This window comes from Helianthus annuus, chromosome 6, assembly GCF_002127325.2.
Source record: "Helianthus annuus cultivar XRQ/B chromosome 6, HanXRQr2.0-SUNRISE, whole genome shotgun sequence".
Classification (NCBI taxonomy): domain Eukaryota; kingdom Viridiplantae; phylum Streptophyta; class Magnoliopsida; order Asterales; family Asteraceae; genus Helianthus; species Helianthus annuus.
In genome coordinates this window covers 134,240,880-134,312,968 of record NC_035438.2, presented here as the reverse complement: position 1 = coordinate 134,312,968, position 72,089 = coordinate 134,240,880, and the positions used below count along the sequence as shown (strand labels likewise).

General features: G+C 38.7%; 3 protein-coding genes and 2 long non-coding RNA genes across 5 annotated transcripts; all 5 read left to right on the top strand.

The window, feature by feature from the left end:
- The first annotated feature begins 24,035 nt into the window (after positions 1-24,035).
- Positions 24,036-28,174, top strand: LOC110936032. The gene is made up of 2 exons (XR_002589657.2): positions 24,036-24,286; positions 27,955-28,174. It is a non-coding gene; the product is annotated as an uncharacterized LOC110936032 (long non-coding RNA).
- A 7,436-nt stretch (positions 28,175-35,610) lies between these two features.
- LOC110936034 lies at positions 35,611-38,517 on the top strand. Its single transcript, XR_002589658.2, has 3 exons — positions 35,611-35,899; positions 37,762-37,819; positions 38,298-38,517. It is a non-coding gene; the product is annotated as an uncharacterized LOC110936034 (long non-coding RNA).
- Positions 38,518-40,626: 2,109 nt separating this feature from the next.
- Positions 40,627-56,354, top strand: LOC110936035 (auxin-responsive protein SAUR21). The gene is made up of 2 exons (XM_022178384.2): positions 40,627-40,755; positions 55,932-56,354. The coding sequence occupies exon 2, from the start codon at positions 55,932-55,934 to the stop codon at positions 56,229-56,231; it is 300 nt and encodes a 99-aa protein (XP_022034076.1). The 5' UTR covers positions 40,627-40,755; the 3' UTR covers positions 56,232-56,354.
- A 1,089-nt stretch (positions 56,355-57,443) lies between these two features.
- LOC110934506 (auxin-responsive protein SAUR21) lies at positions 57,444-57,936 on the top strand. The gene has a single exon (XM_022177503.2). The coding sequence runs from the start codon at positions 57,530-57,532 to the stop codon at positions 57,827-57,829; it is 300 nt and encodes a 99-aa protein (XP_022033195.1). The 5' UTR covers positions 57,444-57,529; the 3' UTR covers positions 57,830-57,936.
- Positions 57,937-71,145: 13,209 nt separating this feature from the next.
- On the top strand, positions 71,146-71,639 carry LOC110934507 (auxin-responsive protein SAUR21). The gene has a single exon (XM_022177504.2). The coding sequence runs from the start codon at positions 71,262-71,264 to the stop codon at positions 71,559-71,561; it is 300 nt and encodes a 99-aa protein (XP_022033196.1). The 5' UTR covers positions 71,146-71,261; the 3' UTR covers positions 71,562-71,639.
- Positions 71,640-72,089: the final 450 nt, after the last annotated feature.

Below are 72,089 nucleotides of genomic sequence, written 5' to 3'. Positions count from 1 at the left end.
GGTGATGTCGTTTGATAACACTCAAAGGATATTAAAATTGTTGTCTTTTAATTTATTCAAAAATACCAAAAAGATTTTAGGTGAGTTTTAATATAAACTTTATAAAAGCCAAAAAGATTTTATTTCTACTAGCAAGCTTTGAAAGTTAAATCTAAAATTGAGAAATTTATTAAACTTTCAAACTGTCGGACGGTGTTTGATTGTGACATGGTCATTCGTGTGTCATTTGTTTATACTAACTATTCCAAGCAGTTGTTCTCATTACGCGTTCAGATTTCTTGCATGTGCAGATTCTAAAGGCTAGGAGAACATGGTCGATGACAAGCTTTGGAATGGAGACATTACATGAAGGCACTCAAAAGATGAAGATGATCGAGTTGCCGCGGACCATCATCAACACCACAGGATCTTAAGCTTTGAAGATCAAGTCATTCACGAGCATAACTCAAGGGGGAGCTTATGTTAAGGGGGAGTTTGTCAACACACTTCCTACATGATACGGGTAGTTTGTTGATACACTTTCTGCTTTCAAGACGTGAAGACTTTGAAGATCCTCCGACATTGAAGACTTGAAAGGACATCAGAGTCTTGAAGACACGAAGGTCAAAGATGATCAAGATCGAGACAAAGTTACAGCTAAGGGGGAGTTTGTTGGTGCACTTGTGTCTGTACTTTGTCTGTATTCGGTCACGATGTAAACGATGTCCTTGTTAGTCATGTAAGTTTGACCAAGTCATCCATCCTCCGGTTTGACTTGGACAAACAGTTTGTATATGGTTGTATAATGTTTGATGTCGAAGGATAAGTCATCGAAGGATTGTGAATATCCTTCGATGAGCTCGAAAGATATCATTCGATGGATGGACTTCGAAGGATATGCCATCCTTCGAAGTATATGGATCCTTCGATGGCTTTGTGATCGACAGATGATCTATCGATCAGTCATCTTGATCCTTCGACCATGCAACCTGTGCTGGGTATATATATATACCCATGCAGTGTGTTCAAGACAGAAGATAGAGAGACACAGACAGAAAGATAGACTCGAGAGATAGAGAGAGTATTCTGTCAAGAACACACACACACTTAGAGAGAGTTTACAAAACTGATTTGTAAACATTGTGCTTGTAACCGAAACCTTCATTCGCATTAATACAAGTGGTGTTAATCGGTGAATCTTGTGTGTTTTGTGTTTATGCTTGTCTCAACTCGGTTTGCATACTAGCTTGGATTCCGCACTCGCTAGTGTGTTACTATAACAAGGTTAAGGTTTAACCTCATCCTCCACGAGGGACCTACAAGATGTAATGGTGGCAGTCCAGAATTTGAGGTCAGCATAAACACTGAGCTTCAGAGATATTGAAGATAATAATCGGTAGCGCTCAACAACTTTATGAAACTTCTTAAACCTCCACATTACGATGTAACGAAGGCATTCTAGAGTTTTTACTCATCTTATGTGTTGATCAGTGTGTCTGAGGCAGTCAATAAACAATTTTCAGGAGGCTCAGGTTCCTTGGAAACATAACTCCCTAAGAAATTAAGACTGTATATTTTCTACTTTCAATCAGCAATCTTGAATTAGATAGTAATTTCCCTTTTGTTTTATATTTAAACATCGATGTTAGTGGTCAAAGCTGTAGTTTAAACACTAGTTTGGATAACCAAGTCTAATGCAGATCACTAGGTGGGAGGACACAGTGTCCTACAAGTGATAATTGTTGACTCAATCATCAAGACAAAACCATGTGACATTGGCCTTCTTCACTACTTATTGTACTCAAGGCCATATAATTATTCATGTTGATCTCCTGTTTGGATTGTGATTGAATATCGATGTCCACAAATTCTTTATAATTTTATTTTCATGATACAAGTCCATGTGGGTTTGTTTTCTCGTCCATGTGCCCCTGTCTATTATGTACCTCATTATATCTTCTTGCTATATGTATATATGCTAATACACTTTGTGTGGACGCGACTCGGCTCGGTTCGACTCGGCTCGGCTCGACTTGGTTTCGACACGGTTAGGTCGGGCTCAAGCCCGATGTCACGACATTCCTCCGTTGTGCGCCCCAGAGAGTTCGACACGCGAGGCACGGAGCGCCGCAAGCCATTCCCGCAAACACATCACCATGACATCACCTTAGTGATGTCATGATGACGTCAAGCTTTGTCCTATGTTGAACCTAAATGGAAATTGTCAACAGAAACATCTTTGGGCTGGTTCCTGTGCACATCTGGGCCCAAGACTAGCATTGGCCTTTGTCTAATATTTGGGCTTCAGCATGTCGACGAAACAGAATGATATTAACATGTATATCGATGAAACAGAATGTGTTTCGTCGACTTTGTGTGTTTCGCCGAGGGTTATTTGTGTTTCGTCAAGTGGGTGTCTGTGTCTAGTATATATAGGCCTCATTTGTTTCTGTGTGAAACTGATGAGCTGTGAGACTTTGAGAGAGAGTCTTTAAACATTGTTTGTATATGTTTGTTCTCGGTTTTCATCCCGTTTAATCAAAAGAGTGTGTATCATTGATTATTCGCGTGCGTTTTATACACTTTGTTTGGTTTGCACCGTCACGGGGATTCCGCACCCGTTACCGTGTTCGTGATAAACAAGGATATGTTTTCGTTATCGATCCATCGGAAAAACGGGACCTACAAGTGGTATCAGAGCATAGGCTCTTATCCTTGTTTAAAATCAAACATAGTTCGGTTTGGTTGTCTTGTGTTTGTGTTATTTTGCTCAAAAGGTGTTTTTGAAAACTTCATATTTTCTGGAAAAAGGAAACATAAAATTTGTAGTTGTTGTGTGTTTTTGTTAAGAGTTTTAACAAAAACCATACTAGTTTGAGTATTCACATACTCACGGTTGGTTTTAGTTAAAAGTTTTAGTCAAAATTCCTTTTTTCAGAAAGTTTAAAACTCACATTTTCATGTGTTCTTCATATATTCATAAAAGGTTCATGTTGTTCTTGAAAAAGATTGGTTTTTGATCTAAAAGATAAGGTTACTCTTATTTGAAAAGTGTTTGACCCATCCCCTTATCCACCATACTTCTAAGTTGGTGAATAGCAGGTGTGGGAAGTCGTGTGAGGTTGACAGGCTGAGTATAAACTTTTACCAACTTTTACCAACCACTGACAACTTTTTTGGCGAATCAGAATCTAAACGAATCAGGATTTCAACGAAACAGAACTCTATTTCGCCAAAGGCTATTTCAACGAATTAGAAAGTAATTCGTCAACATCTGTTTGACGAATCACAGTCTGTTTCGCCAAAAGTACCTTTGACGAATCACATTTCTGTTTCTTCAAACTTATTTGACGAAACAAAGTCTATTTCGTCAATATTTATTTCGTCAAGACCTATTTCGTCAAAATCTATTTCATCAAGGAAGTTGTAATTCTTAAACAGAAGGTTTGCAAACTAATCTTAACAGTCCCCTTTCAAGTGATTGTTCAGGTTTTCAGGTTGTAGTCATTGAAAATGAGTTGTACAAGTCCTTGGGACTGGAGTACTGACCCACGACCTGGTCAAAGTTCAAATCAGACATCTATGGCGTCTTACTTAGCAAATTCCATACCCCAACAACAACCGTCCATAAGTGCGAGTCAATGGGCTTTGGTTTCAAATCAAAACCAAAGTATTCAAAATCAACTGTTGAGTGAGAGTGAGACGGGTAGCAACAATCGCCCGCCAAAGCTAAATCACATGAATGATTATCCATCATGGAAGGGACGTTTCCATACCTATGTTCAAGGACAAAGCACAGAACTTTGGACGTGTTTCATCAATGCATTCAACTCTAATCTTGAAGTTGCAGCATCCACTTCAGCGGGTTATGCTAACATGCTTGAGGATGATAAGAAAGCTTATGACTTGGAGAAAAAGGCGTTTGCCATACTTACGCAAGCACTTCACAAAGAAATCTACCATCAGTTTGGGTATTGTAAGACCACAAAAAGTCTATGGGACGCGTTGGTGGCGAGAGGAGAAGGGAATGCAGCGTCTAGGAAGACTCGCCATGATTTGTTAAAGAAAGAATTTGAATCATTTCAGTTCTTGGAAAATGAAACCTTAAATGATATGACTTCACGTTTCTATCATTTGATTAGTGAAATGAGTTCTTACAATGTTAATGCTACCCATCAAGAAATGATTGCACGGTTTGCTGATGCTCTACCTCCTAAGTGGAGTCCATTCATTGAGCTTCTGAAACATACGGGTGCACTGGATGCAGCCAATGCTAGTCTCTATGAATTCATTCAGAAGTTAGAGCACAAGAATGAAGAAGAAATTAGGAAGGCTAAAAGAATTGCAGCTGCACCTCCTCAAAATACAGAAATGTATTTGCCTGGTTTTGGTCCTTCAGCTAGTTCTAGTTCCTTTCAACAACCGAAGCTTCAAACGGCGTTTGTATCCAATACAAACTCTTCTCCGTTTCAACAGTTTAATCAAGCACAACCACAATGGGATCAAAGTGCCTATCTCTCACAAACCATTCCTACACCTCAAGTTACAACGACTCAACCACATTTTGATCAAAGCACCTATCTGTCACAGTCAATACCCACACCTCAGTAACCACAACAACAAGCTCATTATGCCAACAATCCTCCACCACACAACCCGAACACGATCAGAATCGATGCTTCAAACCTCTCACAATTTAGCATTGAAGTAGCAAAGGAACATATGGAAATCATTAATACAATGGTCAGTGCTTATTGTGGATTGGTGGCAGGTCAAATTGGAAACATCAATATGACCAATGAAGATTATCAACAAATCGACAAGGATGAAATGGAGTTGATGGATATCAAGTGGGCTTTTGCTAGTGCGGTTAGAAGAGCAAAAGATTTCATGGAACGAACTGGTAGAACTTCGTTGGAAGGAAAGAAAGACACGAAGTACGGGTTTGATATAAATGCTGTCACATGTTTCAATTGTGGCGAGAAGGGACACTTCAAACCTAAGTGCACTCGACCGACAAAACAAGGCAATCACAACCCCTTCAGAAACCAGACGAGTACTTCAAATTCGAATGTTCAACCAGAAAATCGTGACAGGAGGATTGTGGCAGTCAATAATAATCAGAGCCAGTCTGGACCATCAAATCCCAATCGGGCTTTGACTGTTCAAGCTGATGAAGGATGTGACTGGTCTGTGCAATTTGGAGAAGGTGATCAAGGAGGTGGAACAGCTTGCTATGCAAAGATCATCAATCACATCAAGCATGTTCATAAAGAAGAGTTTTCTGAGAGTGATGACAGTTCTGGTTATTCTGGAAGTTCTGATGAAGAAGGCTCTATTTCTGGGGATAATCAATCTGAGCCTGATATGAAAGAAGAAGGAGGTGCTGATGTTGAAGATCTGTTGAATGAAGCTGATGAGCTCATATGCCAGAAATCAATTCTGATTAAGAAGGCTGCTACTGCATCTAAGGAAATGGAGAAGTTCTTTTCTGAAGATGGAGCTTTTTTTTTTCAAACTGCCTTTATGGCAAATGTCTCAGCCTCTTCAAGTCAGGTTAATTCTGAACCTCCAGCTCCTAGTGTTTGCAAATCATGTGCATATATGAAGCTTGAATTAGAAAAGCTTCATAGTCATAATCAAAATTTGGTTGTTGAACTTTCAAAATGCAAAGAGGCAAATATGGCTTTAACTCGGAACGAAAAAGAATTTAAATCTGTAATCGAAACATTAAAGAAAAGTGTCTCCGAAGTGAACAAAGTGGTTTAGCATAAACAAGTAAGTATAAAAGAGTACATTAACCTTGTGGAGGAAACCAAGAAGCAACTAGCCATTGCCCAATGCGAGCATGATGCGATCAAACAAAAATTGGAAAGTTATTCTAACTCCTGATTTGTGCTTGATCACATCATCCACCCCCTTTGAGGCATAACTATACCAAGATGCCTGATGAGGAAGATATGCCACGGTATGAACCCAGTGTGCCTCTGAATTTTGAGGAATTTTCTACTGGCCTAGGGTTCAAACCGGACAATTCTTCAAACACATCCTCTAAGCAACAAGAAACTTCAGCATCCATGAAGCAAAGTCCTCCAATTATCGAGGACTATGAGACATCGGATGATGAATCAGAATTGGATGTAAGTGATCAGGATAAATCACTTAACAAGATGAAAGGAGTAGTAATTCCACGAGAGAATCACATTCTTTGTGATCCTGATACTCCTGATGTCCCATCTGTTAAGAAACAAGTGATTGATTCTGTCAAAGTTGATAAGACATGCGTGTCTACTGTTAAAAGCAGTAATGTGTTGTATACATTGGTTGGAGGTGATAAAATCTACTCAGATCACGATTTCCCAATTAAAAATGTAAATCAATCTTTGATTGATAAAGTCTTTGAAGACAACACAAACAAATTTTTGGGAAAAACACTTCCGGGAATTGTTGTAACACAATGTGCTCCAATTCCTAAGGCTGAGATTAGAAAACAGTTTGGTATTCAAAAATCTCCAACCACTCAACAACCTAGTGCTTCAAATGGTAAACAACCAGTCAAGAGAGCTCAAAAGCCTAATGTCTCTAAAATGAAATCTGAAACAAGAGGAGCTCTGTTCCAAAAGAAAGCAAAAGATGTCAAATTCGTGTCATCTAAAGGTACTGATAAGATTGAGACTTTTGAGAACAAATCAAACACCGATTTTGTGCAACAAGTCACGAGCTTGAAACGTAACAATGATAACAATTACACTCAACATACAAATGGGTGTGATGAAAAGGCAAGTACCTCAGGTTCCACGAGTTCGACATCTCATTGTCAATCAAATTCTCCTAAATTCGTTGAAAGGAGAACATGCTTTAAATGTTATCTCATTGTCAATCAAATTCTCCTAAATTCGTTGAAAGGAGAACATGCTTTAAATGTGGAGAATTTGGGCATATCATCAAAAATTGTCCAAACGCTCCAAAAGAAAAGTTTGTTGAGAAGTCACCACCTGAAAAGGTTCACCCTCAACGTCAGTCAGTTTCACCAAAACATGATACACGAACAATTAAAGAACAAGAAAAGAAACTGCGACGTAAGAATATAAAAACTGTTGAGAAAGCTTTAAAATCGGAAGTTAATACAGTTAAAAAGGAACCAAGTATGTCACAACCTTTACAACCAGAAGCTTCAAAAACCGTATACAACACTCAATCTGGTAGGCAAAAACAAACTTGGAAACCTAAAGCGGGTGATAATTCAGGGGGAGCAGTTGTACTTGAGAATCATCAAGAAATTGAGCTCACGTTTCGTGATGCTCAGGGACGACCCAAGACCACTAAGGCTTGGGTCCCCATCCTCAATTGATTTTTAAATGATATGTGCAGGGTGTTCCAGGAGGAACTATTAATAGTCATTGGATTGTTGATAGTGGAGCATCCAGGCACATGACTGGCGACTTACGGCTTCTATACGACGTGAGAAATATCAGAGGAGGCTATGTCGCATTTGCGGGAGACAAAGGCGGATACATCACTGGAGAGGGAAGTATCTCCAATGGTATTGTGTGCTTCGATAAGATCAATTATGTTCGTCAAATTGATCATAATCTTCTCAGTGTGTCGCAAATCTGCAATAAAAAGTTCACTGTGCATTTTGATGATGCCGGTTGTTATGTGCTTAAACCTGGGTTCAAAATTTCACAAGAATGGATTCTCTTATCGGCTCCGAGAGTTAATGATCTTTATATTCTCGACATGAGCCAAGCGATTACAACATCTGCACAAGTCACTTGCTTTGTCTCAAAAGCCACTGAAAAGGAGTCTATATCTTGGCACAGAAGAATGGGGCACATTCACTTGAGGAAAATGAACCAATTGGTGAAAAACAATCTTGTGAATGGTGTGCCTGTGAGAAGTTTTCATTTACAAGATATCTGTGTCTCGTGCCAAAAGGGGAAGCAAACGAAGAAGTCTCACCCTTTAAAGAAAATCAACACTGTCAGCATTCCTCTCGAACGTCTTCATATGGACCTTTTTGGACCTATGAAGCACAAGACAACATTCGGAGATGCTTATTGTCTAGTTGTTACCGATGACTACTCTAGATTTTCTTGGGTATCCTTCATGGCACACAAAAGTGAAACTCCTGGCGTCCTCAAGGATCTTCTTACGGTGTTGGAGAATCTCTATACGTTGAAAGTGATGAGGATCCGAAGCGACAATGGAACCGAATTCAAAAATCAAGTTATGGATGAGTTCTGTACTTCTAAAGGTATTCTTCATGAATACAGTTCTCGTTATACTCCACAACAAAATGGTGTCGCAGAGAGGAAGAATCGGACGATCATCGAAACTGCAAGAACAATGTTAGTAGAGTCGGAACTCCCTGTTCAATTATGGGGGGAGGCTGTATCGACTGCGTGCTATACATTAAACCGAGTTCTTACAGTAAAGAGACATGGCAAAACTTGCTTCGAACTCCTTTAGAAAAGGAAACCGGATCTTTCTTACCTAGAACCGTTTGGTGCTCCATGTACTATGATTGAGTCGGATGGAAAGTTTGGAGCGAAAGCTATCGAGGGTTTCTTCCTTGGATATGCTACTCCGAATTTTCGTGTTTGGAATCTGGCTACCAAAAAGATTGAGCTATAGAGTGAAGTGAGGGTTCAAAGGTACACGAGTCCTGTTAGGGCTCCGGGTGATCCGTGGATGTTCGATTATGATGGACTATTTGACTCCTTCAATCTGCCAACCTTTGACGAAGAGTCAGCAGCGGCTAGAATGTTGTTTGAAAGTGACAACGCTACTGTCTCGCCATTGGTTAGACCTGTTCTTGTTAACCCACAAGGTTCTTCATCGGTTAACAATACAGTTCAAAATGAGGTATTTGAAGATGCTGCTGATTACAATGAGTCTTCGGAAGATGATTAATATCATGATGCAGCAGAAGGATCTTCAGCTCCAGTTGCTCCTGTTCAAGGTGCCTCTGCTGTTACACCTCATGTGCAGAATGTAGACACTGCTGAAGGGAATGCATCCACCTCTACACACATTCCTGGTGTGCAGTTGGTTGTTGATCTTAATCTTAACAATTTGGGTATCAATGCACGTGTGTCAGAAAATCCTGAAATGAGGATTCATGATACCCACCCCCAGCAGAATATTATAGGAGATGTCCGTCGCGGTGTGCAGACACGTAATCAGCTGAGAAACAACCAGAATGCTGGTTTGTATTCAGCTATAAGAGAATCTGGTCTTCAGAATGACTGGTCCTCCGCGTGTTATGTGTCACAAGAAGAACCAAAATCATGGAAAGAAGCTTTAAAAGATAATGCTTGGGTTGAAGCCATGCAGGAGGAACTGTAGCAATTTCAAAAGCTTGGTGTTTGGAAGCTTGTTGAAAGACCAGAGAACTACAAGAAAATTGGCACTCGATGGGTTTTCAAATGCAAGAAGGACGACCGTGGAGTGGTTGTTCGTAACAAGGCAAGATTGGTCGTTCAGGGATTTCGTCAAATCGAGGGGATTGACTACAATGATGTCTATGCACCAGTTGCTCGTCTGGAAGCTATTCGGATCTTTCTTGCTTATGCATCATTCAAAGGATTCAAAGTCTACCAGATGGATGTGAAAAGTGCTTTTCTTCATGGGATAGTTCAAGAAGAGGTGTATGTCGAATAGCCTCCAGGTTTCGAAGATCCTATCCATCCCGATCGGGTGTGGTTGCTCAACAAAGCTCTTTATGGTTTACATCAAGCACCTAGAGCTTGGTACGCAACCCTATCCAACTATCTTCTGGAGAATGGATTTAGACGAGGCCTTATTGACTGCACCCTCTTCATCAAGGAACAAAATGGAGATCTTCTGCTGGTGCGGGTATATGTTGATGATATCATTTTTGGTTCTACTAATGAATATTTGTGTAGGGAATTCGAGCATATTATGCAGGAAAAGTTCGAGATGAGCGCTATGGGGGAGATGAATTTCTTTTTGGGCCTACAAGTTCAGCAATCCGAGTCTGGGATATTCATCCATCAGACAAAATATGTTGGTGACATCTTGAGCCGGTTCCAGATGTCAGATGCATCGCCCATTAGTACCCCACTTCCGCAGAATCACGGGATTGCTCCGGATTTGAAGGGTGAAAGCGTTAACTCCTCCTATTATCATGCTATGATCGGATCTCTCATGTATCTTACTGCTTCGAGGCCTGACATAATGTATCCAACGTGCCTGCTCGCAAGATATCAAGCTAATCCGAAGGCCTCCCATTTGTCAGCTGCAAAAAGGATTTTTCGCTATTTGAAGGGATGTCCAGACACTGGTCTTTGGTACCCTAGGGATGATAGCCTTGATTTGACAGCATACAGTGACTCTGATTTCGGCGGTTGCAAAATTGACGGCAAATCAACAACAGCAGGATGTCAGTTCTTAGGAAGTCGCCTGGTGACGTGGCAGTGCAAAAAGCAGACATGTGTTGCTACATCAACCTGTGAAGCAGAATACATTGCTGCCTCCAGTTGTTGCTCCCAAGTCTTGTGGATACAACAACAAATGCGCGACTACGGTTTTGAATTCCTAACTACTCCTATTTTTGTTGATAACAATGCTGCCTTACAGATCACTAGAAATCCTGTGCAGCATTCCAAGACCAAACACATCGAAATCAAATATCACTTCATACGTGATTGTTTTGATAAAAGATTAATCGATGTTATTCATATCCCCACCGAACACCAACGTGCCGACCTGTTTACAAAAGCTTTTGATAAATCACGGTTCGATTATCTACTTTTGGTCAACGGCATTAAGGTGATACCTGAGTAAACCGCTTTGGCTAATCTTTATTTTTGTAAATATTTTCTTTAAAAACTCGAAAAATACAAAAAGATTTTCCTTTCGTAATCTTTTAGCATTTTAGGGGGAGAAAATTTCAAGAAAATACAAAAACATTAGAAAATCTCAAAAATCCAAAAAGATGTTTTTATGTTTCTGTCTTCCAATTTACAAAAAAAAATAAAAAATAAAATAAAATAAAATAGAAAACCCAAAAATGAGTTTCTTGGAAAAAGGAAGGTGATGATATTCACTGGTGTGGTCGGTCAACATGGTTAAAATCGTTAAACAAGTGATAAGTATCTCTTCTAACGATGTATCGGTAGGCTCACAATCAAACTAAAATGTGCAGGATGATACAAACCTAACAGACTTCAAGCCAGGTGGGAACCGTTCATTGGCATATGGTCTTAGTACCGAAATTTCGTTTGAGAGATTGCCGAGGTTCTGAGATATTCGGTCTTTATGCTGCTTATCATCTGGGTATCATGGTTATATCTTTTACCGAAAAATAACGGGGACGCAAGTCTAGATCTTCCATGATACCATACATACGTGTACATATTGCATTCGACCTCAATAAGTGATCAACAATCACATGTCCAAACAAATAAGTGATAAAATATCACATTTATCCGGGAGTCAAGTTCGTCTCTCTACTGTACGGAAGTACTGACCTGTTCACGGACTTGCTCCTGTGCCCTCATGCATATGAAAATCAAGTTCCTCATCAATAAGTGATTCTATCACATAGGGCTTGTTTTCAAATCAAAATAAGTGAGAATCTCACATCATATACGGTCAAACAGATGATAATCGGTATACTCACCGGTAAGATGAACCCTCGTGCATACCTTGATACGGGAATGTGTCGTGTGTGGATGAACACCGGTCGGTAAGTATAAATCATACCTTAACGTATCCCCTCGCCATGATTACATCTGATAAGTTGAGCTTAAGTGGACAACAATACCGATAATCGTTATAGGATGCTTATCTTAATGTTAACTAATTGAACAAGAAGAGCGTTTTGGCATGACCGTACACTGATATGTTTCTCTTACCCTCAAAACTCGCAAAAAGAATGTCTGTAAATATTTATTTACTGCTTTCGTTTCTGCATCTTCGTATATATTTATTTATTGTTTTCCGTCTTTACATTTGAAAAATGAAAAATACCAAAAAGATTTTAGGTGTGTTTTAATATAAACTTAATAAAATCCAAAAAGATTTTGCTTCTAGTTTATTTTTGATTGACCGATGTTGGAACTCGAGTCTATCCTACCCAAAATCCTGATTTTAAGCCGGAAAACAATTGCACCTTCATAAACAGTCGAAGTTAACAAGTTTTGAAAGTTAAAGGATTAAAATTGACCATTTTTAAACTTTCAAACTGTTGTCGGTCGGTGTTTGATTGAGATTTGATCTCACATATGTCGTTTGTTTATGGAAACTATATTCCAAGCGGTTGTTCTCATTATGCGTTTAGATTTCTTGCATGTGCAGATGCTAAAGGCGAGGAGTACATGTTCGATGACAAGCTTCGGAATGAAGACACGATGTGAAGACACTCAAAAGATAAACATGATCGAGTTGCCGCTGACCTCTCATCAACACCATAAGGATCTAAAGAATTGAGTTCATTCTAAGGGGGAGTTTGTTAACACATTTCCTAAATAAAATGAGGAGTTTGTTGATACACTTTCTTCTTACGACGCGTGAAGACTTTGAAGATCCTCCGACATGAAAGATACAGAAGACGAACAATCACAGAAGACGAACCATCACGAGTAGCGTCCAAGGGGGAGTTTGTTGATACACTTTGTGTGGACGCGACTCGGCTCGGTTCAACTCGGCTCGGCTCGACTTGGTTTCGACACGGTTAGGTTCGGCTCAAGCCCGATGTCACGACATTCCTCCGTCGTGCGCCCCAGAGTTCGACACGCGAGGCACGGAGCGCCGCAAGCCATTCCCGCAAACACATCACCATGACATCACCTTAGTGATGTTGATGTTATGATGATGTCAAGCTTTGTCCTATGTTGAACCTAAATGGAAATTGTCAACAGAAACATCTTTGGGCTGGTTCCTGTGCACATCTGGGCCGAAGACTAGCATTGGCCTTTGTCTAATATTTGGCCTTTGTCGACGAAACAGAATGATATTAACATGTATATCGACGAAACAGAATGTGTTTCGTCGACTTTGTGTGTTTCGCCGAGGGTTATTTGTGTTTCGTCAAGTGGGTGTCTGTGTCTAGTATATATAGGCCTCATTTGTTTCTGTGTGAAACTGATGAGCTGTGAGACTTTGAGAGAGAGTCTTTAATCATTGTTTGTATATGTTTGTTCTCGGTTTTCATCCTGTTTAATCAATAGAGTGTGTATCATTGATTATTCGCGTGTGTTTTATACACTTTGTTTGGTTTGCACCGTCACGGGGATTCCGCACCCGTTACCGTGTTCGTGATAAACAAGGATAGGTTTTCGTTATCGATCCACCGGAAAAACGGGACCTACAATATATATATATATATATATATATATATATATATATATATATATATATATATATATATATATATATATATATATATATATATATCATTCAACATGCACAGTACACCCACATCTTCCTAGAAAATTATCTACAATATCACCCAACCAGAAGCAATACTTTGATTTGATTTCCATAACAAACATTTCCAAGTGAAACAGACTCACACTATCTTGAAAATATGGCCATCCGTATGCCTCGTATCATTCAAGCAAAAAAAAATTCTGAGGCGGTCACTATCTAATGGAAGCAGAACTCCAACATATACGGACATCCCAAAAGGCTATTTTGCAATTTATGTTGGGGAACAAGAGAAGAAGCGGCACGTGGTCCCGGTATCACTATTAAGCGAACCTTTGTTTCAGGACTTACTGCATCAGGCGGAGGAAGAGTTTGGGTACAACCACCCAATGGGCGCGCTCACAATTCCATGTAGTGAAGACGTATTCACGGATCTTGCTTCTCGTTTGAGAGCGTTCTGACATGTATATGTTTGTCTTTATAACCGCAGTTTTGTAAACAGCTAACAATTAGGAACACTTTATAGATATGTGTAAATAGAGAATTGTTCCAGTTGAATGAAATTTAACTTGGATGTATTTTTGAGTTGAAGGAATCTTAACCTTTTTTAATTGCTGGTTTTCTTAAAAATACAAAGCTTGTGATCAGCTAGAGATAAAGGAAAACAAGTGGATACTTACAAAGTGAGTTACGTTTCTTATTTTGTCACTCAAACTGACACTACACTCAATCAACTAAATTTTACACCAGGAAGAGACATCCATTATACATAAGTCACTCATTGAACTAAAACAAAAGAAACACATGTCCTCGCATCATTTGTTAACAATATGGTCTCAGATTACAGCAGAGTGAAATTCAAATTATGATAATTACCTTGCACATGAACCAATCTCACCTGTTAGTGTTATACCTAATCCAGATCCTGCCTTGTAAAAAGCATTGAAATAAAGCCAAGGTTACACGTGTACGAGTCCCGAACTTGTTAACAATACAGACTCAGTTTAAATGGTTCTCCTGTTTGGATTTTCTATTAACATAATTACCATGGTCAAGGAAAGAGTTCCCACTATAGAGTCTTAAGTGTTCTTAAATGACCTAGCTAGTGTTTGAGGTTCACATAAACACTTGACTGGAACAAAATGGCAAGATAGATGTAATGGTGGCAGTCCAGAATTTGAGGTCAGCATAAACACTGAGCTTCAGAGATATTGAAGATAATAATCGCTAGCGCTCAACAACTTTATGGAACTTCTTAAACCTCCACGTTACATGTAACGAAGGCATTCTAGAGTTTTTACTCATCTTATGTGTTGATCAGCGTGTGTGAGGCAGTCAACAAACAATTTTCAGGAGGCTTAGGTTTGTAGATACATATTATGTGGTCGCGACTCGACTCGGTTCGACTTGGCTCGGTTCGACTCGGTTAGGTTCGGCTCAAGCCCGACGTCACGACATTCCTCCGTCGTGCGCCCCAGAGTTCGACCCGCGAAGCACGGAGAGCCGAGAACGCTTCCCGCTTGACACATCATCATGACATCATCATGATGATGTCATGATGATGTCACCAAGTTTGACTAATCATTTTAATTTGATTTTGAGAATTCTACGTGCATGAGTATGTTCAACATGGGCCAATCAGGATGCACATGAACTTCAACAATTTGGGCCCAAGCCCATGATTGACGTAACAAGAATTATGTCGACGAAACACTTCAGTTTCGTCGACCAAGGCTAGTTTCGTCGCTGTTTCGTCAAGCAATGATGTGATTCGTCAAATGTCATTGTGATTCGCCAAGTTCAGTCTGTTTCGTTGTGTCTGTGACTATAAAAGTCTGTCTGTGGATAAGAAATGGAAGAGAACACATTGTAGAGAGCACACACACACGAGAGTTAGAGAGAGTTTGCAAAATACATTTGTAAACATTGAGCTTGTAACCGAACCTTTGATACGTATTAATACAGAGGTGTTAATCGGTGAATATCGCGTGTCGTGTATTTAAGTGTTCTATCTCGGTTTGCCTTTCTGATTGGATTCCGCACAACCGGGTTGGTTAGTATACAAGGATTAGGTGACTAGATCCTCCTAGCCGGACCTACAAGTGGTATCAGAGCCTTGGCTCTTCTCCTTGTTAAAACCGAGTGTGTTCTTGGTTTGTTTTTTGGGTGTTACACTTCATATTTTTCTGGAAAAACATCTTAAAATCTGGTTAAATCTTGTTGATTTTGCTTTGTGCTTGGTTAAAAACCTTGTTAAACTCATGTCCATATGCTAAATATTGGTTTTTATTTAACATTGCAAGCAAAATCACGCTTTCGGATACTTTCGGGTTACCGGAAAACTCATAGTTTACCTGAAAGTTCATGGTGTTCTTCATCATATTCAAGTGTTCTTCATAAAATATCTACCTTTTGATCTTTGAAAATTATATGTGAAAGTGTTTGTGTATGGGAAACTGTTATTGATTAAAATAATACAATCCATATCTTGTTTGGTGAAACTGACATGCTTTAGCCGAAAGCAGCATGTCCGTTGTGTCAGGATAAGATAAAGTCAACAGTTTACCAACCCCTCTGTAACCTTTTTGGCGAAACAGACCTTCAACGAAATAAAAAAATTGAGGAAACAAAAATTTGGAAATTTGTAACACAGGTCAACGAAACACAAGTTTTTGTTTCGTCAATACTTTGGGCATTTAACTTTGGGCCATTTAGTCAATGTGTAAGCCCAAGATTGTAAGTCAAAAGCCCAAATCAATTTAATTGAGCCCAAGTCAACTGTCATAAAATAAACTTCATTTTGACGAGACAGTATACTCTTCGACGAAACACTTTGTTTCGTCAACCTTTTGGGCCGAAAGTGTATTGGGCTGTTTCGTCAAGTTGAAAGCCCAAAGGACATTTAATTCGTCAACCTTATCATACATCTTGTTTCGTCAAATTCATAAGTCTGTTTAGTCATACAACAAAATTTCGGTATCGTTAACATTCTATTTCGTCGAAACACTTTTATTTTAAACAGAAGGCTTTCAATTTGGATTTAACTGTTCGTTTGAGTTGTGATTTTCAGTAATTTATTTTATCACATCAAAGATGAACCCAAGTTGGTGGGGAACTCCGGCTCCAGATAGTGGAAAGTACACGAATACAAGTTTATCTCCCTCATGGGCCGAATCTCCGGTATCGACATCTTCACAAGCTAATGCAATATCAACCGGTCAATGGGCATTCGTATCGAATCAAACTCCGAGCATTCAAAGTATTCTCTTAAGCGAAAGCGAAACCAGAAGTTTGAATCGACCTCCAAAGTTGATGCACTTAAACGAATATCCGGGTTGGGTTGATAGATTTCGTACATACGTTCTTGGTCAAAATACCGAACTGTGGATACGTTTCACCACAGATTTCAATCAAGCTATAGAGGTTGCTGCTTCATCTACTGCTACGTTTGCTGATCTTCCTGAAGATCAAAAGAAAACATATGATCTGGAAAAGAAAGCCTACGCCATTCTCACTCAGGCCTTAAGCAAGGATATCTACCACCAGTTTGTCAGCTTCAAGACAACGAAGAAGCTGTGGGACGCGTTGAAGACCAGAGGGGTAGGGAATGAAGCAACACGTCAACTGCGACACGATCTCCTCAAGAAAGAATTTGATGGCTTCACATGTATGGATAAGGAATTGTTGGGAGACATGACAAGTCGGTTTAATCATTTGCTTACTGAGTTGGGTAATTTTGGGGTAGTAACAACTTCAACAGAGGTGGTGAAGAAGTTTGCTGATGCGTTGTCTCCCCAATGGAATAGTTTCTTGGAGATTTTGAAGTATAACCGGGTTTTGGCTACTACAAACATCAACGACTTCGTGCAGCTTTTAGAGAACAAGGATCAGGAGGAAACCTTGAAAGCAAAAAGAGTTCCAGTGCCACAAAATCCTGAAATGTATTGTGGAACTCCAAGTACTTCTTCTGCAAAATCCATAGTGCCATGCAATCCTGAGATGTATTATGGAACTCCAAGTACGTCTTCTGCAAAATCCATTGTGCCATGCAATACTAAGATGTATTATGGAACTTCCAGTTCTTCGTCTGCAAGACCTGGTTCAAATGATCCACTTCAAACGGCGTTTGTCACAAGCACGGATATGTATGGCAATCCAATACAAGTTCATGTTAAGCCGGCTCCCACCACAGACTTGTATGGAAATCCACTACAACCACCTCCTCCTGCTCAACAACAAGCGTGTTATGGAAATACATCATCTGCTGGTCAGCAATCAAAGCCAAATACAGTACGGCTCGACACTTCAAGCTTTTCAAAGGTTAGTGTGGAAGTAGCAAGGGAACACATGGAGCTGCTTAACACTTTAGTGAGCGCGTACTGTGGGTTAGTGGAAGGTCAGATTGGCAACATTAATCTGACACAAGAAGACTATCAGCAGATTGATAAGGAAGAGATGGACTTGATGGACATCAAGTGGGCCTTTGCTAGTGCTGTAAGAAGGGCAAAGGATTTCATGGAAAGAACTGGCAGAACCAGCTTGGAGAGCAAGAAAGACACCAACTATGGGTTCGATAAACAGGCAGTAAAATGCTTCAATTGTGGTGAACGGGGTCACTTTAAAAGGGAATGTACAAGGCCAGCACAGCATGGGAACCAGAATCCCTTCAGAAACCAAGGCAACCAGCAGAACCAGAACAGGAACAATGAGCGTACATTGATGCCTGTCAACAACCAGAGTCAAGCAGGACCACCAAATGCCAACCAGGCACTTGTGGTTCAAGTAGATGAAGGTTGTGACTGGTCCATTCAGTTAAGTGGTGATGCTCCGGATGGAACAGCGTGTTTTGCTGAGGTTGTTAAGGATTTAGTTCACACCAGTGGTGGAGAATCTTCCGCCAATGGTGGTGAATTCTAAGGATGAAGACTCTTCGGGTTATAGCAGGAGTTCAGATGAAGAATCCTCAAGTTCAGGCGATGATCATGTGGGTGAGACATCAAGTGCGTCAGTTGATGCAGATATTGATGAACCTTTGGAGGAAGCTGCAGCAGGAACTGATAGAAGATCTATTTTAGTAGATCAAGCTGCTTATTCTTCGTCTTCTCTCCATTCAGCCTTTATTGCTAATGTCGACAGTTCATCAAGTCAGGTATGTGTCGATGAACCCACTGCTCTTAATTGTGATAATTGTGATAGTCTGGCTGTTAAGTGTGCTGAGTTAGAAGCAAACATGTCTGAGTTGCAAGGCAAACATTACGCTTTACAAGATAGTTTGTTTGACTTGCAAGACAGACATGCTTCTTTGAATGCCAAGTGGTGTGACTTGCAAAGCAAACACGAGGCTTTGCAAGAGAAGTATGATGTGACATTCATCCACAACCAGAAGTTAACTGTGGATCTTTCTAAGTGCACTGAAGCCAACATGTTTTATGAAAACCATGAAAAGGATTTTAAGTCGGTAATTGAGAAATTAAAGAAAGATAAAACCGAGTTAACAAAAATGGTTTCCAGAAAACAAACTGATATTAATTTATATATATCTCGCCTTGAGATAATGCAAAAGGAGATGGCTTGTGTGAAAACCGAAAGTGAGGCGATCCAACTTAAGCTAGACAGTTATTTGAGCCCTAGCTATGTGTTGGATCACATCATTGACGTTCAGAAAGAAAAACGGGATGTTACATGCATAGGCTACAAGAAATGTCCACCACCTGTGAGACACAATTATGATACAATGCCTGACGAGGAAGACAGAACTTTCTTTGAACCATCTGTTCCTCTAGACATTAAGGAGTTTGCAACTGGACTCGGATACAAGAAAGAAGTATCATCCGATTCAGATGTATCAGCAGATACATGTGTGTCTTCTGCTGAACTGAATCAGGATCCTCCAGTCATTATTGAGGATGCTGATTCTTCTGATGATGAATCTGATGATACTAACCCAGCAAAGTCTGATGCGGAAATCAAAGAAGAGGACATACCTCTTGAAAATCATATTTTATGTCATCCTCCTGCACAACCCGCTAAGACTGTTGCAATCAAGTCCTCGTCTGCAAAAGAGTCGGAGAGTGTGAATTTACTGTACACTTTGGTTGGTGATGATAAGATTTATTCAGACAAAGATTTTCCCATTAAAAATGTTAATCAATCTTTAATAAGTAAAGTCTTTGAAAATTCGACAAGTTTTTGGGAAAGACAGGATCACGTGTTACAGTAACACAATGTCCTCCTATTCCAAAGGCCGAAGTTCGAAAACAGTTTGGCAATAAGAAATCACCAACAGTGCAAAAACAGCAAAATCACACCAAGCAAAAAGGAAAATTACCGGCTCAAGAACAAAAGAAGCCGAATCAAAAGAAGAACAAAAATGTAAACTTTGTGAAATCGACGGGAACGGACAAAATCGAAACGTTTGAAAACAAATCTAACTTAGATTTTGTTAAGAAAGCAATTATTCAGAAAAGAAATGAATCAAACAGTTCGAAACCTAGTACCACAGGATCACAAAGTTCATCATCATCGGCAAGACGATCACATGATACTTCGGGGTTTGTTGAACGAAGATCATGTTTTGAATGTGGTACAATTGGACATGTCATTCGGAATTATCCATACCTTCATAAACAAAAAGGCAAAGTTGATGTTCCCCGTGACCAAACTGACCGTAAGCGATCTGTTTCTGTAAAACAAGATCCCCGTCTTGTAAAAGAAAGGGAGAAGAAACAGAAACGCCAACAGGTCAAGGAAGTTGAAAAGGCGTTAAAACCAGAGGTTGTCCAAACAAAATCTGTTAAATCGGATGTTAAACATGAAAAACAAAAATAGATTTGGAAACCAAAATCGGTAACTGTTTCAGGGGGAGCTACATCAATTCCGAATCATCAGGAAATGGATGTTACAATTCTCGATGATGACGGACGACCCAAGTCTGTGAAGGCTTGGGTCCCCCTCTCCAACTAATCTCTGAATGTGTGTGCAGGATGTTCCAGTAGGAACTATTGATAGTCTTAGGATTGTTGATAGTGGAGCGTCCATGCACAAGATTGGCGACATAAGGCTCCGAAATATTGTTATATCTAGGAAAATGTTGTTGCCATTGATGGAGAGAGAGGAAAGAAAAAGAAAACAAGAAGAATATGTTGGTGAAAGAATGTGGTTGAATGAAGTTGCAAAATTCGACCAGATAAAAAAAATGTGCCAAAATTTGGTTGTTATGGTTTTTGATCGGGTCCTCAGGAAAGATTTCAATGAGATGTGTGCGGATGCCTTGGCATGGATTGAACAACCGCACACTACTTCTCAAGAGGAAGACAAAGACCTTCACTGATGCAATGTAGAAGACCAGCCGGAACCAAAGGTTTTTGATTGTGTTGTTGTGAAGAGATTTTTCAGTAGCTACAAAATCGACTTTGAAGTCCACACCAGGTGGATATCCAGTTTGGGAGAGTGCTCAGATTCCTTGCAATGCATGAAACAGTTGCAGGATACGGTTTTGAATTTCTAATCTCTCCTATACTTGTTGATTTTTAAGCTGCTTTATGAATTATTATCATCTCGTACAACACTCTTTGGCCTGACACGTTGATCTCGAATATCACCTCACACGTGATTGTTTCTCTATGAAACTCATCAATGTTGTCATGGTCCGCACCGCTTACCGACATGCCAACTGATTTTTCCAAAATTCAATAGAATCATTTCTGATTAAAATTAATTTTGGTAAACGGCATTGAGGTAAAACACGAGTTAACCAACATCGGAAAATCATTTTTGTAAATATCTTTGTGTCTTTTAGATTTATCTTAGTTTATTGATTTTAGGGGGAGTAAATCCAAAATTTGAAAAATCCAAAAACATCGAAAAATTTCAAAAACACAAACACAATAGAAAATCAAAAATGAGTTTCCTGGCGAGCAAAAAAGAAAATGATAGTACATCAGTGGTCTATCCAAACCTCTTTAAACCTTAAATGAAAAACGATAAGCAGCTCTATATAAGATGTATCGGTAGGCTCACAATCATTTTAAAGTGTGCAGGGTGATATAAATCTTAATCGACTGAAGACCAGGTGGGAACCATTCATTGGCATATGGTCTTAGTACCGAAATTTCGTTTGATAGATTGCCGAGGTTCTGAGATATTCGGTCTTTATGCTGCTTATCATCTGGGTATCATGGTTGTATCTTTTACCGAAAAATAACGGGGACGCAAGTCTAGATCTTCTATGATACTATACATACGTGTACATATTGCATACGACCTCAATAAGTGATAAACAATCACATGTCCATACAAATAAGTGATAATATATCACATTTATCCGGGAGTCAAGTTCGTCTCTCTGCTGTACGAAAGTACTGACCTGTTCACGGACTTGCTCCTGTGCCCTCATGCATCGAAAATCAAGTTCCTCATCAATAAGTGATTTTATCACATAGGGCTTGTTTTTCAAATCAAAATAAGTGAGAATCTCACATCATATACCGTCAAACAGATGATAATCGGTATATTCACCAGTAAGATGAACCCTGGTGCATACCTTGATACGGGAATGTGTCGTGATGTGGATGAACACCAGTCGGTAAGTATAAATCATACCTTAACGTATCCCCTCGCCATGATTACATCTGATAAGTTGAGCTTAAGTGGACAACAATACCGATAATCGTTATAGGATGCTTATCTAAATGTTAACTAACTGAACAACAAGAGCGTTTTGGCATGACCGTACACTGATATGATTCTCTTACCCTCGAAACTAGCAAAAAGAATGTCTGTAAATATTTATTTACTGCTTTCAGTCTATACATTTCAAATATTCAAAAATACCAAAAAGATTTTAGGTGTGTTTTAATATAAACTTTATAAAATACAAAAAGATTTTATTTCTATTTTATTTTCGATCGTACGATGTTGGATCTCGAGTCTTCGTTGCCTTAAACCTGAACCAAAACCAAATTGACTAAATCTTCATAAACGGTCGAAATTTGCAAGTTTTGAAAGTTAAAATCTAAAATTGATAAATTTATTAAACTTTGAAGCTGTCGGACGGTGTTTGATTGAAACATGGTCATACGTGTGTTATTTGTTTATACTAACTATATTCCAAGCAGTTGTTCTCATTACGCGTTTAGATTTCTTGCATGTGTAGATTCTAAAGGCAAGGAGAACATGGTCGATGACAAGCTTCGGAATGAAGACACGACGTAAAGGCACTCAAGTGATGAAGATGATCGAGTTGCCGCTGACCATCATCAACACCACAAGGATCTCAAGCTATAAAGATCAAGTCATTCACTAGCATAACTCAAGGGGGAGCTTATGTTAAGGGGGAGTTTGTCAACACACTTCCTACATGATACGGGAGTTTGTTGATACACTTTCTACTTTCAAGACGTGAAGACATTGAAGATCCTTCGAATTGGAAGACATGGAAGATGAACCTCACGAGTAGCGTCCAAGGGGGAGTTTGTTGATACATATTATGTGGTCGCGACTCGACTCGGTTCGACTTGGCTCGGTTCGACTCGGTTAGGTTCGGCTCAAGCCCGACGTCATGACATTCCTTCGTCGTGCGCCCCAGAGTTCGACACGCGAAGCACGGAGAGCCGAGAACGCTTCCCGCTTGACACATCATCATGATGATGTCATGATGATGTCACCAAGTTTGACTAATCATTTTAATTTGATTTTGAGAATTCTACGTGCATGAGTATGTTCAACATGGGCCAATCAGGATGCACATGAACTTCAACAATTTGGGCCCAAGCCCATGATTGACGTAACAAGAATTATGTCGACGAAACACTTCAGTTTCGTCGACCAAGGCTAGTTTCGTCGCTGTTTCGTCAAGCAATGATGTGATTCGTCAAATGTCATTGTGATTCGCCAAGTTCAGTCTGTTTCGTTGTGTCTGTGACTATAAATAGTCTGTCTGTGGATAAGAAATGGAAGAGAACACATTGTAGAGAGCGCACACACACGAGAGTTAGAGAGAGTTTGCAAAATACATTTGTAAACATTGAGCTTGTAACCGAACCTTTCATACGTATTAATACAGAGGTGTTAATAGGTGAATATCGTGTGTAGTGTATTTAAGTGTTCTATCTCGGTTTGCCTTTCCGGTTGGATTCCGCACAACCGGGTTGGTTAGTATACAAGGATTAGGCGACTAGATCCTCCTAGCCGGACCTACAAGGTTCCTTGGAAACATAACTCCCTTAGAAATTAAGACTGTATATTTGCTACTTTCAATCAGCAATCTTGAATTAGAGGGTAATTTCCGTTTTGTTTTATATTTAAGCATCGGATGTTAGTGGTTAAAGCTTTAGTTTAAACACTAGTTTGGATAACCAAGTCTAATGCAGATCACTAGGTTGGAGGACCCAATGTCCTACAAGTGATAATTGTTGACACAATCATCAAGACAAAGCCATGTGACATTGGCCTTCTTCACTACTTATTGTCCTCAAGGCCATATAATTATTCATGTTGATCTCCTGTTTGGATTGTGATTGAATATCGATCTCCACAAATTCTTTATAATTTTATTTTCAAGATATAAGACCATGTGTGTTTGTTTTCTCGTCCATGTGCCCCTGTCTATTATGTGCCTCATTATATCTTCTTGGTATATATATATCATTCAACATGCACAATACACCCACATCTTCCTAGGAAATCATCTACAATATCAGCCAACCAGAAGCAATACTTTCATTTTTTTTTCCATAACAAACATTTCCAAGTGAAACAAACTCACACTATCTTGAAAATATGGCCATCAGTATGCCTCGTATCATTCAAGCAAAAAAAATTCTGAGGCGGTCATTATCTAATGGAAGCAGAACCCCAACATATACGGACATCCCAAAAGGCTATTTTTGTGACAAACGGCAAAATTCCGGTAATTCCGTACAACCTGAACAACTATTTCAACTATTATTTTCGCGTGTTTGACTTGATTTTAATTAATTAAGTCTTAAAAGTCTAGGAAATATAAAAATCATAGTGAATTATGATAGCAAATCCGTTGCGATCGGAAACAATATCCTAGACTAACAATAAGAACGTGAATAAACGATACTTGTTAGTACTAGTCGCGGTACAGTCGGACAAGATAAAAATAAGACATACAGATATGTCTACACAAATATTCTATAAAAGCTTTGTTTAAAATAATAGGTGCCTTATTATTTAGAAAATTCCAAATAAAAAAAAAAACCAAATTGTCCAAGTCCGCAGAAAAATACAGCAATCATGCGGAAGTGTACAGCATTCCGCAGAACAAAACAGTAACTGTCCGAAAACCCAAAAATAAATATTATTTGACATAAATAATATAATGGGTATTAAAAACGACACAAAATCCGCAATCGAATCTTATTGCGTTAAGTTGGATTAATTAGTTGGACCAGTAAATATTCAGTCAGTAAAGCCGGCACCGGAACCGTGTCAAAAACAATAAAATTTTTAGTCTAAAAAGTTGGATTAATTAGTTGGATAATAAATCAAGTGCAAAAATAATTTTTGTTATGTATTTATCTAAACGAGACACAGTGTCAGTATTTAACCCGGTACAGGACCCGAACCCACTTTTTCACCTGAATTACAAACTAAAAATTTTGGTGAACTAGTTTTACCTAGTGTCACACTACTTTAAAATATGAAGACTTAAAACCTTGTAGATATTTTTATATAAAATATCAAAGTTATGAAAGTTTATATATTTAATCAAGATTTTATAAAAAAAATGCAAACTTCTTTCCCCCCTTTCCTTGTGCACGTTAGATGTGGGACCCCCACATGCCTACTCACTTTTAAGTGGTGTGTTGGAAGCATAAGATGATGATTAGTGTATTTGTGTAAGACCCTAGAGTAAACAAACATTCTCAAACACTCCATCATTCCATAATCCCAACAAAACCATCAAAATTTACCACCTCCTACTTTCTCTCTCTAATTTTCGGTTAGAGCAAACCCACCACCATCTTCACATTTTCAAAATTTAAACACTAGAGATTCTTGCAAATATGGAGGTTCATGGATATATCAAAAACACTTGTGAGACTAGAAAAGCTATTTGGAGCATTTTTGGTGGAACTAGAAGCCTTAGATCATCAAGATTTTCCTTATCTTCATCCTTAATTCCTAGCAAAAATTGTAAGAACATCACACTAGTCTTACTTTTGTTCTTGATTTCTTTTACAAGTTCATCATAAACCCACTAAAAAAAATAACAAGAAACAACTAAAAATCATTATTTTTAAACATGATTTTTCTATGATTATGAGATGAACTTGGAGAAATCTAGGCTAATAAACTTGAATCTTGGTTATTCTTACTCAAAAATATGATCTACATACATGCATGTAGGATCAACCAAGATTCATCAACAAAGTGATGAACATGAGTTTTTGATGAACATGCATGCTAGTAAAATGTGAAAAACCATTTAAAAACAAGAAAATAAATTTTTGAAAAATTTATTGAATAAAGTTTCCATTTCTGGAAAGAATCAAAAGCAAGAAATATGTTAGTAGTAAACATTTTGAATACGTGTTTATGCTTCGAATGACTTTGTAAGACATCTAAAACAAGAGTTTTTCATAAAATCTCTTTCTACAATTTTTTGGCAAAAATAAGGAATAAAGTTTCCCTTTTGGGAAAGATAAGAACAATATCATGTTCATGCTACTTTTGTTTGACAAATTTTGATAGATATTGATACTTGATGATGTTTTGTATTGAAATAATTTGAAAACAAGTTTTGTATAAACTTGGGGAAAATTCATATTTCAAACAAAACTATGGCAAAATTTTTATAAATTTTGTGATGTGTTCAAAGTTGTTAAACAAAAAAGTTTGTTACTAAAACAATTATTTGGAGTCTTTAAACATGGTTAAACAAATTTTGGACAAAGTCATAAATCCATGTTTTATAAAAAGATTTCTAAATAAAAATGACAAGTATATATTTTTGGATAAAATGTGTACTTACAAAAGTATTCATCAAGTATCATAAGTTTATACATTTTGATGTGTACATCATATGTTAGTTCTAGTAGGAACAAATGCAAAATTGTTACACATCCATAAAAATTACAAAATATATATATAAACTTGAAAACGAAATAAAATGTCCATCCTTGGACACGAAAACACAAATGGACAAATTCGGACACTATTGGACTATATGGACTTTTGGACAAACAAAAATGGCACAAACAAAGCAAATGGTAAAACGTGACGGACAACACAAACGGGATAAATGATACGAATAAATAAAACCGACAAGTAGTAAATGACTAGAATAAAATACGAACCGTCACACAAGTTTATGCACTAAAATGTTCAACTATGGCATAAGTAACAATTTTTATAAAAAACAGATTTTTATAAAAATACAAGTATTACTATTATTATTATTTTATTTTATTTTATTTACTAGCCCAAAAATTATGTAGTTTAAAAAGTGGTCCATAAATTAAAATTGGGCTAATGCCCATTTCTCATAAACAAAATTTGGGCTAGGCCCACTTTTACAAAACAATGGACTAAAATGTATTTTTAGTCAAAATTGGGCTAAAGCCCACTTTACAAAATACTTGAGCTAAAAACCCAATATTTACAAATTATTATGGACTAGATATATTTTAGAAAACAATTTGGGCTAGGCCCATTCTTACACAAGTTATTTGGGCTAAGTCCACAACTATAAACTAAATTGGGCTAGGCCTACCTTTATAAAATGTTTTGGGCTAAGGCCCACTCCTATAAATTAATTTGGGTTTGACCCATATTTTTAAACAAAGTTATTTAGGCTAGGCCCATAAGCACCAAATACCCAAAATGGACTTAAATTCTAAAACATAAATTAAGCCCATTCAAACACAAATAAAATAAAATAAATGTGTATATACAAGGAAGTTATATATATATATATATCAAAACACAAAAACAAAATACAAGATAGAATATTTGTACCATACACAAAAACAAACCTAAGTGTCTAACTAAATTAGAACACTTGTAGGTCGAGAAACGAACCGCGAACAAGGAATCGAATAGAGATTTGCACGGAACGCAAATCTGTGAGTTCATGTGTTCCCCTTTTACTTTGAATGTTTATAGTTTTAAACTTCGGGGATGTATACATGTTACAAACAGTATGATAATACAATGAAACTATTTTGAACACATGCGGATAGGTGTTTAAAATAAAGGGGCCATTAATGAATAAACAAGTACCGAGGAACAAACGGATAGATCTATTTGGGTTTTGGCAAGCCCCACTCTTAACGACAACGATAACCACGATCGTCAAGAGTGCCTTTGTGTCCAAACTAGTGTCGTTGACACACACGATAAATTGTCAAGGTTTGGTTGCCTCCTATTCGGCATACTTATTAGTGTCCTTGCAACACACTAATGATCATACAATTTTTTTTATCATACTATACAAAAACGAATTTTATTACTTCAAATGTTTTGGAGACTCATTTGATGCGAAAACAAAATAACATGAATTCACTCAACTTTTGTTGACGTTTTCAGAATTAACATGTATTACAGGAGATTAGTCGACGGCTTTGGAAAAATATGTTCAAGTGGTTATCAAGAACGCAAGCTTTTGTGATGTCATCCGTTTTCGATTGTTATGTTTTGAACTTTGAATAATGTAGTTAAAGTTTGTGTTGTTTCAAGTTTCAAACAAGACATATGTAATGTAAACTATGGTTTCGAATCAAATGTATGGATGAACATCTTTTATGTTTCAAATATGTTGTTTACTCGATTGATTGTAACGATTGCCGCTCTCGTCACACCTCGCCATACGCTTCCGCATAAACCGAAAATCGGGGTGTGACAGACCTGGTATCAGAGCATCAATTGTAGTGAACTAAGATTCTTTTGAGTCTAGTCTACAATTTCAAAACGATGTTGTTTGCAACAAGCGTTCTACATTATATTTTTACAAAGCGTCCACTAATACAAAACAAAAATGCAAGGATACTATGTAGTAGTATTGAACGATAGTTCGAAACCATAATACCAAAGACTAGTTTATTTGGTACAAGTCTATGGGGTTTAGACACGATAACAATAAGTCGAACTGGAAACGATATACGATATAAACAACAATGAAAACAAAAGTACAGTTGCCCAAAAATCGATTATTTATAAGTTGTTCATAGGTATACGTTGTACGGATTATTTTGCCATGACCATGATATCTTAGTATTCAAATTCTATTATTATTCTGGACTCTCATAACAAGCGTATTGATCTCGCATCTGTTGATGAGCTCATGGTACGGCGTAGTCCCTAAGTGAAACCCTAAGCTCGACATTCCATAAAAGATGGTTGTTTTCCCTCAGATACGGAAAATGCCTGACCTCGATGATGACAAATAGGTGGTGGTGGTAGCCTTGGATGAATACTCTATTAGTAGGAATGAGGTCCCTATGGTTCATATTTATCATGATTGGTGACATTCTTGTCAAGACAAGGAAGATGAAACACTCATCTTGAAGGTACCCATTCAGCCATTATTGTTATGAATCCTCTTACTTCTATTTCTTAACTTCGTGCCATTCCGCGAACGATGGCTACAAGTATTAACGCGTGGACCATCACGCAGGTCCATTCTATGTTAAAGGTAAATAGACAGTCATGTTCCCCTCTCCAACTGATCGTCTGTTTTGAACGAGGGAACGCTAGGGTGACTATACAAGGCAATTTATTATTACGGGGGCCCACGTAATAATAACTTACAGTGGATGGAAATCCTGGTGGGCCCTGCGGGTCAGACTAATGATCACTACCTGTTCAAAATTCTTGAGTTGTTACTTGAGAATTCAATTTTTCCATTTCTTAGAATGCTAACTAAGGTGACTACTATGACTCCCCACAATGCATTAAAAACTCAACGTATTCATTTCGTGCCTAACATTCGATCTATATCACAAGTTAGTTGAGATTAGTCATCTAAGCAAACAAATTAGGAAAACCATCCAGGAAGGATTTTCCTCAAACATTCTAAAACTCCAACATTTAAGTTAATCTCACGATGCCTATAACACTTTATCACATTTATGGGAGTTATTTTGATAAAAACCGTCATTTGACATTCATTTAGTCTCAAAGGATAATATGGCACGAGCCATGGCGCAAGTCTCTTACCATATTCCATTCGACATCTATAGAAATCATAACAACTTTGTTGGAACTCGTTGAGCTCAAACAATACCAATGTATTCGTCACATAAGTTAACGCGACGAAGGATTTTCCTTATTTTGGACGATGAAGGTCCATTGAGTATGGAATACATATTGTAAGGATAGAAGTGACCGTTTGGTTTTCCCCTCCTCAACAGATGGTTGTTCCGTTTAGGCATATGGACAACACATACATCCTATCGCCCACAACTCTCCACCTTACTATTCTGATGCACATTCTCAATCTCCACCACCGGACATGAACCCATCTAATCCTTATCGTCCATGCCATTTTCTGCTTATTACTATAAACTATGAGTTTTATCTTCTAAGATTCATCTTAGTATTCCCTTTCGACGAGTCCATGATCTTGAGACTCAGATTTCTTCTACTCGACCTCCCCCGGAATGCCCCATTACCATCATTTTCCCCCTATCAGTACCTCCACACTCTCCATTCCATAAAGCGCCTCTATCATTTGAGGAACGCATTCGTACCCTTGAGAACCACTCGATTGCTACCATTAGGTACATTTTTGGTCTCGAGGAGGAGGTTACGTGCCTTCCAAGTCTAATTTCTATGTCTTCAATTTCACATCCCAAACCATGGTAGTTATGTTCAATTACTATCTTTTGGGAAGTATACCCGATTTTGTGAACGACTAAAGACTGTTGAAGACTTGGAGATTTGAATAACAAGCAAGGAACAATGTGAAGAAAAGACTTCACCTTATTTTATATATTACTATATGTCTTGTATCGACCGAAGTGATGTAACTCCGAGATTATTTTTGTTTTCTTCACAAAAATAATTGTAAAAAGGTGACATGGCATATATAAGTTGGTATTTTCTTATTGACACACTGTTGTAATTTATTTTACATCCCTGCAAGGATGTGATGAATATGGTGCGAAAGATTTGCAAAGTATCATTATGATCTATCTTGACCTTATGATCAAAGTGCGTGACGATATGTTTTTATTTTCGTTCATGTCTAATCTCTTCGATATATATTATATATATATATATATATGAAGATCATGGCACCAGAACGAAGTAACACTTTTTAAGCCCAAACGGAACCCTTACCTATAACACGAGCTGAGCTTGATGCTCTACTGACCCAGTGAGTTGCAGAAGCAATTGTACAACATGAAGCAAACCATACTGCAAACAATGGCGGAACCGGAGGAACCATATTGAGAATTGCTCAAGCTATAACTCTTGCCTTAAGTCTTACGAGGATGTAGTAAGGATGGGAAACTGAATAAAGGTGTGGTGAAAAAGGAGACGCATGTGGAGTCTACTTCGAGTAACAATAAGAGAAAGTATTCATATTTCAAGAAAGGTTCTATGTCGAACAACAAACATAAGAAAACCTCTATGAGTAAGAAAAACCAAGGCATTCGTTGCCACAACGGAAAAGAGTGGTAAGAAATATAATGGAAATGCACCTAAGTGTAAACAGTGTGGTTATCACCACTATGGTGGATGCCAAGCCACCAAGTGTGATAAATGCGGGAAAATGGGTCACCGCACAGAAAAATGTTGGGGTAATAACGAGGTGGTTAACAAAGAAGGAGGCAGTGGTAACGATAAAGAACGAGGGAGAACCCAAGGCTGTTTTAATTATGGTGATATGGGACACTTCAGGAAGGACTGTCCCAAAGAGAACAAAGGCCGCAGAAGAGCCTTTGTAATTGGACCTCAAGAGGCACGACAAGATCCAACGTAATCACCGGTACGTTCACTGTCAACGATTATTTCGCTTCTATTTTGTTTGATACCGGTGCAAATTTTAGTTTTATATCTTTAGAATTTAAAGATATACTTGGACTAAAGTCAACTAAACTAGATATTCCATTCACTATCGAATTAGCGAATGGAAAGGTGATTGAATCCGATAATATTGTTAAAGGATGCTCCTAAGAGTTAGGAGGACGGAAATTCAAAATTAACCTAATGCCCGTCCAACTAGGTAGTTTTGATATTGTTGTTGGAATGGATTAGCTATCCACCAACCAAGCCGAAGTCATATGTTACGACAAGATCATTCGAATCCCCCTTCCTAATAAAGAAACACTTCTTGTTCACGGTGAGAAAAATGAAATACCGTTACGAATCATTTCTTGTATGAAAACCCGAAAGTGCCTACGAAAAGGATGTATAGCATTCTTAGCGCACATAGTTGACAAAAAGGACAAGGGGCTAAAACTTGATGAAATCCCGGTTGTAAAGGAATTCCCTGAAGTCTTTCCAGAAGACTTGCCAGGAGTACCTCCACAACGACATGTAGAATTCCGAATAGACTTAATTCCAGGTGCCGCACCTGTGGCAAAGTCTCCATACTGATTAGCTCCTTCGGGAATGCAAGAATTATCCACACAACTTCAAGAGTTGTTGGATAAGGGTTTCATCAGACCAAGCCACTCACCTTGGGGAGCTCCAGTGCTGTTCGTGAAGAAGAATGGAAGTTTTAGGATGTGCATAGACTATCGGGAGTTGAATAAACTCACAATCAAGAATCGGTATCCATTACCGAGGATTAACGATCTATTCGATCAACTTCAAGGATCGAGCTATTATTCGAAGATCGATTTGAGATCAGGATACCATCAACTCAGAGTTCAAGAAGAAAGTGTTCCAAAAACGGCATCCCGAACTCGCTACGGTCATTACGAGTTCCTTGTTATGCCATTTTGCTTAACAAATGCACCAGTGGTGTTCATGGACTTAATGAACAGCGTGTGCAAGCCCTACCTTGACAAATTTGTGATAGTGTTTATCGACGATATACTGATATATTCACGAAACAAGGAGGAACACGAGCACCATCTTAGAACTATTCTTGAGTTGTTGAAAAAGGAGAAACTGTATGCGAAATTTTCCAAATGCGAATTTTGGCTTTGTGAAGTTCAATTTCTCGGACATGTAGTCAACGGGAAAGGCATACATGTTGATCCATCGAAAATTGAGGCCATAAATAATTGGAGTACACCAAAGACACCGACCGAAATACGTCAATTCCTAGGATTGGCCGGTTATTATCGAAGATTCATTGAAAATTTTCTAAGATTGCTCAATCACTCACTTCTCTCACTCAAAAAGATAAGAAATTTGATTGGGGAGAGAAACAAGAAGCAACTTTTCAACTGCTTAAAGACAAACTCTGTAATGCACCAATTTTGTCACTACTAGACGGTACGGATGATTTCGTAGTCTATTGTGATGCCTCACGACAAGGGTTAGGATGCGTGTTAATGCAAAGGGAAAAAAAGTTATTGCATACGGCATCACGCCAACTAAAGATACACGAAAGGAACTATACCACCCATGACCTAGAGTTAGGTTCCGGTGTATTTGAACTAAAAATTTGGCGTCATTACCTTTATGGTACCAAATGCACGATATTCACGGATCACAACAGTCTTCAACATATATTTAACTAGAAAGAGTTAAATATGCGCCAAAGATGATGGGTCGAATTGTTGAATGACTACGATTGCGAGATCAAATATCATCCGGGCAAAGCGAACGTTGTCGCGGATGCATTAAGTCGATAGGAACGAGTTAAACCTTTGCGTGTGCGATCTTTAAGACACACAATTCATAACGACCTTACCTCTCAAATTCATGATGCTCAGCAAGAAGCATTAAAATCAGAAAATGTCAAAGCAGAAATGCTTAGAGGTATGGAAAAACAACTAGAGCCAAAAGAGAACGGAGCCTTATATTTCATGAATAGAATTTGGATTCCTCGTTTTGGTGGTCTTCGAGACCTAATTCTTGACGAGGCTCATAAATCCAAATATTGGTGGCCTAATATCAATGGTGATATTGCGACATATGTAGGAAAATGTCTATCATGTGCTAAAATTAGGGCCGAGTACCAAAAACCATCTGGATTGCTACAACAACCCGAAATCCTTAATTAATGGGAACATATTTCTATGGATTTCGTAATTAAATTACCCAGAACTTCCCGTGGTCACGACATAATTTGGGTAATCGTCGACCGATTAACCAAGTCAGCTCACTTCTTGCCTATTCGTGAGAAAGATAGTACTGAGAAGTTAGCTGAAATCTATCTCAGAGAAATCGTAGCAAGACATGGTGTACCTTTGTCGATAATCTTTGACCGAGACGGTCGTTTTATATCAAGGATTTGGCAGTCTTTTCAAAAGGCCTTTGGATTCCCAATTAAATTTGAGTACGGCCTTTCATCCCCAAAGTTTAGAAAATATGTTGTGTGCTTGTGTGATGGACTTAGGTCGAAATTGTGATACTCCCTTACCGTTAGTGGAGTTCTCATACAATAACAGTTATCACACGAGTATTAAAGCCACACCATTCGAAGCGTTATATGGTCGTAAGTGTCGATCTCCGCTATGTTGGGTGGAACTAGGCGACAAACAAATGTTAGGTCCTGAGTTAGTTCAAGAAACTACTGATATTCAGGATTAGGGACCGTATCAAGGCGACTCGAGACAGACAGAAAAGCTACGCGGATAGACGTCATAGACCATTGTCTTTTGAGGTTGGAGACAAGGTTTTGCTAAAAGTCTCGTCGTGGAAAGGCGTAGCTAGATTCGGTAAGCAAGGGAAGCTTAGCCCGAGATACATAAGACCATACGAAATCTTGGAAAAGATTGGAAACGTCGCCTACAAGTTAAAACTGCCAGAAACACTCAGTAGCGTTCACGACACTTTTAATGTGTCGAATTTGAAAAGGTGTCTTTCGGATGAAACACTTATTATTCCCCGGGACGAAAATCCATGTAGACGACAAACTCCATTTCATCGAAGAACCTGTTGAGGTTCTAGATTCAAAGATTCACAAAACGAGGAGAAGTCGAATCAAACTAATCAAAGTCCGATGGAACTCGAAACGAGGACCCGAGTTCACATGGGAACGAAAAGATGAAATAAAAAAAAGAAGTACCCTTATTTGTTTAAGAAAGTCCCAACTAAGAAGGGACGCAGATTAAAATTTCGGGACGAAATTTCCTTTAACAGGGGGAGAATGTGAAAACGGCAAAATTCCGGTAATTCCGTACAACCTGAACAACTATTTCAACTATTATTTTCGCGTGTTTGACTTGATTTTAATTAATTAAGTCTTAAAAGTCTAGGAAATATAAAAATCATAGTGAATTATGATAGCAAATCCGTTGCGATTGGAAACAATATCCTAGACTAACAATAAGAACGTGAATAAACGATACTTGTTAGTACTAGTCGCGGTACAGTCGGACAAGATAAAAATAAGACATACAGATATGTCTACACAAATATTCTATAAAAGCTTTGTTTAAAATAATAGGTGCCTTATTATTTAGAAAATTCCAAATAAAAAAAAAACAAATTGTTCAAGTTCGCAGAAAAATACAGCAATCATGCGGAAGTGTACAACATTCCGCAGAACAAAACAGTAACTGTTCGAAAACCCAAAAATAAATATTATTTGACATAAATAATATAATGCGTATTAAAAACGACACAAAATCCGCAATCGAATCTTATTGCGTTAAGTTGTACGGCTAGTCCAGTAAATTGCCAGTCAGTAAAGCCGGTACCGGAACCGTGTCAAAAACAATAAAATTTTTAGTCTAAAAAGTTGGATTAATTAGTTGGATAATAAATCAAGTGCAAAAATAATTTTTGTTATGTATTTATCTAAACGAGACACAGTGTCAGTATTTAACCCGGTACAGGACCCGAACCGACTTTTTCACCTGAATTACAAACTAAAAATTTTGGTGAACTAGTTTTACCTAGTGTCACACTATTTTAAAATACGAAGACTTAAAACCTTGTAGATATTTTTATATAAAATATCAAAGTTATGAAAGTTTATATATTTAATCAAGATTTTATAAAAAAAAAAATGCAAACTTCTTTCCCCCCCTTTCCTTGTGCACGTTAGATGTGGGACCCCCACATGCCTACTCACTTTTAAGTGGTGTGTTGGAAGCATAAGATGATAATTAGTGTATTTGTGTAAGACCCTAGAGTAAACAAACATTCTCAAACACTCCATCATTCCATAATCCCAACAAAACCATCAAAATTTACCACCTCCTACTTTCTCTCTCTAATTTTCGGTTAGAGCAAACCCACCACCATCTTCAAATTTTCAAAATTTAAACACTAGAGATTCTTGCAAATATGGAGGTTCATGGATATATCAAAAACACTTGTGAGACTAGAAAAGCTATTTGGAGCATTTTTGGTGGAACTAGAAGCCTTAGATCATCAAGATTTTCCTTATCTTCATCCTTAATTCCTAGCAAAAATTGTAAGAACATCACACTAGTCTTACTTTTGTTCTTGATTTCTTTTACAAGTTCATCATAAACCCACTAAAAAAAATAACAAGAAACAACTAAAAATCATTATTTTTAAACATGATTTTTCTATGATTATGAGATGAACTTGGAGAAATCTAGGCTAATAAACTTGAATCTTGGTTATTCTTACTCAAAAATATGATCTACATACATGCATGTAGGATCAACCAAGATTCATCAACAAAGTGATGAACATGAGTTTTTGATGAACATGCATGCTAGTAAAATGTGAAAAACCATTTAAAAACAAGAAAATAAAATTTTGAAAAATTTATTGAATAAAGTTTCCATTTCTGGAAAGAATCAAAAGCAAGAAATATGTTAGTAGTAAACATTTTGAATACGTGTTTATGCTTCGAATGACTTTGTAAGACATCTAAAACAAGAGTTTTTCATAAAATCTCTTTCTACAATTTTTTGGCAAAAATAAGGAATAAAGTTTCCTTTTTGGGAAAGATAAGAACAATATCATGTTCATACTACTTTTGTTGACAAATTTTGATAGATATTGATATTTGATGATGTTTTGTATTGAAATAATTTGAAAACAAGTTTTGTATAAACTTGGGGAAAATTCATATTTCAAACAAAACTATGGCAAAATTTTTATAAATTTTGTGATGTGTTAAAAGTTGTTAAACAAAAAAGTTTGTTACTAAAACAATTATTTGGAGTCTTTAAACATGGTTAAACAAATTTTGGACAAAGTCATAAATCCACGTTTTATAAAAAGATTTCTAAATAAAAATGACAAGTATATATTTTTGGATAAAATGTGTACTTACAAAAGTATTCATCAAGTATCATAAGTTTATATATTTTGATGTGTACATCATATGTTAGTTCTAGTAGGAACAAATGCAAAATTGTTACACATCCATAAAAATTACAAAATATATATATAAACTTGAAAACGAAATAAAATGTCCATCCTTGGACACGAAAACACAAATGGACAAATTCGGACACTATTGGACTATATGGACTTTTGGACAAACAAAAATGGCACAAACAAAGCAAATGGTAAAACGTGACGGACAACACAAACCGGATAAATGATACGATTAAATAAAACCGAGAAGTAGTAGATGACTAGAATAAAATACGAACCGTCACACAAGTTTATGCACTAAAATGTTCAACTGTGGCATAAGTAACAATTTTTATAAAAATTAGATTTTTATAAAAATACAAGTATTACTATTATTATTATTTTATTTTATTTACTAGCCCAAAAATTATGTAGTTTAAAAAGTGGTCCATAAATTAAAATTGGGCTAATGCCCATTTCTGATAAACAAAATTTGGGCTAGGCCCACTTTTACAAAACAATGGACTAAAATGTATTTTTAGTCAAAATTGGGCTAAAGCCCACTTTACAAAATACTTGAGTTAAAAACCCAATATTTACAAATTATTATGGACTAGATATATTTTAGAAAACAATTTGGGCTAGGCCCATTCTTACACAAGTTATTTAGGCTAAGTCCACAACTATAAACTAAATTGGGCTTGGCCTACCTTTAGAAAATGTTTTGGGCTAAGGCCCACTCCTATAAATTAATTTGGGTTTGACCCATATTTTTAAACAAAGTTATTTAGGCTAGGCCCATAAGCACCAAATACCCAAAATGGACTTAAATTCTAAAACATAAATTAAGCCCATTCAAACACAAATAAAATAAAATAAATGTGTATATACAAGGAAGTTATATATATATGAAAACACAAAAAACAAAATACAAGATAGAATATTTGTACCATACACAAAAACAAACCCAAGTGTCTAACTAAATTAGAACACTTGTAGGTCGAGAAACGAACCGCGAACAAGGAATCGAATAGAGATTTGCACGGAACGCAAATCTGTGAGTTCATGTTTTCCCCTTTTACTTTGAATGTTTATAGTTTTAAACTTCGGGGATGTATACATGTTACAAACAGTATGATAATACAATGAAACTATTTTGATCACATGCGGATAGGTGTTTAAAATAAAGGGGCCATTAATGAATAAACAAGTACGGAGGAACAAATGGATAGATCTATTTGGGTTTTGGCAAGCCCCACTCTTAACGACAACGATAACCACGATCGTCAAGAGTGCCTTTGTGTCCAAACTAGTGTCGTTGACACACACGATAAATTGTCAAGGTCCTATTCGGCATACATATTAGTGTCCTTGCAACACACTAATGATCATACAATTTTTTTTATCATACTATACAAAAACGAATTTTATTACTTCAAATGTTAAATGTTTTGGAGACTCATTTGATGCGAAAACAAAATAACATGAATTCACTCAACTTTTGTTGACGTTTTCAAAATTAACATGTACTACAGGAGATTAGTGGACGGCTTTGGAAAAATATGTTCAAGTGGTTATCAAGAACGCAAGCTTTTGTGATGTCATCTGTTTTCGATTGTTATGTTTTGAACTTTGAATAATGTAGTTAAAGTTGGTGTTGTTTCAAGTTTCAAACAAGACATATGTAATGTAAACTATGGTTTCGAATCAAATGTATGGATGAACATCTTTTATGTTTCAAATATGTTGTTTACTCGATTGATTGTAACGATTGCCGCTCTCGTCACACCTCGCCATACGCTTCCGCATAAACCGAAAATCGGGGTGTGACAATTTTGCAATTTATGTTGGGGAACAAGAGAAGAAGCGGCACGTGGTCCCGGTATCACTATTAAGCGAACCTATGTTTCAGGACTTACTGCATCAGGCGGAGGAAGAGTTTGGGTACACCACCCAATGGGCGCGCTCACAATTCCATGTAGTGAAGACGTATTCACGGATCTTGCTTCTCGTTTGGGAGCGTTCTGACATGTATACGTTTGTCTTTATAACCGCAGTTTTGTAAACAGCTAACAATTAGGAACACCTTATAGATAGATGTAAATAGAGAATTGTTCCAGTTGAATGAAATTTAACTTGGATGTATTTTTGAGTTGAAGGAATCTTAACTTTTTTTAATTGCTGGTTTTCTTAAAAATACAAAGCTTGTGATCAGCTAGAGATAAAGGAAAACAAGTGGATACTTACAAAGAGAATTACGTTTCTTATTTTGTCACTCAAACTGACACTGCACTCAATCAACTAAATTTTACACCAGGAAGAGACATCCATTATACATAAGTCACTCACTGCACTAAAACAAAACAAACACATGTCCTCACATCATTTGTTAACAATATGGTCTCTGATTACAGCAGAGAGAAATTCAAATTATGATAATTATCTTGCATAGGAACGAATCTCACCTGTTAGTATTTTACATGTTCTTGTAATACTTGTAAATGATGTCCACATAAGCATGTTACAGGAACAACAAAGGCAACATTTCTGACCACTACAATCATTAGACATGAAAAAATCAGCACACAGCAACTTGACTACATGTACAAAGATATGATTTAAAGGAGATGTTCTAAAAGTTCGCATGTCATATGTAATGATCAACCTGGACGAGACATCCAAAGAACGTTTACTGGAGGTTCTTGGTATTGCAAAACTGTTGATACACTTTTGTGTGGACGCGGCACGTTCGGTTCGACACTTTAACGGAATGAAGACCAAGTCGGATATCCTCCTATCCTACTTGGGTCCGACAAGTTTGTCTCATTCGTTTTGTAATGTATAAATGAACAATGCATGTTGCATACTTGGTTTATGTCTGTTTGTGTGTTTATAACGGTGTGCAGGAAACTGTTAACAGTTTGCATCATATCCATGTTTGGCAGCCCTCGACGAAACTCCCAAGTTTGGTCGAGCACTCATATGGGGAAACTCCCTTTGTGATGAAACTCCAAGTTTCGTCATCTAGTGCATGGGGAAACTCCATGATGGAACTCCTAGAGTTTCACCAAGCTAAAGGACAAAACCATCATGAAATTCTAAGTTTCATCATGCTAATGGACAAAACCATGGTGAAACTTCAAGTTTATCCATGACGAAACTTGTGTTGTGATGAAACTCCTAGGAGTTTCACCATACTACAGGACAAAAATCATGGAGTTTCATCAAACCTTGTGTAGTTTCGCCATAAGCCCCCATGTTTCGTCACTGTTGTGTCCAGCTGCCAATATAAACACACATGGTTTTACTTTGAAACTATGAGAGCATGACCCACTGTAAGAGTTTACTTCAAAATGTGTGTATCGGTTTGAACCTTTGTTCTCATATAATCAATTAAGTGTGATTCCTTGGTTACTTTTTGTTCGTCATCATTATCTGTGCTTGGTTTGGCATCGTTACGGGGATTCCGCACCCGTGACCGTGTTTGTTATAAACAAGGATTCGGTTTCGTATTCGATCCTCTCAGATTCGGGACCTACAAAAACCCTACAAATCAAGAGATGATTAATTTATTTTTGAAATATTCAATGGGTAAACTTTACATAGATTTATATTTTGTATATCTTTGTTCAGAATTAATAGGTTAATGAATATCCTAGGGGCCGGGGACGATTTTCAAACCACTAATTTGGATCCATAATGAATATCCTAGGGGCCAGGGACGATTGCCAGTGGAGATTGGTGTCTACAAAAGCATCCATAATTTTATTGTAGGGACCCAAAACCATGTGCGTCTGCTCTATCCTCCATATGTCACCGTCTATTGTGAAATGATCATTATATCCTGTTCTTATATAAAGCGTTCAGCATTCCCAATACAACCACATCAAAACTCATCTACAACATCATATCTTTCACCAGGAAGCGCTACTTCGATTCTTATCTTCCTTCAACAACTTTTGTAAGTGAGCAGCCTCTCGCTTCCTTGAAAACATGGCCATTTATGTTGGAGAACAAGAGAAGAAGCGGTTTGTGGTGTCTGTATCACTACTAAGCGAACCTACATTTCAGCAGCTACTGCATCAGGCAGAAGAAGAGTTTGGCTACAACCATCCAATGGGCGGGCTCACGATTCCCTGTAGTGAAGATGTATTCACAGATCTGGCTTCTCGTTTGGGAGAATTTTAACTTGTATACATCTGTCTATATCTACAACAGTTTTGTAAACATCTAACCAGTAGGAACCATTTATAGTTGTAAATTTAGATCATTGATCCAGATGAATGAAATTTAATTTGGATATTCTTTTGAGTTCATGGTATTCTATATTTTTATAACATGGTTTTATTTGAATAAGAAGCGAGTTAGTAGCTAGTTAAAAAGGTTTAACTGGATAGCTACACTGAGAATTACATGCTCTCACATTTAGATAAAACCTGACAATAAGAAGATGTTTATACCTAATCCAGATCCTGCCTTGTAAAAAGCATTGAAATAAAGCCAAGGTTACACGTGTACGAGTCCCGAACTTGTTAACAATACAGACTCAGTTTAAATGGTTCTCCTGTTTGAATTTTCTATTAACATAATTACCATGGTCAAGGAAAGAGTTCCCACTATAGAGTCTTAAGTGTTCTTAAATGACCTAGCTAGTGTTTGAGGTTCACATAAACACCTGACTGGAACAAAATGGCAAGATAGATGTAATGGTGGCAGTCCAGAATTTGAGGTCAGCATAAACACTGAGCTTCAGAGATATTGAAGATAATAATCGCTAGCGCTCAACAACATGGAACTTCTTAAACCTCCACGTTACATGTAACGAAGGCATTCTAGAGTTTTTACTCATCTTATGTGTTGATCAGCGTGTGTGAGACAGTCAATAAACAATTTTCAGGAGGCTTAGGTTCCTTGCAAACATAACTCCCTAAGAAATTAAGACTGTATATTTGCTACTTTCAATCAGCAATCTTGTTGGTGCACTTGTGTCTGTACTTTGTCTGTATCCAGTCTCGATGTAAAACGATGTCTATGTTAGGCTTGTAAGTTTGACCAAGTCAACTATCCTCCTAGTTTGACTTGGCCAAACAGTTTGTTTATGAATGTAACATGTCTGGTTCGAAGGATATCTCATCGAAGGATAGTTAGATCCTTCGATGAGCTCGAAAGTTGAACCTTCGATGGATGGACCTCGATAGATAGTCCTTCGAGGTCACTGTGAACCCTTCGATGGAAGCCTGATCGAAAGATGATCTTTAGATCAGTATTCCTGATCCCTCGACTGGTTCAACATCGATAGATGATCCTTCGTGACATCTATCGGATCCTTCGGTCAGACCTGCTGTGTATGGGTATATATACCCATGCAGTGTATGTTGAAAGGCAGATGCACACATAGAGAGATAGAAAGTTGAGAGCATTCTGTCCGAAACACACACACATAGTGAGAGTTTGCAAAACTGATTTGTAAACATTGTGCTTGTAACCGGAACCTTCATTCGTATTAATACAGTGGTGTTAATCGGTGAACCTTTGTGTGTTTGTGTTTATACTTGTTTCATCTCGGTTTGCTTGCTAGCTTGGATTCCGCACTCGCTAGTGGGTTTGTATAACAAGGTTTAGGTTCGTCATCCTCCGAGAGGGACCTACAAGTGGTATCAGAGCCGTGGCTCTTTACCTTGTTTAAAACCGGGTTTGTTCAAGTTCTTGGTGTGTTTGGACACTTGGTTTAGCACCCGTTTTTGGTGGTTTTCTTGCTTTTTTAGACTGAAAAACGAGTTCTAAACCTTTCGGGAGTGTTCAAGGTTGGGTTGGGTAACTTAAAAATCTGTTTTTAAGTAACTTGGTGTTTTCCGGCCATATCTCCGGTGTGTTCCGGTGACCGGACCTTCTGGATAAGGTTTGCCATTTTGGGAAATTTTATTTGATAGTCAAAAAGTTGGTGAAAAGTTGTGTCTGCACATACCTTCTGCCGAAAGTTGTGCACCAAGCCATCACCTTTCCCACCTACCCGTCAACTTCGTGTCAGTGTGTCAGAAGCATTCGAAAGATATCCTTCGACATCGAAAGACCATCTTTCAATCAAAGACAGCTCAATAGATAAGCATCTTTCGAGTAGTCTTTCGAAGTCAAGGCATTATCTTTCGTTCTTGGAATCTTTTCGAAGGATACATCGTTCGAGCTACTGTTACTCTTCGAAAGATAAGGATTTATCTTGAAAGATAAGGATCTTTCACTGTGAATCTTTCGAGATTATTGAATCTTTCGAGATTAGTGTTCGAAAGATAAGGATCTTTCATTGTGAATCCTTCGTGATAATTGTTCGAAAGATAAGGATCTGTCATTTGTGAATCTTTCGAAGTCTTTGTTCGAAACTCAACAGTGATCTTTCGAACACTGTTGATCCTTCGAACAAGTCTTGATCTTTCGATTCTTGTCTGTTTGCATTTGACAGTTTGTGTTTGTGTAGGTTTTTCTATTAGTATTTGATCAAAATGAGTTGTACAAGTCCTTGGGATTGGAGTTTGGACTCACAATCTAGTCAAGAACTAACTTCTGCTGCAGCTTGGGCGAAAAGTATGTTTCCACCGCCATCAATCAGTCCAAGTCAATGGGCTTTGGTATCCAATCAAAGTCAAAGCATTCAAAACCTTTTGATTAGTGAAAGCGAAACGGGCAGCAACAATCGTCCGCCAAAGTTGAATCATATGAACGACTTTCCATCATGGAAAAACCGCTTTCACACGCATGTTCAAGGGCAAAGCACCGATCTTTGGACGTGTTTCATCAATGCATTCAATGCCAATCTGGAGGTTGCTGCGTCCACTTCAGAAGGTTATGCCAACATGCTGGAAAATGACAAGAAGGCTTATGAATTGGAGAAAAAGGCCTTTGCTACACTTACACAAGCACTCAACAAAGATATCTATCATCAGTTCTCCTACTGCAAGACCACGAAAACATTGTGGGATGCCTTAGTTGCTAGAGGAGAAGGCAATGCAGCTACTCGAAAGTCTCGTCATGATTTGTTGAAGAAAGAGTTTGAATCGTTTCAATTTTTGGAAAACGAAACTCTAAATGATATGACAACACGGTTCTATCATTTGATTAGTGAAATGTGTGCTTATGGGGTTGTATCTACTCAACAAGACATGGTGAATAGGTTTGCTGACGCCTTGCCTCCAAAATGGAGTTCGTTTATTGAGTTGTTGAAGCATACTGGAACTCTAGACACTGTTAACATCTATGAGTTCATTCAGAAGCTGGAACATAAAAATGATGAAGAAATCAGGAAAGCAAAGCGAGCTCCCGCTCCTCAGAATACAGAAATGTACCTTCCAGGTTTCGATGTTTTGGCAAGATCTGCTGCAGCTCAGCAACCTAAGCTGCAAACTGCATTTGTGTCCAACACAAGTTCAAGTTCTCTTCCGTTTCCTCAATCAACTGCTGCTCCAGCTTTTGATCCGAGGTCGTACATTCCTGTCCCAACACAGCCACAAGTCCAACCTCCACAACAACAACAGCAGGCTCACTATACAAGCAATCCTCAACCTCAAAACCCTAACACAATCCGAGTCGATAATTCAAACCTTTCACACCTCAGCATTGAAGTTGCTAAGGAGCACATGGAAATTATCAATACAATGGTCAGTGCTTACTGTGGTTTGGTAGCGGGTCAGCTTGGAAACATCAACATGACCAATGAAGATTATCAACAGATCGACAAGGAAGAAATGGAGTTGATGGATATTAAGTGGGCTTTTACAAGTGCAGTTAGAAGGGCCAAAGACTTCATGGCTCGTACTGGTAGAACTTCGTTGGAAGGAAAGAAAGATACGAAGTATGGGTTTGATATCAACGCCGTTACATGCTTCAACTGTGGTAATAAAGGGCACTTCAAACGTGAGTGCACTCTACCAACAAAACATGGCAATCACAACCCTTTCAGAAACCAGACGAGTACGACAAATGTGAATGCCCAACAAGAAAACCGTGAGAGGAGGATGGTGGCAGTTAATAACAATCAGGGCCAGCCTGGAACTTCAAATCCCAATCGGGCTCTGGCTGTTCAAGCTGATGAGGGATGTGACTGGTCAGTGCAGTTTGGTGATGATTATCAGAGAAGTGGAACAGCTTGTTATGCAAAGATCATCGAGCATGTTCATAAAGAAGAGTCTTCTGGAAGTGATGACAGTTCTGGTTATTCTGGTAGTTCTGATGAAGAAGGCTCTGTTTCTGGGGATAATCACTCAGAGTCTCATGTGAAGGAGGAAGGAGGTGATGATATTCAGGATCTACTGAATGAAGCTGATGAGCTTAAATGTCAGAAATCAATTCTGATTAGGAAGGCAGCTACTGCATCAAAGGAAATGGAGAAGTTATTTTCTGAAGATGGAGCTTTTTCTTTTCAAACTGCCTTTATGGCAAACGGTTCAGCCTCTTCTAGTCAGGTAAATTCTGAACCTCCTGCTCCTAGTGTTTGTAAATCATGTGCTGATATGAAGCTTGAATCAGAAAAGCTTCATAGTCATAATCAGAATTTGGTTATTGAGCTGTCGAAATGCAAAGAGGCGAACATGGCTTTAACTCGGAATGAAAAAGAATTTAAATCTGTAATAAAAACACTAAAGAAAAATGTGTCCGAGGTTAAAAAAGTAGTTTACCACAAGCAAGTGAGTATAAATGAATATATTAACATTGTGGAAGAAACTAAGAAGCAATTAGCCATTGCCCAATGCGAGAATGATGCGATCAAACAAAAATTGGATAGTTATTCTAACTCCCAATTTGTGCTTGATCACATCATTGATGTTCAACAACCGAAGGGAAATCAGAAAGGCATAGGGTATAAGAAATGTCCGCCCCCTTTGATGAACAATTATACCAAGATGCCTGATGAGGAGGAAATGCCTCGGTATGAACCCAGTGTGCCTCTAGATGTTGAGGAATTTGCTACTGGCCTAGGGTTCAAACCGGACAATTCTTCAAACACATCCTCTAAGGAACAAGAAACTTCATCATCCATGAAGCAAAGTCCTCCAATTATCGAGGACTATGAGACATCGGATGATGAGTCAGAAGTGGATGTAGGTGAACAGGACAAATCACTTAACAAGATGAAAGGAGTAGTTATTCCATGAGAGAATCACATTCTTTGTGATCCTGATACTCCTGATGTCTCATCTGTCAAGAAGCAAGTGATTGATCCTGTCAAAGTTGATAAGACATGTGTGTCTACTGTTAAAAGCAGTAACATGTTGTATACATTGGTTGGAGATAATAAAATCTACTCAGATCATGTTTTCCCAATTAAAAATGTAAATAAATCTTTGATTGACAAAGTCTTTGAAGACAACACAAACAAATTTTTGGGAAAAACACTTCCGGGAATTGTGGTAACACAATGTGATCCAATTCCTAAGGCTGAGATTAGAAAACAGTTTGGTAAACAAAAATCTTCAACCACTCAACAACCTACTGCTTCTAATGGTAAACAACCAGTCAAACGAGCTCAAAAGCATAAAGTCTCTCAGATGAAGTCTGAAACAAAAGGAGCTCGATTTCAAAAGAAAGCAAAAGATGTCAAGTTCGTGTCATCCAAGGGTACTGATAAGATTGAAACTTTTGAGAACAAATCTAACACGGATTTTGTAAAACAAGTGACAATCTTAAAATGTAACAGTGATAACAATTACACTCAACATACAAATGGGTGTGATGAAAAGGCGAGTACCTCGGGTTCCACGAGTTCGACATCTTGTGGTCAATCAAGTTCTCCTAAATTTGTTGAAAGGAGAACATGTTTTAAATGTGGAGAAATTGGGCACATCATCAAAAACTGCCCAAATGCTCCAAAGAACAAATTTGTTGAGAAAGCTCCACCTGAAACAGTTCATCCGCAACGTCGGTCAGTTTCACCTAAACATGATAAACGAACTGTAATAGAACAAGAAACTAAACAACAACGTAAGAACATGAAAACTGTTGAAAAAGCTTTGAAATCTGAAGTTAAAACAGTTCAAAGGGAACCAGGTGTGTCACAACCTGTAAAACCAGAATCTTCAAAAACTGGTAGGCAAAAACGAACTTGGTTACCTAAGGCGGGTGACAATTCAGGGGGAGCAGTTGTTCTTGAAAACCATCAAGAGATTGATATCACGTTTCGTGATGCTCAGGGACGACCCAAGACCACTAAGGCTTGGGTCCCCATTCTCAACTGATGTTTTTAAATGACATGTGCAGGATGTTCTAGGAGGAACTATTAATAGTCACTGGATTGTTGATAGTGGAGCATCCAGGCACATGACTGGCGACTTACGGCTCCTATACGACGTGAGAAATATTAGAGGAGGGTATGTTGCTTTTGCGGGTGACAAAGGCGGATTTATCACTGGAGAGGGAAGTATCTCAAATGGTATGGTGTGCTTCGATAAGATCAATTATGTTAAGCAAATTGATCATAATCTTCTCAGTGTGTCGCAAATCTGCGATAAAAAATTCACCGTGCATTTTGATGATGCCGGCTGCTATGTGCTGAAACCTGGATTCAAAATTCCACAAGAATGGATTCTCTTATCGGCTCCGAGAGTTAATGATCTTTATATTCTCGACATGAGCCAAGCGATTACAACATCTGCACAAGTCACTTGCTTTGTCTCGAAAGCCACGGAAAAGGAGTCTATATCTTGGCACAGAAGAATGAGACACATTCACTTGAGAAAGATGAACCATTTGGTGAAAAATAATCTTGTGAATGGTGTGCCTGTGAGAAGTTTTCATCTACAAGATATCTGTGTCTCGTGCCAAAAGGGGAAGCAAACAAAGAAGTCTCACCCTTTGAAGAAAATCAACACTGTCAGCATGCCTCTCGAACGTCTTCATATGGATCTTTTTGGACCTATGAAGCACAAGACAACGTTCGGTGATGCCTATTGTCTAGTTGTTACTGATGATTACTCTAGATTTTCTTGGGTATCCTTCATGGCACACAAGAGTCAAACTCCTGACATCCTCAAGGATCTTCTTACAATGTTGGAGAATCTCTATTCGTTGAAAGTGAAGAGGATCCGAAGCGACAATGGAACCGAATTGAAGAATCAAGTTATGGATGAGTTTTGTACTTCTAAAGGCATTCTTCATGAGTACAGTTCTCGTTATACTCCACAACAAAATGGTGTCGCAGAGAGGAAGAATCGAACGATTATAGAAACTGCAAGAACAATGTTAGTAGAGTCGGAACTCCCTATTCAATTCTGGGGGAGGCTGTATCGGCTGCATGCTACACGTTAAACAGAGTTCTTACAATAAAGAGACATGGCAAGACTTGCTTCGAACTCCTTCAGAAAAGGAAACCGGATCTTTCTTACCTAGAACCGTTTGGTGCTCCATGTACTATGATCGAGCCGGATGGAAAGTTTGGAGCAAGAGCTATCGAGGGTTTCTTCCTTGGATATGCTACTCCGAATTTTCGTGTTTGGAATCTAGCTACCAAAAAGATTGAGCTTTGGAGTGAAGTCAGGGTTCAAAGGTACACGAGTCCTGTTAGGGCTCCGGGTGATCCGTGGATGTTCGACTATGATGGGCTATTTGACTCCTTCAATCTGCCAACCTTTGACGAAGAATCAGCAGCGGCTAGAATGTTGTTGGAAAGTGACAACGCTGCTGTCTCGCCTTTGGTTAGACCTATTGTTGTTGACCCCCAAGCTTCTTCGTCTGTCAACAATATGGTTCAAAATGAGGTTTATGAAGATGCTGCTGATTATAATGATTCTTCTGAAGATGATGAATATCATGATGCAGCTGAAGGATCTTCGGCTCCAGCTGCTCCTGTTCAAGGTGCCTCTGGTGATACACCTCATATGCAGAATGTAGACACTGCTGAAGGGAATGCATCCACCTCTACCCACATTCCTTGTGTGGAGTTGGTTGTTGATCTTAATCTTACTAATTTGGGTATCAATGCACGTGTGCCAGAAAATCCTGAAATGAGGATTCATGATACCCACCCCCAGCAGAATATTATAGGAGATGTCCATCGCGGTGTGCAGACGCGTAATCAGCTGAGAAACAACCGGAATGCTGGTTTGTATTCAGCTATAAGAGTATCTGGTCAACAAAATGACTGGTCCTTCGCGTGTTACGTGTCACAAGAAGAACCAAAATCGTGGAAAGAAGCGTTGAAAGACAGTGCTTGGGTTGAAGCCATGCAGGAAGAATTGCAGCAATTTCAAAAGCTTGGTGTTTGGAAGCTTGTTGAAAAACCTGAGAATTACAAGAAAATTGGCACTCGATGGGTCTTCAAATGCAAGAAAGACGACCGTGGAGTGGTTACTCAAAACAAAGCACGTTTAGTCGTTCAAGGTTTTCGTCAGATAGAAGGAATCGACTACAACGAAGTCTATGCACCTGTTGCACGTCTGGAAGCTATTCGGATCTTTCTGGCTTATGCCTCATTCAAAGGATTCACGGTTTACCAGATGGACGTCAAAAGTGCATTTCTACATGGTGTGGTTGAAGAAGAGGTATATGTCGAACAGCCTCCAGGTTTTGAAGATCCTGTCCATCCCGATCGGGTTTGGTTGCTCAACAAAGCTCTCTATGGTCTTCATCAAGCGCCACGAGCTTGGTATGCAACCTTATCTACCTATCTGCTGGAGAACGGTTTTCGAAGAGGTCTTATCGATTGTACTCTCTTCATCAAAGAACAAGATGGAGATCTTCTTCTGGTACAGGTATACGTTGATGATATTATTTTTGGTTCTACTAATGATGTTTTGTGTAGGAATTTCGAGCGCATTATGCAGGATAAATTCGAGATGAGTGCTATGGGGGAAATGACCTTTTTCTTGGGCCTACAAGTACAACAAACTGAGTCTGGGATATTCATCCATCAGACTAAATATGTTGGTGACATCTTGAGCCGGTTCCAGATGTCCGATGCAACGCCCATTGGTACCCCACTGCCACAAAATCACGGAATTACTCCTGACTTGAAGGGTGAAGCTGTTAGTCCCTCGTACTATCGCGCAATGATCGGATATCTTATGTACCTCACAGCATCAAGGCCAGACATAATGTACCCAACGTGCCTGCTTGCCAGATATCAAGTCAACCCGAAGGCCTCACATCTTGCAGCTGTAAAAAGGATTTTTCGTTATTTGAAGGGCTACCCTGACACCGGTCTATGGTACCCTAGGGATAATAACTTTGACTTAGTCGCATTCAGTGATTCTGATCATGGCGGATGCAAAATCGACGGTAAATCCACAACGGCTGGATGTCAGTTTTTAGGAAATCGCCTAGTCACATGGCAGTGCAAGAAGCAGACGTGCGTCGCTACATCAACATGCGAAGCTGAATACATTTCTGCCTCAAGTTGTTGCTCCCAAGTCCTTTGGATCCAACAACAATTGCGGGACTACGGTTTTGAATTCCTAACTACTCCTATTTACGTTGATAATTCTGCTGCATTACAGATCACTAGAAATCCTGTGCAGCACTCAAAGACCAAACACATCGAAATCAAATATCACTTCATACGTGATTGCTTTGAGAAAAGGCTAATCGATGTTGTTAAGGTCCACACCGATGACCAACGTGCCGACCTTTTTACCAAAGCTTTTGACAAATCTAGATTTGACTTCTTATTATTGGTAAACGGCATTAAGGTCAAGCAAGAGTAAACCAACATCGGAAAATCATTTTTGTAAATACCTCTGTGTTTTAAATTTGTCTTAGTTTGTTGATTTTAGGGGGAGTAAATCCAAAATCTGAAAATCCAAAAACATCAAAAAATTTCAAAAACACAAAAACAATAGAAAAACAAAAATGAGTTTCCTAGCGAGCAAAAGAGAAAATGATAGTACATCAGTGGTCTATCCAAACCTCTTTAAACCTTAAATGAAAAACGATAAGCAGCTCTATATAAGATGTATCGGTAGGCTCACAATCATTTTAAAGTGTGCAGGGTGATATAAATCTTAAATCGACTGAAGACCAGGTGGGAACCATTCATTGGCATATGGTCTTAGTACCGAAATTTCGTTTGATAGATTGCCGAGGTTCTGAGATATTCGGTCTTTATGCTGCTTATCATCTGGGTATCATGGTTGTATCTTTTACCGAAAAATAACGGGGACGCAAGTCTAGATCTTCCATGATACTATACATACGTGTACATAATACATACTGCATTCGACCTCAATAAGTGATAAACAATCACATGTCCAAACAAATAAGTGATAAAATATCACATTTATCCGGGAGTCAAGTTCGTCTCTCTGCTGTACGAAAGTAATGACCTGTTCACGGACTTGCTCCTGTGCCCTCATGCATATGAAAATCAAGTTCCTCGTCAATAAGTGATTATATCACATAGGGCTTGTTTTCAAATCAAAATAAGTGAGTATCTCACAGCTTATACGGTCAAACAGATGATAATCGGTATACTCACCGGTAAGATGAATTCTCGTGCATACCTTGATACGGGAATGTGTCGTGATGTGGATGAACACCGGTCGGTAAGTATAAATCATACCTTAACGTATCCCCTCGCCATGATTACATCTGATAAGTTGAGCTTAAGTGGATAACAATACCGATAATTGTTATAGGATGCTTATCTTAATATTAACTAACTGAACAACAAGAGTGTTTTGGGCATGACTGTACACTGATATGATTCTCTTACCCTCGAAACTCGCAAAAAGAATGTCTGTATATATTTATTTACTGCTTAACTTTTATTGTTTTATTTTTAAACAGTTTCGTCGTTTGGTGCATATCAGCACGACATTAGCGGTGATGTCGTTTGATAACACTCAAAGGATATTAAATTGTTGTCTTTTAAGTTATTCAAAAATACCAAAAAGATTTTAGGTGTGTTTTAATATAAAATTTATAAAAGCCAAAAAGATTTTATTTCTACTTTATTTTCGATCGGACGATGTTGGAGCTCGAGTCTTCGTTACCTGAAACCTGAACGAAAACCGAATTGACTACATCTTCATAAACGGTCAAAATTTGCAAGTTTTGAAAGTTAAATCTAAAATTGAGAAATTTATAAAACTTTCAAACTGTCAGACGGTGTTTGATTGTGACATGGTCATACGTGTGTCATTTGTTTATGTTTACTATATTCCAAGCAGTTGTTCTCATTATGCGTTTAGATTTCTTGCATGTGCAGATTCTAAAGGCAAGGAGAACATGGTCGATGACAAGCTTTGGAATGAAGTCACGACGTGAAGGCACTCAAGTGATGATAATGATCGAGTTGCCGCTTGCCATCATCAACACCACAAGGATCTCACTTCATAAAGATCAAGTCATTCACGAGCATAACTCAAGGGGGAGCTTATGTTAAGGGGGAGTTTGTCAACACACTTCCTACATGATACGGGTAGTTTGTTGATACACTCTCTGCTTTCAAGACGTGAAGACTTTGAAGATCCTCCGACATTGAAGACTTGAAAGGACATCAGAGTCTTGAAGACATGAAGATCAAGAATGATCAAGGTCAAGACAAATCTGCAAACATCGAAGATCGAGACAAAGCTACAGCCAAGGGGGAGTTTGTTGGTGCACTTGTGTCTGTACTTTGTCTGTATCCAGTCTCGATGTAAAACGATGTCTATGTTAGGCTTGTAAGTTTGACCAAGTCAACTATCCTCCTAGTTTGACTTGGCCAAACAGTTTGTTTATAAATGTAACATGTCTGGTTCGAAGGATATCTCATCGAAGGATAGTTAGATCCTTCGATGAGCTCGAAAGTTGAACCTTCGATGGATGGACCTCGATAGATAGTCCTTCGAGGTCACTGTGAACCCTTCGATGGAAGCCTGATCGAAAGATGATCTTTCGATCAGTATTCCTGTATTCCTGATCCCTCGACTGGTTCAACCTCGATAGATGATCCTTCGTGACATCTATCGGATCCTTCGGTCAGACCTGCTGTGTATGGGTATATATACCCATGCAGTGTATGTTGAAAGGCAGATGCACACATAGAGAGATAGAAAGTTGAGAGCATTCTGTCCGAAACACACACACACATAGTGAGAGTTTGCAAAACTGATTTGTAAACATTGTGCTTGTAACCGGAACCTTCATTCGTATTAATACAGTGGTGTTAATCGGTGAACCTTTGTGTGTTTGTGTTTATACTTGTTTCATCTCGGTTTGCTTGCTAGCTTGGATTCCGCACTCGCTAGTGGGTTTGTATAACAAGGTTTAGGTTCGTCATCCTCCGAGAGGGACCTACAAATCTTGAATTAGAGGGTAATTTCCGTTTTGTTTTATATTTAAGCATCGATGTTAGTGGTTAAAGCTGTAGTTTAAACACTAGTTTGGATAACCAAGTCTAATGCAGATCACTAGGTTGGAGGACACAGTGTCCTACAAGTGATAATTGTTGACTCAATCATCAAGACAAAGCCATGTGACATTGGCCTTCTTCACTACTTATTGTCCTCAAGGCCATATAATTATTCATGTTGATCTCCTGTTTGGATTGTGATTGAATATCGATCTCCACAAATTCTTTATAATTTTATTTTCTAGATACAAGACCATGTGTGTTTGTTTTCTCGTCCATGTGCCCCTGTCTATTATGTGCCTCATTATATCTTCTTGGTATATATATATCATTCAACATGCACAATACACCCACATCTTCCTAGGAAATCATCTACAATATCACCCAACCAGAAGCAATACTTTGATTTTTTTTTCCATAACAAACATTTCCAAGTGAAACAAACTCACACTAGCTTGAAAATATGGCCATCCGTATGCCTCGTATCATTCAAGCAAAAAAAATTCTGAGGCGGTCATTATCTAATGGAAGCAGAACTCCAACATATAAGGACATCCCAAAAGGCTATTTTGCAATTTATGTTGGGGAACAAAAGAAGAAGCGGCACGTGGTCCCGGTGTCACTATTAAGTGAACCTATGTTTCAGGACTTACTGCATCAGGCGGAGGAAGAGTTTGGGTACAACCACCAAATGGGCGCGCTCACAATTCCATGTAGTGAAGACGTATTCACGGATCTTGCTTCTCGTTTGGGAGCGTTCTGACATGTATACGTTTGTCTTTATAACCGCAGTTTTGTAAACAGCTAACAATTAGGAACACTTTATAGATAGATGTAAATAGAGAATTGTTCCAGTTGAATGAAATTTAACTTGGATGTATTTTTGAGTTGAAGGAATCTTAACTTTTTTTAATTGCTGGTTTTCTTAAAAATACAAAGCTTGTGATCAGCTAGAGATAAAGGAAAACAAGTGGATACTTACAAAGAGAATTACGTTTCTTATTTTGTCACTCAAACTGACACTGCACTCAATCAACTAAATTTTACACCAGGAAGAGACATCCATTATACATAAGTCACCCACTGAACTAAAACAAAACAAACACATGTCCTCACATCATTTGTTAACAATATGGTCTCTGATTACAGCAGAGAGAAATTCAAATTATGATAATTACCTTGCATAGGAACGAATCTCACCTGTTAGTATTTTACATGTTCTTGTAATAGTTGTAAATGATGTCCACATAAGCATGTCACAGGAACAACAAAGGCAACTTTTCTGACCACTACAATCATTAGACATGAAAAAATCAGCACACAGCAACTTGACTACATGTATAAAGATATGATTTAAAGGAGATGTTCTAAAAGTTCGCATGTCATATGTAATGATCAACCTGGACGAGACATCCAAAGAACGTTTACTGGAGGTTCTTGGTATTCCAAAACTGTTGATACACTTTTGTGTGGACGCGGCAAGTTCGGTTCGACACTTTAACGGAATGAAGACCAAGTCGGATATCCTCCTATCCTACTTGGGTCCGACAAGTTTGTCTCATTTGTTTTGTAATGTATAAATGAACAATGCATGTTGCATACTTGGTTTATGTCTGTTTGTGTTTTTATAACGGTCTGCAGCAAACTGTTAACAGTTTGCATCATATCCATGTTTGGCAGCCCTCGACGAAACTCCCAAGTTTCGTCGAGCACTCATATGGGGAAACACCCTTTGTGATGAAACTCCAAGTTTCGTCATCTAGTGCATGGGGAAACTCCATGATGAAACTCCTAGAGTTTCACCAAGCTAAAGGACAAAACCATCATGAAATTCTAAGTTTCATCATGCTAATGGACAAAACCATGGTGAAACTTCAAGTTTATCCATGACGAAACTTGTGTTGTGATGAAACTCCTAGGAGTTTCACCATACTATAGGACAAAAATCATGGAGTTTCATCAAACCTTGTGTAGTTTCGCCATAAGCCCCCATGTTTAGTCACTGTTGTGTCCAGCTGCCAATATAAACACACATGGTTTTACTTTGAAACTATGAGAGCATAACCCACTGTAATAGTTTACTTCAAAATGTGTGTATCGGTTTGAACCTTTGTTCTCATATAATCAATTAAGTGTGATTCATTGGTTACTTTTTGTTCGTCATCATTATCTGTGCTTGGTTTGGCATCGTTACGGGGATTCCGCACCCGTGACCGTGTTTGTTATAAACAAGGATTCGGTTTCGTATTCGATCCTCTCACGGGACCTACAAAAACCCTACAAATCAAGAGATGATTAATTTATTTTTGACATATTCAATGGGTAAACTTTACATAGATTTATATTTTGTATATCTTTGTTGAGAATTAATAGGTTAATGAATATCCAAGGGGCCAGGGACGATTTTCAAACCACTAATTTGGATAACCAGCTGAACCATCGTTCCTTAGGTGGTAAGACACAATGACCCAATATGGAATTTTTGGTTGAAATGCCAAGACACATGCATGTGATATTGGTCCTCTTATTCACTAGTTAATGTGATAAGAACTCTGACCATATATATTTCCTGGTATAGTCCTTCTTTGCTTGCCAGTGGAGATTGGTGTCCACAAAAGCATCCATAATTTTATTGTAGGGACCCAAAACCATGTGCGTCTGCTCTATCCTCCATATGTCACCGTCTATTGTGAAATGATCACTATATCCTGTTCTTATATAAAGCGTTCAGCATTCCCAATACAACCACATCAAAACTCATCTACAACATCATATCTTTCACCAGGAAGCGCTACTTCGATTCTTATCTTCCTTCAACAACTTTTGTAAGTGAGCAGCCTCTCGCTTCCTTGAAAACATGGCCATACGTATGCCACGCATCATTCAAGCAAGAAAAATTCTCAAACGGTCCCTCTCTAATGGTAGCACCACTCCTGCATCTATGGACATCCCCAAAGGCTATTTTGCCATTTATGTTGGAGAACAAGAGAAGAAGCGGTTTGTGGTGTCTGTATCACTACTAAGCGAACCTACATTTCAGCAGCTACTGCATCAGGCAGAAGAAGAGTTTGGCTACAACCATCCAATGGGCGGGCTCACAATTCCCTGTAGTGAAGATGTATTCACAGATCTGGCTTCTCGTTTGGGAGCATTTTGACTTGTATACATCTGTCTATATCTACAACAGTTTTGTAAACATCTAACCAGTAGGAACCATTTATAGTTGTAAATTTAGATCATTGATCCAGATGAATGAAATTTAATTTGGATATTCTTTTGAGTTCATGGTATTCTATATTTTTATAACATGGTTTTATTTGAATAAGAAGCGAGTTAGTAGCTAGTTAAAAAGGTTTAACTGGATAGCTACACTGAGAATTACATGCTCTCACATTTAGATAAAACCTGACAATAAGAAGATGTTTATACCTAATCCAGATCCTGCCTTGTAAAAAGCATTGAAATAAAGGCAAGGTTACACGTGTACGAGTCCCGAACTTGTTAACAATACAGGCTCAGTTTAAATGGTTCTCCTGTTTGAAATTTCTATTAATATAATTACCATGGTCAAGGAAAGAATTCCCAATATAGAGTCTTAAGTGTTCTTAAATGAGCTAGCTAGTGTTTGAGGTTCACACAAACACCTGACTCGAACAAAAAGGCAAGATAGATGTAATGGTGGCAGTCCAGAATTTAAGGTCAGCATAAACACTGAGCTTCAGAGATATTGAAGATAATAATCGCTAGCGCTCAACAACTTTATGGAACTTCTTAAACCTCCACGTTACATGTAATGAAGGCATTCTAGAGTTTTTACTCATCTTATGTGTTGATCAGCGTGTGTGAGACAGTCAATAAACAATTTTCAGGAGGCTTAGGTTCCTTGGAAACATAACTCCCTAAGAAATTAAGACTGTATATTTGCTACTTTCAATCAGCAATCTTGAATTAGAGGGTAATTTCCGTTTTGTTTTATATTTAAGCATCGATGTTAGTGGTTAAAGCTGTAGTTTAAACACTAGTTTGGATAACCAAGTCTAATGCAGATCACTAGGTTGGAGGACACAGTGTCCTACAAGTGATACTTGTTGACTCAATCATCAAGACAAAGCCATGTGACATTGGCCTTCTTCACTACTTATTGTCCTCAAGGCCATATAATTATTCATGTTGATCTCCTGTTTGGATTGTGATTGAATATCGATCTCCACAAATTCTTTATAATTTTATTTTCTAGATACAAGACCATGTGTGTTTGTTTTCTCGTCCATGTGCCCCTGTCTATTAGGTGCCTCATTATATCTTCTTGGTATATATATATCATTCAACATGCACAATACACCCACATCTTCCTAGGAAATCATCTACAATATCACCCAACCAGAAGCAATACTTTGATTTTTTTTTCCATAACAAACATTTCCAAGTGAAACAAACTCACACTATCTTGAAAATATGGCCATCCGTATGCCTCGTATCATTCAAGCAAAAAAAATTCTGAGGCGGTCATTATCTAATGGAAGCAGAACTCCAACATATAAGGACATCCCAAAAGGCTATTTTGCAATTTATGTTGGAGAACAAGAGAAGAAGCGACACGTGGTCCCGGTGTCACTATTAAGTGAACCTATGTTTCAGGACTTACTGCATCAGGCGGAGGAAGAGTTTGGGTACAACCACCCAATGGGCGCGCTCACAATTCCATGTAGTGAAGACGTATTCACGGATCTTGCTTCTCGTTTGGGAGCGTTCTGACATGTATACGTTTGTCTTTATAACCGCAGTTTTGTAAACAGCTAACAATTAGGAACACTTTATAGATAGATGTAAATAGAGAATTGTTCCAGTTGAATGAAATTTAACTTGGATGTATTTTTGAGTTGAAGGAATCTTAACTTTTTTTAATTGCTGGTTTTCTTAAAAATACAAAGCTTGTGATCAGCTAGAGATAAAGGAAAACAAGTGGATACTTACAAAGAGAATTACGTTTCTTATTTTGTCACTCAAACTGACACTGCACTCAATCAACTAAATTTTACACCAGGAAGAGACATCCATTATACATAAGTCACTCACTGAACTAAAACAAAACAAACACATGTCCTCACATCATTTGTTAACAATATGGTCTCTGATTACAGCAGAGAGAAATTCAAATTATGATAATTACCTTGCATAGGAACGAATCTCACCTGTTAGTATTTTACATGTTCTTGTAATAGTTGTAAATGATGTCCACATAAGCATGTCACAGGAACAACAAAGGCAACTTTTCTGACCACTACAATCATTAGACATGAAAAAATCAGCACACAGCAAATTGACTACATGTACAAAGATATGATTTAAACGAGATGTTCTAAAAGTTCGCATGTCATATGTAATGATCAACCTGGACGAGACATCCAAAGAACGTTTACTGGAGGTTCTTGGTATTCCAAAACTGTTGATACACTTTTGTGTGGACGCGGCAAGTTCGGTTCGACACTTTAACGGAATGAAGACCAAGTCGGATATCCTCCTATCCTACTTGGGTCCGACAAGTTTGTCTCATTTGTTTTGTAATGTATAAATGAACAATGCATGTTGCATACTTGGTTTATGTCTGTTTGTGTGTTTATAACGGTCTGCAGCAAACTGTTAACAGTTTGCATCATATCCATGTTTGGCAGCCCTCGACGAAACTCCCACTCATATGGGGAAACACCCTTTGTGATGAATGTTGGTGCACTTGTGTCTGTACTTTGTCTGTATTCGGTCACGATGTAAACGATGTCCTTGTAAGTCATGTAAGTTGACCAAGTCAACCGTCCTCCTGGTTTGACTCAGTCAACAGTAAGTAAACTTGATGAAAGTTGTCTGGCTCGAAGGATGAGTGATCGAAGGATAATGTAGATCCTTCGATCACCTCGAAAGATATGCTTCGATTGATAGATCTCGAAAGACTATCCTTCGAGGTCCTTGCTGATCCTTCGAAAGCATTGTATCCGAAAGATGATCCTTCGGACCATCTATCGGATCCTTCGAGCAGACCTGCTGTGTATGGGTATATATACCCATGCAGTGTGTTGTGTTAGACAGTTCTGAGAGTTCACATAGGTGCACACACCGAAAGAGAGAGAGACTTCTTGAGAGCTTTCTGTCCGGAAGTCACACACACACTTTGAGAGTTTACAAGTTAGGTTTGTAAACATTGTGCTTGTAACCGAAACCTTCATTTGCATTAATACAAGTTGTGTTAATCGGTGAACCCTTGTGTGTTGTGTTTATACTTGCTTAATCCCGGTTTGCTCGCTAGCTTGGATTCCGCACTCGCTAGTGGGTTAGTATAACAAGGTTTGAGGTTCGTCATCCTCCGATAAAAAGGGACCTACAAGTGGTATCAGAGCTTGGCTCTTTACCTTGTTTAAAACCGGGTTATTCAAGTTCTTGGTGTGTGTTTGAACCCATGGTTTAACACCCGTTTTTGTTGGTTTTTCTACACTTTTAAACTGGAAAACGTGTTTTAAACTTACCGGGAGTGTTCATAAGTGGGTTGGGTAACTTAAAACTTGTTTTTGAGTGTGTTGGTAATTTCCGGCCATATTCCGGTCAATATTCCGGTGACTGGTTTGAAGATAGGGTTTTCCTTTTTGGGTAAATTATCTTTCAAAATCTTAGTTGGTGGGAAAGTTGTCAGCCTGCCATACCCTTTTGCCGAAAGTTGACTTACCAACCCATCACCTTTTCACCAACCCGTCACATCTGTGTCAGTGTGTCAGTGCACATTCGAAAGATATCCTTCGACTTCGAAAGATATCCTTCGTCATCGAAAGATCATCTTTCGATCAAGGAAGGCTCGATAGATTATCATCCTTCGACCCATCCTTCGAAGTCTAAAACATATCTTTCGATAAAGGAATCTATTCGAAAGATAAGTGTCCGAAAGATAGGGATTTATCTCGAAAGATAAGGATCTTTCAAGTGTGAATCTCTCAAGATTTTGAATCTTTCGAAGCCAGTGCTCGAAAGTCAACAGTGATCCTTCGAACACTGTTGATCATTCGAACAAGTGTGATCTTTCGAAAGTCAACTATTCGAAAGATAAGGATCTTTCAAAAGGGAATCCTTCGAGTTCTTGAATCTTTCGAAACCATTGTTCGAGATACAACAGTGATCTTTAGAGTACTGTTGATCCTTCGAACAATAGTTGATCTTTCGATTGTGGTCAGTTTATTGCTAACAAGTTTCTGTGATTTCTAATCTTTCGACCAGGATCCTTCGGCTGTGTGATCTTTTGGAATTCTTACTTAGCATTTATTTTGCTCATTTATCATGAATCCGAATTGGTGGAATCCGGCCCCCGACAGCGGTAAATATACAAGTTCTGGTGTCACTCCCTCATGGTGGGGCACACCGGCGCCAGACAGTGGAAAATACACGTCTACAAGTCTATCGCCTTCATGGGCCGAGTCTCCGGTATCGACATCTTCTCAGGGAAATCAGTGGGCGTTAGTCTCGAATCAAACTCCTAGTATCCAAAGTATCTTACTGAGCGAAAGTGAAACAGGAAGTTTGAATCGACCTCCGAAGCTGATGCATTTAAATGAGTATCCGGGTTGGGCTGACAGATTCCGTACATATGTTCTGGGTCAAAATACAGAGCTGTGGATACGTTTCACCACAGACTTTGATCAAGCTATCGAGGTCGCTGCTTCAACAACTGCTAGTTTTGCCGATCTTCCAGAGGATCAGAAGAAAATATATGATCTGGAGAAGAAAGCCTACGCCATTCTCACTCAGGCGTTAAGCAAAGACATTTATCATCAATTTGTCAGCTTCAAGACTACAAAGAAGCTATGGGACGGTTTGAAAACCAGGGGAGTAGGAAATGAAGCAACACGTCAATTGCGTCATGATCTGCTCAAGAAAGAATTCGACTGTTTCACATGCTTAGATAAGGAGTCTTTGGGAGACATGACAAGTCGTTTTTATCATTTGCTTACTGAGCTGAATAATTTTGGTGTTACTACAACTCAAGCAGAAGTGGTGAAAAAGTTTGCTGATGCTTTGCCTCCACAATGGAGTAGCTTCTTGGAAATCCTGAAGTATAACGGAGTGTTGAAAACTACAAATATCAACGACTTCGTGCAGCTTCTGGAAAACAAGGATCAGGAGGAAACCTTAAAGGCGAAGAGAGTTCCATTGCCACAAAATCCTGAAATGTATTGTGGAACTTCCAATACTTCGTCTGCAAGAACAGGTCCACATGCTCCTTTGCAAACAACGTTTGTCACAACCACTGATATGTATGGCAATCCGGTGCAAGTTCCAGTTAAGCCACCTACCACCACAGACATGTATGGAAATCCAATAGAACCACCTCCTCCTCCTCCTGCTCAACAACAACGTGCATGTTATGGAGGAACATCATCTGCTGGTCAACAGTCAAAGTCAGGTACTGTACAGCTCGACACGTCAAGCTTCTCTAAAATCAGTGTAGAAGTAGCTAAGGAACACATGGAGCTGCTTAACACTGTAGTGAGCGCGTACTGTGGGTTAATAGAAGGTCAGATTGGCAACATTAATCTGACACAAGAAGACTACAGGCAGATTGATAAAGAGGAGATGGACTTGATGGATATCAAGTGGGCCTTTGCGAGTGCTGTGAGAAGAGCAAAGGATTGGATGGAAAGTACTGGCAGAACCAGCTTGGAAAGTAAGCGAGACACCAAGTATGGGTTCGATAAGCAGGCCGTTAATTGCTTCAACTGTGGTGAAAGGGGTCACTTTAAGAGGGAATGCACAAAGCCAGCTCAACACGGGAATCAAAACCCCTTCAGAAACCAAGGCAACCAGCAGAACAGAAACAATGAGCGTACATTGGTGCCTGTTAACAACCAACCCAACCGGGCACTTGCAGTTCAGGTGGATGAAGGTTGTGACTGGTCAATCCAGTTGGGTGGTGATGCTCCCGATGGAACAGCATGTTTTGCTCAGATTGTGAAGAAGCTAGTTCACACCAGTGGTGGAGAATCTTCTGCCAGTGGTGGTGAATCATCTGAAGATGAAGATTCGTCTGGATACAGTAGAAGTGTTGATGAAGAATCATCCAATTCTGGTGATGATCATGTGGGTGAGACATTTAATGTTTCGAATGATGTTGACTTTGATGAACTTTTGGAGGAAGCTGCAGCAGAAACTCAAAGAAGATCTATTCTGGTGGATCAAGCTGCTTATACTTCGTCTTCTCTCCATTCAGCCTTTATGGCTAATGTCGACAGTTCATCAAGTCAGGTATGTGTCGATGAACCCACTACTATTAATTGTGATGAATGTACTAGGTTGCATGTTAGATGTGCTGAAATGGAGAAAAGTATGTCTGAGTTGCAAGGCAAACATGATGCTTTACAAGCTAGTTTGTTTGACTTGCAAGACAAACATACTACTGTGAATGAGAATTTGAGTGACTTGCAAAGTAAGCATGACGCTTTGCAAGAGAAATATGATGTTACATTCATTCACAATCAGAAGTTGACTGTGGATCTCTCTAAATGCACAGAAGCCAACATGTTTTATGAAAACCATGAAAAAGAATTTAAGTCAGTAATTGAAACATTAAAGAAAGATAAAACTGAACTGACTAAAATGGTTTCAAGAAAACAAACTGATATTAATTTGTATATATCTCGCCTTGAGATTATGCAAAAAGAGATGGCTTGTGTGAAAACCGAAAGTGATGCGATCCAACTCAAGCTAGACAGTTATTTGAGATCTAGCTATGTGTTAGATCACATCATTGATGTTCAGAAGGAAAAGAGAGATGTCACATGCATAGGCTACAAGAAATGTCCACCACCAGTGAGACATAATTATGATGCCATGCCTGATGAAGAGGACAGGGTATTCTTTGAACCGTCTGTGCCTCTAGATGTTAAGGAATTTGCTGCAGGACTCGGATACCAAAAGGAAGTATCCTCAGATTCAGATGTGTCAGCAGATACATTTGTGAGTGCTGAACAGAATCAAGATCCTCCAGTTGTGATTGAGGATGCTGATTCGTCTGATGATGAATCTGATGATACTGTTCCAGGAAAGTCTGATGCGGTAGTCAAAAATGAGGACATACCTCTTGAGAATCACATTCTATGTGATCCCCCTGTACAACCCGCTAAGACTGTTGCAACTGAGTCCTCAACTGCAGAAGAGCCGGAGAGTGTGAATTTGCTGTACACTCTAGTTGGTGATGATAAAATTTACTCAGACAAAGATTTTCCCATTAAGAATGTTAATCAATCCTTAATCTGCAAAGTCTTTGAAAATTCGACAAGTAAGTTTTTGGGAAAGACAGGACCACGTGTTACAGTTACACAGTGTCCTCCTATTCCAAAGGCTGAAATTCGAAAACAGTTTGGCAACAAGAAATTACCAACAGTGCCAAAACAGCAAAATCACACCAAGTCCAAAGGAAAATCACCGGCTCAAGTCCAAAAGAAGCCGAACCAAAAGAAGAAGAAAAATGTTAACTTTGTGAAATCGACGGGAACAGACAAAATTGAAAAGTTTGAAAATCAATCTAACTTAGATTTTGTCAAGAAAACTATTGTCGAGAAAAGAAATGAACCAAGCAGTTCAAAGCCTAGTACCTCGGGTTCACAAAGTTCAACATCATCGGGTAAGCGATCACATGATACTTCGGGGTTTGTAGAACGAAGATCATGTTTTGAGTGTGGAACCATTGGGCATATAATTCGAAATTGCCCATATCTTCATAAGCAGAAAGGAAAGGTTGATGATCCCCGTGGTAAGACTGACCGTAAGCCATCTGTTTCCACAAAACAAGATCCCCGACTTGTAAAAGAAAGGGAAAAGAAACAGAAACGCCAACAGGTCAAGAAGATTGAAAAAGCAATTAAAATCGATGTGGTTCAAAAATAATCTGTTGCTGTAAAACCAGACAATTCTACAACTTCAAACAATCAAGAAGTTAAAGTTTTAAAGAAAGACACTGGTAAAACAAAACAGACATGGAAACCTAAATCGGTTACTGAATCAGGGGGACCATCACAATTCACCAACCATCAAAGACAAGAAGTTATTGTCATTGATGAAAATGGAAGACCCAAGACCACAATGGCTTGGGTCCCCATCTCCAACTAATTCATTTGAGTTCATGTGCAGGGTGCTTCAGGAGGAACTATCAGTAGTCATTGGATTGTTGATAGTGGGGCATCCAGGCACATGACTGGCGACATGAAGCTTCTCTACGACGTTAAATCTATTAGAGGAGGTTATGTTGCTTTTGCTGGAGATAAAGGTGGATATATAACGGGTGAAGGAATGATATCTAATGGGATTGTCAGCTTTGACAAGATCAATTTTGTGCAACAACTTGATCACAATCTTCTTAGTGTTTCTCAAATCTGTGACAAGCAGTTCTCAGTACACTTTGATGCTAATGGATGTTATGTGCTGAAACCCGGCTTCAAAATTCCAAAAGAATGGATTCTCTTGTCGGCTCCAAGGATAAATGATTTGTACGTCCTTGACATGAGCCAAGCTATTACTACGTCTGCACAAGCAACTTGTTTCGTTTCCAAAGCCACAGAAAAAGACACTATCTCTTGGCACAGACGAATTGGTCACATTCACTTACGCAAAATGAATCATTTGGTTTCAAATGAATTGGTGAATGGTGTTCCCCTCAAAAATTTCCATCTTCAAGACGTCTGTGTTTCGTGCTAGAAAGGAAAGCAAACAAAGAAGAAGCACCCTACAAAGAAGATCAACACGGTGGTAGTTCCTCTTGAACGCTTGCACATGGATTTGTTTGGTCCTGTCAAGCACAAGAGTATTCGGGGTGATCAATACTGCCTCGTGGTTACTGATGATTATTCAAGATTTTCTTGGGTTGCGTTCATGGCACACAAGAGTGAAACCTTTGGTATTATCAAAAACTTAATCTTTCAGATTGAGAATTTGTATAAGTTGAAGGTTAGGCGGATACGTAGCGACAATGGTACTGAATTTAAAAATCATTCCATGACGGAGTTCTGCACTTCAAAGGGTATTCTTCATGAGTTTAGTGCAGCTTATACTCCTCAACAGAATGGTGTCGCTGAACGTAAGAACCGCACATTGATCGAGACTGCTAGGACAATGTTGGTAGAGTCGCAGCTACCCATTCCATTCTGGACTGAAGTTGTGGCCTCTGCATGTTACACATTGAACCGAGTCCTTACAGTCAAAAGGCACAACAAGACCTGCTTTGAGCTTCTTCAAAAACGGAAACCAGATTTGTCTTATCTAGAACCGTTTGGAGCTCCTTGCACAATCATCGATCCTAATGGAAAGTTTGGGGCAAGAGCAATTGATGGATACTTTCTTGGGTATGCCACCCCTAACTTACGTGTCTGGAATCTAGAGACTAAAAGGGTCGAGGAATGGTCTGAGGTCAGAGTACAAAGGCACACCTTGCCAGTCAAAAATCCGGGTCAACCTTGGATGTTTGAGTACGATGACTTCTTCAATTCGATCAATGTTGAAGCCGTTGAAGAAAATGCTGCGGCTAGGATGTTTTTCGAGAGTGACAATGCAACAGTTTCACCCGTGGTTCGTCCGATTCTTGTTAATCAAGAACCATCTTCTTCGGTGAACAATAATACTCTCAACAATGAGGATTTTCATGATGCAAATGAATTGAACGAATCTTCAGAGGATGATGAATTTCTAGATGCAGATCAGGAAGCTCCTACAACAGCAGTTCATGGTACTTCAGAGGGTACTCCTCCAGTGGATGCACATAGAACAGCTGAGGCTACTGCATCATCCTCTTCGTCAATTCCGGGCCTTGAATTGGTTGTTGATCTTAACCTCAACAACCTGGGTATAAATGTTCCAGTTCCAGATAATCCAGAGACAAGGATTCATAATACCCATCCTCAACAAAACATCATTGGAAATGTGCAAAGTGGCGTTCAAACAAGAAACATGTTGCGAAACAACAACAATGCAGGCTTGTATGCAGCTATTCGAGAATCCGGGCAACAAAACGACTGGTCCTTCGCATGTTATGTCTCACAGGAAGAACCAAGAACGTGGAAAGAAGCCTTGAAAGATAACGCTTGGGTTGAAGCAATGCAGGAAGAGCTGCAACAATTCCAGAAGCTGGGTGTCTGGAAACTCGTAGAGAAACCTGCTGGATATAAGAAGATTGGTACCCGTTGGGTTTTCAAATGCAAAAAGGATGACCGCGGAGTTGTTATCCGAAACAAGGCTCGTTTAGTCGTTCAAGGTTTTCGTCAGATTGAAGGGATCGACTACAACGAAGTCTATGCACCAGTTGCACGTCTCGAAGCAATTCGAATCTTTCTAGCCTATGCGTCCTTCAAAGGATTCAAGGTTTATCAGATGGACGTGAAAAGTGCATTTTTACATGGTGTGGTTGAAGAAGAGGTGTACGTCGAACAACCTCCAGGTTTTGAAGATCCTATCCATCCCGATCGGGTTTGGTTGCTCAACAAAGCTCTTTATGGTCTTCATCAAGCACCGCGAGCTTGGTATGCAACCTTATCACACTATCTGCTGGAGAATGGTTTTCGTAGAGGTCTTATCGACTGTACTCTTTTCATCAAAGAACAAGATGGAGATCTTCTTCTAGTACAGGTATACGTTGATGACATTATTTTTGGTTCTACTAATGATGTCTTGTGTAGGGAATTCGAGCGTATTATGCAGGATAAATTCGAGATGAGTGCTATGGGGGAAATGACTTTCTTCTTGGGCCTACAAGTACAACAAACGGAGTCTGGGATATTCATCCATCAGACTAAATATGTTGGTGACATCTTGAGCCGGTTCCAGATGTCTGATGCAACGCCCATTGGTACCCCATTGCCAACTAATCACGGAATTACTCCAGATTTGAAGGGAGAAGCTGTTAGTCCTTCAAACTACCGCGCGATGATCGGATCTCTTATGTACCTCACAGCATCAAGGCCAGACATAATGTACCCAACGTGCCTGCTTGCCAGATATCAAGTTAACCCGAAGGCCTCACATCTTGCAGCTGTAAAAAGGATTTTTCGTTATTTGAAGGCGTACCCTGACACCGGTCTGTGGTACCCTAGGGATAATAACTTTGAATTGGTAGCTTTCAGTGATTCTGATTTTGGCGGATGCAAAATCGACGGTAAATCCACAACGGCTGGATGTCAGTTTTTAGGAAATCGCCTAGTCACATGGCAGTGCAAGAAGCAGACGTGTGTCGCTACATCAACATGCGAAGCTGAATACATTGCTGCCTCAAGTTGTTGCTCCCAAGTTCTTTGGATTCAACAACAAATGCGGGACTACGGTTTTGAATTCCTAACTACTCCTATTTACGTTGATAATTCTGCTGCTTTAGATATCACTAGAAATCCTGTGCAGCACTCAAAGACCAAACACATCGAAATCAAATATCACTTCATACGTGATTGCTTTGAGAAAAGGCTAATCGATGTTGTTAAGGTCCACACCGATGACCAACGTGCCGACTTATTTACCAAAGCATTTGACAAATCAAGATTTGACTTTTTATTATTGGTAAACGGCATTAAGGTCAAGCAAGAGTAAAACCAACATCGGAAAATCATTTTTGTAAATACCTTTGTGTTTTAAAATTTGTCTTAGTTTATTGATTTTAGGGGGAGTAAATCCAAAAATCTGAAAATCCAAAAACTAAAATTTCAAAAACACAAAAACAATAGAAAAACAAAAATGAGTTTCCTGGCGAGCAACAGAGAAAATGATAGTACATCAGTGGTCTATCCAAACCTCTTTAAACCTTAAATGCAAAACGATAAGCAGCTCTATATAAGATATATCGGTAGGCTCACAATCATTTTAAAGTGTGCAGGGTGATATAAATCTTAATCGACTGAAGATCAGGTGGGAACCATTCATTGGCATATGGTCTTAGTACCGAAATTTCGTTTGATAGATTGCCGAGGTTCTGAGATATTCGGTCTTTATGCTGCTTATCATCTGGGTATCATGGTTGTATCTTTTACCGAAAAATAACGGGGACGTAAGTCTAGATCTTCCATGATACTATACATACGTGTACATATTGCATACTGCATTCGACCTCAATAAGTGATAAACAATCACATGTCCAAAACAAATAAGTGATAAAAATATCACATTTATCCGGTTGTCAAGTTCGTCTCTCTGCTGTACGGAAGTACTGACCTGTTCACGGACTTGCACCTGTGCCCTCATGCATACGAAAATCAAGTTCCTCATCAATAAGTGATTATATCACAAAGGGCTTGTTATCAAATCAAAATAAGTGAGTATCTCACATCATATACGGTCAAACAGATGATAATCGGTATACTCACCGGTAAGATGAACCCTCGTGCATACCTTGATACGGGAATGTGTCGTGATGTGGATGAACACCGGTCGGTAAGTGGACAACAATACCGATAATGGTTATAGGATGCTTATCTTAATGTTAACTAACTGAACAACAAGAGTGTTTTGGCATGACCGTGCACTGATATGATTCTCTTACCCTCGAAACTCACAAAAAGAATGTCTGTAAATATTTATTTACTGCTTAACTTTTATTGTTTCTTTTAAACAGTTTCGTCGTTTGGTGCATATCAGCACGACATTAGCGGTGATGTCGTTTGATAACACTCAAAGGATTTTAAATTGTTGTCTTTTAATTTCAAAAATACCAAAAAGATTTTAGGCGTGTTTTAATATAAACTTTATAAAAGACAAAAAGATTTTATTTCTGCTTTATTTTCGATCGTACTATGTTGGAGCTCAAGTCTTCGTTACCTGAAACCTGACTGAAAACCGAACTGACTAAATCTTCATAAACGGTCAAAATTTGCAGATTTTGAAAGTTAGAATTTAAAATTGATAAATTTATTAAACTTTCAAACTGTCGGACGGTGTTTGATTATGACATGGTCATTCGTGTGTCATTTGTTTATACTATTCCAAGCAGTTGTTCTCATTACGCGTTTAGATTTCTTGCATGTGCAGATTCTAAAGGCTAGGAGAACATGGTCGATGACAAGCATTGGAATGAAGACACGACGAGAAGGCGCTCAAAAGATGAAGATGATCGAGTTGCCGCTGGCCATCATCAACATCACAAGGATCTCACTTCATAAAGATAAAGTCTTTTCAAGAGCATAACTCAAGGGGGAGCTTATGTTAAGGGGGAGTTTGTCAACACACTTCCTACATGATACGGGTAGTTTGTTGATACACTCTCTGCTTTCAAGACGTGAAGACTTTGAAGATCCTCCGACAATGAAGACTTGAAGGGACATCAGAGTTTTGAGAACTCGAAGACCAAAGACCGTCGAAGTTCGAGACGAGTCTACAACTACAGAAGATAAAGACAAAGCTACAGCCAAGGGGGAGTTTGTTGGTGCACTTGTGTCTGTACTTTGTCTGTATTCGGTCACGATGTAAACGATGTCCTTGTAAGTCATGTAAGTTGACCAAGTCAACCGTCCTCCTGGTTTGACTCAGTCAACAGTAAGTAAACTTGATGAAAGTTGTCTGGCTCGAAGGATAAGTGATCGAAGGATAATGTAGATCCTTCGATCACCTCGAAAGATATGCTTCGATTGATAGATCTCGAAAGACTATCCTTCGAGGTCCTTGCTGATCCTTCGAAAGCATTGTATCCGAAAGATGATCCTTCGGACCATCTATCGGATCCTTCGAGCAGACCTGCTATGTATGGGTATATATACCCATGCAGTGTGTTGTGTTAGACAGTTCTGAGAGTTCACATAGGTGCACACACCGAAAGAGAGAGAGACTTCTTGAGAGCTTTCTGTCCGGAACTCACACACACACTTTGAGAGTTTACAAGTTAGGTTTGTAAACATTGTGCTTGTAACCGAAACCTTCATTTGCATTAATAGAAGTTGTGTTAATCGGTGAACCCTTGTGTGTTGTGTTTATACTTGCTTAATCCCGGTTTGCTCGCTAGCTTGGATTCCGCACTCGCTAGTGGGTTAGTATAACAAGGTTTGAGGTTCGTCATCCTCCGATAAAAAGGGACCTACAATGAAACTCCAAGTTTCGTCATCTAGTGCATGGGGAAACTCCATGATGAAACTCCTAGAGTTTCACCAAGCTAAAGGACAAAACCATCATGAAATTCTAAGTTTCATCATGCTAATGGACAAAACCATGGTGAAACTTCAAGTTTATCCATGACGAAACTTGTGTTGTGATGAAACTCCTAGGAGTTTCACCATACTATAGGACAAAAATCATGGAGTTACATCAAACCTTGTGTAGTTTCGCCATAAGCCCCCATGTTTAGTCACTGTTGTGTCCAGCTGCCAATATAAACACACATGGTTTTACTTTGAAACTATGAGAGCATAACCCACTGTAAGAGTTTACTTCAAAATGTGTGTATCGGTTTGAACCTTTGTTCTCATATAATCAATTAAGTGTGATTCATTGGTTACTTTTTGTTCGTCATCATTATCTGTGCTTGGTTTGGCATCGTTACGGGGATTCCGCACCCGTGACCGTGTTTGTTATAAACAAGGATTCGGTTTCGTATTCGATCCTCTCACGGGACCTACAAAAACCCTACAAATCAAGAGATGATTAATTTATTTTTGACATATTCAATGGGTAAACTTTACATAGATTTATATTTTGTATATCTTTGTTGAGAATTAATAGGTTAATGAATATCCAAGGGGCCAGGGACGATTTTCAAACCACTAATTTGGATAACCAGCTGAACCATCGTTCCTTAGGTGGTAAGACACAATGACCCAATATGGAATTTTTGGTTGAAATGCCAAGACACATGCATGTGATATTGGTCCTCTTATTCACTAGTTAATGTGATAAGAACTCTGACCATATATATTTCCTGGTATAGTCCTTTGCTTGCCAGTGGAGATTGGTGTCCACAAAAGCATCCATAATTTTATTGTAGGGACCCAAAACCATGTGCGTCTGCTCTATCCTCCATATTTCACCGTCTATTGTGAAATGATCACTATATCCTGTTCTTATATAAAGCGTTCAGCATTCCCAATACAACCACATCAAAACTCATCTACAACATCATATCTTTCACCAGGAAGCGCTACTTCGATTCTTATCTTCCTTCAACAACTTTTGTAAGTGAGCAGCCTCTCGCTTCCTTGAAAACATGGCCATACGTATGCCACGCATCATTCAAGCAAGAAAAATTCTCAAACGGTCCCTCTCTAATGGTAGCACCACTCCTGCATCTATGGACATCCCCAAAGGCTATTTTGCCATTTATGTTGGAGAACAAGAGAAGAAGCGGTTTGTGGTGTCTGTATCACTACTAAGCGAACCTACATTTCAGCAGCTACTGCATCAGGCAGAAGAAGAGTTTGGCTACAACCATCCAATGGGCGGGCTCACGATTCCCTGTAGTGAAGATGTATTCACAGATCTGGCTTCTCGTTTGGGAGCATTTTGATTTGTATACATCTGTCTATATCTACAACAGTTTTGTAAACATCTAACCAGTAGGAACCATTTATAGTTGTAAATTTAGATCATTGATCCAGATGAATGAAATTTAATTTGGATATTCTTTTGAGTTCATGGTATTCTATATTTTTATAACATGGTTTTATTTGAATAAGAAGCGAGTTAGTAGCTAGTTAAAAAGGTTTAACTGGATAGCTACACTGAGAATTACATGCTCTCACATTTAGATAAAACCTGACAATAAGAAGATGTTTATACCTAATCCAGATCCTGCCTTGTAAAATGCATTGAAATAAAGGCAAGGTTACACGTGTACGAGTCCAGAACTTGTTAACAATACAGACTCAGTTTAAATGGTTCTCCTGTTTGAAATTTCTATTAATATAATTACCATGGTCAAGGAAAGAATTCCCAATATAGAGTCTTAAGTGTTCTTAAATGAGCTAGCTAGTGTTTGAGGTTCACACAAACACCTGACTCGAACAAAAAGGCAAGATAGATGTAATGGTGGCAG

Excerpts from the sequence above, each read along its gene's own strand:
- LOC110936035 (XM_022178384.2), top strand. The coding sequence starts at position 55,932 with ATGGCCATACGTATGCCACGCATCATTCAAGCAAGAAAAATTCTCAAA.
- LOC110934506 (XM_022177503.2), top strand. The coding sequence starts at position 57,530 with ATGGCCATCCGTATGCCTCGTATCATTCAAGCAAAAAAAATTCTGAGG.
- LOC110934507 (XM_022177504.2), top strand. The coding sequence starts at position 71,262 with ATGGCCATACGTATGCCACGCATCATTCAAGCAAGAAAAATTCTCAAA.